The sequence below is a fragment of the Panicum virgatum genome, chromosome 8K (assembly GCF_016808335.1).
Source record: "Panicum virgatum strain AP13 chromosome 8K, P.virgatum_v5, whole genome shotgun sequence".
In the NCBI taxonomy this organism is placed as follows: Eukaryota; Viridiplantae; Streptophyta; class Magnoliopsida; order Poales; family Poaceae; genus Panicum; species Panicum virgatum.
The window spans coordinates 52,183,524-52,255,021 of NC_053143.1; the positions used below are offsets into that span (position 1 = coordinate 52,183,524).

At 49.3% G+C, this 71,498-nt stretch overlaps 3 protein-coding genes and 1 pseudogene across 10 annotated transcripts in view; all 4 read right to left on the minus strand.

Moving 5' to 3' along the window:
* LOC120645948 (CASP-like protein 1U1) overlaps positions 1-3,148 on the minus strand; it is a 4,766-nt gene extending 1,618 nt beyond the window's left edge. Inside the window, exons 1-3 of the mRNA XM_039922648.1 lie at positions 2,976-3,148; positions 2,644-2,780; positions 2,248-2,348 (exon numbers count right to left, since the gene is read on the minus strand). Of these exons, the coding sequence (XP_039778582.1) occupies positions 2,248-2,348; positions 2,644-2,780; positions 2,976-3,148 (411 nt within the window). The remainder of the gene's footprint in view (positions 1-2,247; positions 2,349-2,643; positions 2,781-2,975) is intronic.
* Positions 3,149-6,042: 2,894 nt separating this feature from the next.
* Positions 6,043-6,984, minus strand: LOC120646399 (CASP-like protein 1U3). The gene has a single exon (XM_039922978.1). It carries the CDS (start codon positions 6,804-6,806, stop codon positions 6,207-6,209), a length of 600 nt encoding a protein of 199 aa, XP_039778912.1. The 5' UTR covers positions 6,807-6,984; the 3' UTR covers positions 6,043-6,206.
* A 13,466-nt stretch (positions 6,985-20,450) lies between these two features.
* On the minus strand, positions 20,451-36,337 carry LOC120645165 (noroxomaritidine/norcraugsodine reductase-like). 8 transcript variants are annotated; one of them, XM_039921934.1, is made up of 5 exons: positions 36,041-36,337; positions 35,729-35,954; positions 22,922-23,028; positions 22,676-22,838; positions 20,451-20,752 (listed from the first exon to the last, which is right to left on the minus strand). In XM_039921934.1, the coding sequence occupies exons 1-5, from the start codon at positions 36,335-36,337 to the stop codon at positions 20,745-20,747; spliced, it is 801 nt and encodes a 266-aa protein (XP_039777868.1). In that variant the 3' UTR covers positions 20,451-20,744. The 8 variants fall into 8 exon arrangements, with proteins under 8 accessions (XP_039777868.1, XP_039777867.1, XP_039777875.1 ...); XM_039921933.1 differs by lacking the exon at positions 20,451-20,752 and having other exon boundaries at positions 22,101-22,838; XM_039921941.1 differs by lacking the exon at positions 20,451-20,752 and having other exon boundaries at positions 22,801-22,834.
* A 14,020-nt stretch (positions 36,338-50,357) lies between these two features.
* The window catches only part of LOC120645166, a 24,265-nt pseudogene continuing 3,124 nt past the window's right edge, over positions 50,358-71,498 (minus strand).

The window sequence follows — 71,498 nt, forward strand, 5'->3', positions numbered from 1 at the left end:
TAAGCCACATCCATAGGGAATTCAGAAACAGGTTGTTCAATTCAACTTTTCAAGTTGCTCAAGGTCCGAGGCAAGCAAGACGTTGATCTTTCTATTCAGTAATGGTTTTTTAATGAACAGCAGAGTTTCTGACATTGAATATATAGTTCCAAAGTGAATAGAATTCAGTGGGTTTGAGACAGCATACAGTATTGTAAGGATTTTTGAAAAGGAAGTATTGTAAGGATAATTCAAGGAAAAAAATCATATAATTTCGCATCAGAAATCAGGAAAATTTAAAGATTGTCCTCCTCTTGAAGTTAAAAAAAATAGCCTTGGTCTGTGATGACAGTGTCATTGCTTGAAACCTGCAACTTGTTAAGCCTTTTGAACTGCAGTGGGTTCATGACACCTGAACATGTTCAAGCTCATATGCTTACTGCCGGAATGGTGCCTGAAATGCTTGATGAGGAAAGACACCTAATTCTCTCGACTCAATAATAATCTGATCCGTAGATCTCAGCAAAGTCAAAGTTTACCGCATTTAAATGAACTGAAGAGGAGCCGTGTTTCGGATATGTGTACCTTACAGCCCCTTCCCTTGTATGTTTTTTTTCCAATTATGTCATAATTTACAGGATAAACTTGCACCATTGTCTGAACTTGTCATAATTTGTTCAACTTTTTTTTTGTGGGGCAATGTGAAGGCATGGAAGGGGAAGGCTCCAATCATTTTTGGATGTACTCTTAAAGTGATCGGGTGCTCTAGTCTAAGAGGGGGAGGGGGTGAATTAGGCTCTAATAAAAACTTTGACTTATGGCTCCAACTAGTTTGCACAAAACTTAAATTAAAACATGCTATCTAGATGTGCAACTAGATTGTTCTAGTGTGAAACCCCTGTCCCAAAAGAGTTTAGCAATCTATAGCCTTTTCTATCAAGAAACTATTCTATGAAAGTAAAGGCACACAAATTTCTAGTATGAAATGCGGAAGCTTAATGAGCGGGATAGGAGATAGCAAACTCTTGACGCGGGTGTTTATCCCGTGGTTCGGTTAGCCACAAAGGCACACCTACATCCACATTGTTGTAGCACTCACTAAGAGTATTGCTACTCGGCCACCAAGTCTCTTCCGTGAACACAATCACGGTCACCTTGGCCCCGGGTTCCACTAAGGAGCTTCTCCACAAAGGATGGGGGTCTCCACGTCCCCCGCACAAAGATGTCGTCGTCGCTCCACACCAAGTCGGAGGGTCGATGACGTTGCCGGCGAGCTTCACGCTCCAAGGTGCCGGTGCACCAAACTCTTGTTTTGGTTCGCTAATGAACCACAGCACAAAAGCTCGAAGCCTTGCAATCTCACTCACTAAGAGCTAATCCTTTACACAACACTCTCAAAGTGTGCTAAGGGCTAAGGATATGATCTTGATGCTTTTGTATGGCTTGGAGATGTTCTTGGGTGTGTGTGGGATGTCCAGCAACTCCAGCAAGCTTCAAATGGCCGGGGTGAGGCGTATATATAGGCCACCAAGTCTTGTAGCCGTTGCTCCAATGGTCAGCAGAAAATCTGCGTATCATCGGATGAACCGATGCCTCTGGCTGAGGTAGCGTCGGTTCTTCCGGTCACTCATAACTCGAAGTAGCCGTTGAACTTCTGACAGCTGACGCGGTGATCACCGGTTGAACCGATGCTTTGTACCGATGCATCACCGGTTCATCCGGTGCTTAAGAATCTTCTCCTGGGCGCTGACGTCATTGCACCGACGCAATACTCCGATGCACCGTCGGTTGAACCGGTGCTGAAGAAACTTCTCCTGGGCACTTGACATCGTCTCTGGTACACAGTACGCCCAATGCACCGATGCCCTTTCTTGGACCGTCGGTTCAACCGGTGCCTATAGACTGACTTGGCTTCGATTCCCTTCTGCACCAAATATCATAGCGTCGGTTCTTCCGACAAGCGTCGGATGCACCGATGCTTAGGCATCGGTTCTTCGGGCCTTGCTACGCCTATCTTCTCTTGTCTTTGTCATCACTTGAACCTAAACGCCTGAGAATGGTCATCTTAACAATCATATTAGTCCAAGTGTTGTGTTGTCATTCGATCACTAAAATCACTCGAAATGACATAAATAGTGCCATGTTCGTTTCATACTCACATGGAAGCAGACAGGCTTTGTTTATCTGTTTGATTGTGACCTCTTAAAAATAAAGCAGCACATTTACAGTAAAAAATTGTGCTGGTTGACTTACAAAACTGAAACTCACCAAGAGCACATCGTCCATGTTTTCAACGCAGATCATGATAAATGTTTGTTCTAGGGATGATGTCTCAACAGAAGCTGCAGAAATTGGTGTTGAAGCATTTACTGCATGACCATGAAAACAGTGAACTCAAGATTCAAGACGTACTCTATCTGAGTTTCCTTTTCCAATCAAAATTACTACAAAAATGAAGCGAAAGTAGGGGCAATCAATCTTCTGAACAACTCAACTTGATAGTGCAAGCAGGTTCTTTAACAACAAATAAGGCGATTCAACCATCAAAATAAAAATAAAACTTTCTGCAAATCTCAGTTCCTGACGACGACGGTCGCGGAGATGAGCTCTAGTGGTGGCAATGGCCGCCGCGGCCACAGCCCGACTTGGCCTTGGTTTCATCACCCTTGAACCAAGTCGAGACCGGCACGTCCTTGAGGTACTTGGACGCCGCCAGGGCGACGGCCGCCGCCATCGAGACGGCGCCGGACGCGCGGACCCGCTGGCAGAACTCGCCGGAGCCGATGCAGACGCCGGCGACCCTGTGGCCGCAGGTGCCGAAGTCGTCCACCGAGAACGCCAGCGCCGAGGACGAGTAGAGGAACACCTGCGCGGCCGTGTCGACGAGCTCGGCCAGCGACTTGGCCGCCTTGCTTTCGCCCTCCCGGCCGCGCGCCGCCAGCCACGCCGCCGCCGCCTGCAGCGCCGCCGATATGATGTTGGCGACGAGAGAATACCTGAGGGAGCTGTAGTCTCTGTAGGAGACCTGGCTCGCTGGAGAGCAGCCGGCGCAGGAGCGCTGGGAGGCGGAGGCCATCATGGCCGCCGACGCCACCGACAGCGCCACGGTGGCGATGCGGAGAGCGAGGCTGGCCGCGTCCGACGACCCGTCGGACTTGCCGGCAGCCATGGTTGATGGTTCAGAGCAATCAACGAGCAACTGAGCAAGAGCGCATCAGCTCACACCACAGATTAAGCGCTTGAATGATCAAGACAAGCTAGTAGTTAGGCGGGAAAAAAAATTAAGCAACCTCTAGTCCAATTATCGAGCATTTATTTCCAATTATTTCTTCGCTAATGATTCTGACAGTAGTTTGGAACTATACTATACTACTCATCTAGAATAAAAAAAATCAGTAGATAATTTTTTGCTGCCGAATGGGATGAATGCTACATGGTATGATGGTAATCGAAGATGTGAGAGATCATTGTGATGAAGTGGTTAGCTAATCTCACGAGCAACTTACATTATAAAAAGCGCAATTTGCGCAATGGTTTACAATAAGGGGGAAGTTGGTAATAAGGTAGTCGACCGTTGACTTGGACTCGGTATGTCCGTGCCGAACGTCCGTGCCAGTCAGCAAGGTGGTGCCTTGGCTTTTCAGGCACATCAATCCTTAACCATCTTGTTTACCATTTTCTGTTCAAACTTGCAAAAGATTGCTTACTTTGTATTTTACACTGGATCATATTTTTCTTTTGTGTCATAATCCATTTCTAGGGAATTTTTTTCGCCAAAGAAATTTTGAGTAGAAGCTCGCCTGTATAAGCACAACTACTTAAATCAATTACATTTCTCTGTCAATATATGCTTCTTAAAATTGGCTACTCGCACTGCAAAAATGTTGACATTTTTTTAGAGTTGCTGAAAAAAAGGATCTGCTTTTTTCTAGAAGACACTTCAAGTTATGGTCATTTTTGAGTGGATATGTTATATCTGAGATATGGCATTATAATAACCTGTTTTGAGACCCAGTAATATAAACTTTTTCTTTTCCTTATGCACTTACAAAGTACCATGGATTGGCGTGTGCTTAAGATACCTAAGGATTCTTTTTCCTCTTGCAATTAAAACGTACCACAGACTTGTGTGTATATTGGAGCCAGTGATAATTTTTTCCCTCTTGCACTAAAAACGGATACATTATTGGGCCTAGATTTTCATTTATTTACTGTTCTTCACAACTGTGGTGGTACATAGAATGATTGCACATGTTATGATAGAATGATTGCACATGTTATGATAGAATGATTCTCAGTTTCCATGTTATGATAGAATGATTGCACATGGAGAGTATTCTTAACATTATGTACTTGTGTGCATTATAGGGTTGTGTGTGTGACTTGACCTCGAACAGAAGTTAGTTAGAAGGTCTCCCATCAACACGTTTATATTTATACAACCATGTACTTGTCAAGTAAGTAGGCACGAATGTCCTGCAAAATCAGATTAAAAGAACATATCTACACAATGCAAGTACCATTATTCTAACAATTGAACAATACACACCTGTTATACGACATTTCCTGGCACTCGCCACCAAGAACAACATCAGTCAATGCCCGTCAACAAAGTTTGGAAACATCATGTTTTTATACAGTTAGTGAGGTCCTATTTTTCTTTCCTTTCCTAATTTTGAAGCTTGTTCGGCCAAAGCTATAAGCTAAATCCTTAATATAGAATTGTAATTCAAAGACAAGGAACAACTAGACGTTAGTTAAGTTATACTCCATCTATCCTGTAATATAAAACATTCTAGCAATTTTAAAATAGATTATGGGAGAGAACAAAACATGCATATATTCTTTACGAGCTCTTAGCAGTTTACCAGCTGTGATTAAAGTTGCTCTAAAAATTAAGCAGCGAGAGAAGGAATTAAAAAGGTAAGTATGCAGCTAAGCTAAGGAGAATTAAATGATTTTCTTCGATACTTGTTCTAAACTCCTAGAATGCCTTTATATTCAGGTACAAATTTTGAACCCTTCAATGCCTTACATTCCAAGACGGAGGAAGCAAGTCATAACTCATATAGCTTTTTTTTGTCTATTTTTTCTTTTGCCATAGTTATTTTTCAACCTTATTTGCTTTAGCCATCTTGAGATATTTAGTACAGGTAAAATCACAAAATTTCCCTTTGTGTGTCCATGGAACCTCTTGGGAGAAGTTGAGCCAACCAATGCTATGCAACTCATTTAAGGATGTTTTGGGTCCTCTTTAACTGAAGTTTATATGCATATTTTCTTATTATTACAATGTCACCTAGTCCCACCTAGGACGGCTGAGTATTTGTTCACGCAACTCGTTTCCTACACCTCACTAACAATCATTAAGGGCATTTTTGGTATGTCACAAATCTAACATTTTCAATTTTTGGCCAACTAGGATATACTCCCTCTAGGAACTATGAAAGCCAACATTTCAAAACTTTTTTTTATATACAATGATATTTTATGATTTGAATTTGGATATTTAAAAATGAGTGGATTTTTCTCAAGATGTAGTTTAATAAAAGTACAAATTTTCTGTTTATAAATATACAACCAAAAAAATTATTACTAATTAGTTTGTACTAAACGCCATACGTTTGAAAAAAGATAGGTATTAGTCAAACTTGCGTGAAGCGAGCAACTGAGCATTATATATAGTGGCAAAAACACCAAACACAGTTACAGAATAGTTTTGACAAAAGTTAAACATCGAAATGTTATGTGGGAAAATTAAGAACGTCATTCCACTTAGCAGGAAGAACAGTTTCACGTACAAAATTTGTTAACAAATAAACTTTGTAAAAAGAGGCCAAGATAACGACATGTCAACGACATCACGTACGTTATTCAAACTGAACTTTCATGGAGCGTAGGTACCAAAGTTTTAAATCTCCCGCTATAGCTTCCGCTATAATCCGCTATAGCTATTTAGGCATGGTACCGCTATTTGAACTTATGTGTAATTTAGCCGCTATAGCCCGCTATGGCCTCATTTAGCCCGCTATTAGCTGTTGTCAGAGTCTAGCCGCTAAATTCCTTAGCCCGCTATTTAGAACCTTGGTAGATACATACAAACAGGCCACAAATTAAAGTGGCCGTTAATTCAGAAGACGAATTTAAATCACACCAACTAATTACAGCGGCTAATGATGATCTCTTAAATACACCATGTAAAAAAGAAAATGAAGACGCAAGACCTATTAATGCTTGTGGTGGCAGCCATGGTCGGAGTCGGAGCTGGAGCAGTCCGAGTCCGACCCGCCGAGCGCCGCCGATCCTCCCAATGCCCTCACCACCTCGGCGACGGACACGACGACCGCCGCGGCCAGCGCGAGGTAGACGGCGATGTGCACTTGGCTGCAGAAGTTGCTGCCGCCGCCGCCCGCGGCGCTGCCCGCGCAGACGCTGACGCGCTGGCCGTACGCCGAGCAGTAGGACAGGTCGGCGCTCTTGGCGAAAGCGGCCCCGGTGGCGGAGTAGAGCAGCGCCGGCACGGCGGCGCCCAGCAGCGGCATGAGCGCCGCCGCCTTCTTGCTCTTGCCCTTCTTCCACACCACGAGGAAGATGGCGATGGCCTCCAGGAACGCCGCCATGGCGGTGGCGATCACCAGGTAGACGAAGGGCGGGAAGTCGCCGTAGCTCACGGTGCGCGGGCGCGCGCCGTAGGCCGCGTAGACCGTGCACTGGCTCGCCGCCGCCATGAGCGCCGCCGCTGCCACCGCCAGCCCCATGCCCGCGATGCGGCCGGCGATGCTCACCGCCGTCGCGCACTTGGAGTCCTTCTTCTCCTCGTCGTGCATGGCTGGTGCCAACCGACGAACACGCTACCTAGCTTGCTAGCTAGGGATCGATCAATGATGGTTGCGAGGTTGGTTGTTGACCTGCGAGCTTGAGAAGCTATTGCATTGAGAGATGATGGCGGTAGATGTATATATACAAGTATGCGACTTGGATGACAAAGAACAAGTGGATGAAGAAGATGGGGTCAAATGAGAGTGATTGGGGGAGGCAATGTGTGCATGCTCAACTAACGTTCGCTAGCGCGCATAGCTCGCCTCCGATTTGTTTTTGAATTGGCATCTAATCTCAATTGTTTCTAGTAGTTACGGATAGTATCGACGATTCCAGACTATAAACGAATAACTATAAACGATATTACTAAGCAACGGATCTTTAAGATCCTCCACAGGCAGCTGACTGAAGGAGCACGTACGCCTAGAAGTCTTTAAAATCTCCAATGAATTCTTCTAAGTCTGAGCAGCAATCCGAGTAGCGTAGATGCAAGATTAAATAAATAAGCGTGAGCACATACCGTACTCAGCAAGGGGAAATAAATGACATATAAGGCTTTATAAGTGGAAGGCTGAAGGGTTGAGCGGTAAGTAATTTTAGTTAGTCAAATTTTATTAAGCAGCTAATTACTAACAAGTATAAGTATATACCAACCCAAAATTAATATAAACATGATTCCTATAAGAAAAATATAATTAAACAATTTAATCCATCTTCAAGTTCGATTATCATGTGAGGGTCCAGGCCGCTCTTGACCGTGAGCACGGCTAATCGATTAGTTTTACACTCTGCAGAGGTGGCACATCTTTACCCACGGGTCGTGTCTCCCTTTGTGCCCGGGTTTGCAAAGCTCTTAAACACTTTCTTTGGTAAGTGACCAGGGATCCACTACGAGACCTTTACAAAGATTCTTTAGAGAGTGGTAATCCGCTAAGGTTTCGGTGTCTGGCGCGCATAAACCTCCCTAATGGAAATAGTGTCTTCGCTAAGCCCACTCTCCAAGAAGACCGGGTAATACAACGACTCAGACTCCCCTCTTTCCCTTTCGGTAAGATTACCCCAAACTAAAGTTTCTAATTAATCAGTCAAGCCAGAGCCATAATAGCCTTGTGGTTGCACTGTTGTCCTGGGTGGTCGCTCCATGTTCCAATTAAACAAAAGTATTCTTGTATATAAAACATATCAACGGAACATGAATAAAGTAAATAAAATAATGTTGTTTATTACCACCCAGTTGAGCAAACTAAGCATCATCTACCATCAAATTAATTATGAAACCCGGTATGGATAGAACAAACTAGGCATGGTCCTTAATATTAAACTCATCAAATTAATGCAAAGCAATAAATAAATAAATATGATAATTAAATTGCATGTCATAGGTTTAAACGGGCATGATCAAGGACACTTGCCGTGCTTGGATTCCCACTGCTGCTCAGAGTCTTCGAAGGCTTGATCTTCAACTCCTGCTAACTCCGAACAGTCTACGCGTATCAATCAAGTACATACAAGCAAACAATGGAATAAAATAAGAAAACAGTACACCAACCTTTGTGAACAGTACAAAATAACAATACAAAACAAATCTACACGTTAAGACGATCGTTTAGACATAAAGATCACTTAAGACGTATTTGAAACATAAAAGATATGGTTAAAACAAGTGGCAGGAGCTTTTCTGCGAGAAAACTAACTTCCAGGGACTTAACTGCGTAACAACCGAGGGCATAAACATAATTTCATATAAAAACCGAAGGTTTAAAGTGTAAAAGAATGAAACTGGACTGCGGGCATAAATTTAGAAAAGTTCAGAGGCTAAAATGAAAATAAAAGGTCTGGAAAGTAAATACTTTTGAACTGAGATGGACTGTGGGTTGATTTTGGAAAAACAGAGGGACTCTTTAACAAAAATGCCACGGCTAACCGGTATCGGTGGTTTGACTCGAATCTGGGCCGTTGGATTGAAATCGGACGGCCCTGGGCAAACCGGGATTGGATCTAATCTGATCCATCGAATTTTGATCGGACAGCTGCAAGCGGCTCAGGGGTTTGGGCGATGGTGGCGAGCGGCGGCAACGCGAGCAGGTGGCTGGCGGGCGGTGGCGATTCGCCGGAGTTATGCAATCTCGCCACTCCGGCCACCATTCAACGCGGGAATTGCCCGGGAAGCATCAGCACGCGATGGCGAATGCGTTTTAGGGATCTGTGCGGGCTAGGGCAAGGCAAAATGGGGCGTGCAGCGGTGAGGGGCGGCGCGGCGGAGCAGAGCAGCTACCACCATGTTTAAGCGCACAAGCTCTCAATATATCTTCTAGAATCTGATTAGTTCTCTCCGTCTGACCATCAGTCTGAGGATGGTAAGCTGAGCTGAAATTTAACTTCGTACCCATATAATCATGGATCTTTTTCCAGAATCGAGACGTAAACTGTGTACCTCTATCTGACACTATCTTCTTAGGCACACCATGCAAACACACAATCCGAGATATGTATAACTCTGCCAATCTAGTACCAGAATAAGTAGTCTTCACTGGAATGAAGCGAGCTACCTTAATCAAACGGTCTACGATTACCCAAATAGAATCATAGCCAGCTTGAGTACAGGGCAATCCCACGATAAAATCCATACCAATTTCTCCCCACTTCCATTCTGGCACCTTCAATATTTGAAGTAATCCCGCAGGTCTCTGATGTTCAGCTTTTACTCTCTGACATATATCACACAAAGCCACATGTGCAGCTACATCTCTTTTCATACCATACCACCATTACCTCTCCTTCAGGGTCTTGGTACATCTTGGTGCTTCCGGGGTAGATGGAATAAACTGAATCATGAGCTTCCCTCAAGATAGTGTTCCTGAGATCCTCTATGTCTGACACACAAATTCTCGTTCTGAACTATACAGTTCCCTGATCATCCTCTGTGAAATCTCCTGGTCATCCTCTGTGAAGTCTGGTGCCTTTCCTTCTTTAATTTGCACCTTGATCTCCTTAATCTTTTCATCCTCAAGATGTCCTTTTCCGTATCTCCTGTTCCAAAGTAGGTTCCACTTCCATAACCATTCCTTCAACTTGAGCAACAATTCCCAAATTAAGCCTCTCAAAATCTTTCATCAACTCATCGGACAATTGAAACGCTATAACCAAATTGGCTTGACCTTTCCGGCTCAAGGCATCTGCAACCAGATTAGCTTTATCAGGATGGTAATGAACTTCCAGATCATAATCCTTGATCAATTCTAACCAACGATGCTGTCGCAAATTGAGATTCTTCTGAGTAAAGATGTATTTCAGACTCTTGTGATCTGTATAAATCTGGCATTTGGTTCCCATGATGTAGTGTCTCCAAATCGTCAAAGCATGAACCACTACTGCTAACTCTAGGTCATGGGTAGGATAATTCTGCTCGTGTTTCCTCAATTGCCGAGATGCATAGGCAATAACATGACCTTCTTGCATAAGAACGCAACCTAAACCTTGACGAGATGCATCACAATAGATGTCAAAACTTTTCTGAATATCAGGCATCACTAACACTGGAGCTGTAGTCAACCTCTTCTTCAACTCCTCAAAACTGGCTTGACATGCCGGAGTCCACTTGAATTCTCTGCCCTTCTCCAATAGTGACGTAAGAGGCTTCACTATCCTAGAGAATCCTTCAATGACTCGACGATAATATCCAGCAAGTCCAAAAAAACTCCTGATATCCTTTACTGACTCAGGTTATTCCTAATCTAGAACATCTTTGACCTTGCCTGGATCGACTGCAATTCCTCCATTGGTGATGACATGACCTAGGAAAGAAACCTCATTCAACCAGAATTCACACTTACTCAACTTAGCATACAGCTGATTCTCTCTGAGTTTCTGAAGTGCTACCCTCAGATGTTCCTCATGTTCTTCCTCATTCTTGGAGTATATCAGAATATCATCAATAAACACCACCACAAACTTGTCAAGATACTCTATAAAAACCTTATTCATCAAATACATGAAATAGGCAGGTGCATTAGTCAATCCAAAGGACATGACTGTGTACTCATATAGGCCATAACGGGTTGTAAATGCAGTCTTAGGAATATCAGAAGGACGAATCTTCATTTGATGATAAACCAAATGTAAATCAATCTTGGAGAATACCTTAGCTCCTTTCATCTGATCAAACAAATCTTCAATGCGAGGTAAGGGGTACTTGTTCTTAATGGTCACATCATTAAGCGATCTGTAGTCCACACATCCTCTAAGTACCATCCTTCTTCTTCACAAAGATAACAGGGGCTCCCCATGGTGAAGAAGTAGGACGAATGAATCCCTTATCCAACAACTCCTTGATTTGTGTCTTAAGTTCATGCAACTGTTTACTAGACATTCTATATGGATGTTGAGAAATAGGTGCAGTACCAGGTAAAAGATCAATAACGAACTCAACATCGCGATCAGGTGGCATACCTGGCAACTCATCTGGAAAGACATCTGGAAAGTCACACACCACTTTGATATCTTCCAAAAATGTTTTCTGAGCTTGATTCACTGCACAATTTGCTGTTGATGGAAGAGTAGCCACAAATTCAAGCTGCTCCCCTTCGGTACTTGTAAGAAGAACTGACCTCGTTTTGCACTGAATCTTAGCATCGAATGCAGCTAACCATCTCATTCCAAGGATAACATCAATTATCCCAGATTCCAAGACTATATCAGCTGAAAAATCCACTCCTACTATACTGAGGGTAACTTGTGGGCAGCTGTATCTAACTTTCATTACTCTATAAATATTGAAAAATTCCCAGATTCTTGTGGACCAAATTATGAAGCTAACTAACTGGAATCAACTTAATTGGATGTCTAGAACTCGAGATATAAAATGATCAAGACGACTGTGTCAGGCTGAAATTACAGATCCTGAGTGCTATGTTCTTTCACATGTATCTCTCTTCCTGGTACTCCAATTGCCGCGAATTTTCGACAGAAACTCACCCATGAAGTTAGAAAACTAACCCAACTGAATTTACGTTAATTGGAGGTCTGGAACTCCAGATGTGATCAGAATAGTACCGATGGGTCAGGGGTGACGAGAACAGAATTCAGGATAGCGTCAACTCGCGGGAGATATTAATATAGATAGATAAAGATATTATATTATGAGAGATTAAAGATTGATTTAGATAGATCCCCAACTAAGCAACTTTATTACTAACAAAACCGATGTCGTTGTGGTAACCACAACACACCGCAATCATTATAAAGATCCAAACCAAACATTTATTACAAGCACAAGCATCCAAGCACACTTTAACCTAGCTAAGCACACACCTAAACGACGTTCGCATTTAACGTGAGCATCCGGAGAGTCGTAGCGGGGCCCCTTATGTGACGGGGAGTAGTTGTCTAATTCTGCATCTTCCTCAATGACTGGAATTTCTCGTCCCTGTAGTGTAGCTTCCAATGCACGCTTCTGGGCTTCCAGAATGATCACCTTCTCTTGCGTCTTGGCTAGGGTATTGTTGGTGTCATCCAGAGCGGTATTGGTGGCCGCTAGCAATTCCCTGAGATTATCCAGAGCGGGATCATAGGTAGTAAGCGGAGCAATGTATGTCTTCGCTTCTCTACTGGCTCTGTAGGGGGTGTATCGGCTACCGGTATGCTCCAAACGAGGACGCTCCTTGTGCGAGAGGACATAGAGTGCCCTCCTAGCAGCTTCTGCGATCCCAGCTTCCATGGTATCTCTTCTTGCAATATCACTGTGGCAAGACACTTCCTTGGGCACCCCAAAGCGTGGGTCTATCTTACGGATGATGGCGGTCACCTCCCAGAGCGGTTGAAACCAAGGGTGAGTCCACAGCTCACATCTGTAGAGAGGTTCGATGCCATACTCCAAGCCATACACCAGCCTTCCTAGGTTCACAGCCATAGGAATGCCGTGTCCTTCATGGTAGAACACTTCCGAGGTCCAACGCACAATCTCCACTTCTTGAACGACTGTCGAACTTTCAACGGGATCAGGAACTGGCTCTGGTGAAGGAGTGGGTAATGAAACAGGGTCTTCCACCTCCACTGAAATAGGATCTTCTACCCTTATTGAAGCAGGGTCTTCCACCACTATATGCTCATCCACCTCTTCAGAGTCATCTGTGTCATAAACCTCCACCATCTCGAGTTCCTCTTCATCTTCATAGTGATAGAGGTCATTATCCTCCAGGTATTGCGGAATGGCGCTCTTGCGGGCAGTCTGCTTGTTGCGGACCATCTGACAGAGAGCAAGGAAATAGATCAGGACAATATACCAGCAAGGATAAGAAAAGCATAAATTGACAAGGACATATGACTAAAATATTATCAAGAATGGGATGAAAGCAAGGATAAGTATAATAAAGAAGATATAAAGCATATATAGCAAGAATGGCTTCTAAATTAATATAGTCCTTAAATTCGACTATTTTTCTAACTAGGCTAACGTCCTACAGTCAACATAGCTCTGATGTCACTTTTGTCACACCCGGTTTCAATGGCAAAACCAAGTGAATAATATGTGTCAGGATCAAATTTCACACATGCGACGACTTCAGCAGAATATCATAACAGTGTCATACGTAAATAGAGAGTATTAACCTTTATTACACGACTGAGAGTCTCATAAACAAATAACTATAAACGATATTACTAAGCAGCGGATCTTCAAGATTCTCCACAGGCAGCTGACTGAAGGAGCACGTACGCCTAGAAGTCTTCAAAATCTCCAATGAATTCTTCTTAAGTCTGAGCAACAATCCGAGTAGTGTAGATGCAAGATTAAATAAACAAGCGTGAGTACATACCGTACTCAGCAAGGGGAAATAAATGACATGTAAGGCTTTATAAGTGGAAGGCTGAAGGGTTGAGCGGTAAGCAATTTTAGTTAGTCAAATTTTATTAAGCAGCTAATTACTAGCAAGTATAAGTATATACCAACCCAAAATTAATATAAACGTGATTCCCATAAGAAAAACATAATTAAACGATTTAATCCATCTTCAAGTTCGATTATCATGTGAGGGTCCAGGCCGCTCTTGACCGTGAGCACGACTAATCGATTAGTTTTACACTCTGCAGAGATGGCACATCTTTACCCACAAGTCGTGTCTCCCTTTGTGCCTGGGTTTGCAAAGCCCTTAAACACTTCCTTTAGTGAGTGGCATGGGATCCACTATGAGATCTTTACAAAGATTCTTTAGAGAGTGGTAATCCGCTAAGGTTTCGGTGTCTGGCGCGCATAAACCTCCCTAATGGAAATAGTGTCTCCGCTAAGCCCACTCTCCAAGAGGACTGGGTTATACAACGACTCAGCCCCCCTCTTGCCATTTTGGTAAGATTACCCCAAACTAAAGTTTCTAATTAATCAGTCAAGCCAGAGCCATAATAGCCTTGTGGTTGCACTGTTGTGAAAGAACGAAACTGGACTGCGGGCATAAAGTTAGAAAAGTCCAGGGGCTAAAACGAAAATAAAAGGACTGGAAAGTAAATACTTTTGAACTGAGATGGACTGCGGGTTGATTTTGGAAAAATAGAGGGACTCTTTAACAAAAATGCCACGGCTGACCGGTATTAGGGGTTTGACTCGAATCTGGGCCGTTGGATTGAAATCGGACGGCCCTGGGCAAACCGGGATTCGATCTAATCTGATCCATCGAATTTTGATCGGACGGCTGCAAGCGGCTCAGGGGGTTTGGGCGACGGCGGCGAGCGGCGGCGACGCGAGCAGGCGGCGTTGGGCGGCGGCGACTCGCCGGAGTTATGCAATCTCGCGACTCTGGCCACCGTTCAATGCGGGAATTGGCCGGGAAGCATCAGCACGCGATGGCAAACGCGTTTTAGGGCTCTGTGCGGGCTAGGGCAAGGCGAAAATGGGCGTGCAGCGGTGAGGGGCGACGCGGCGGAGCAGAGCAGCTCTGGTGAGCGATTTCGCTCAGAGCAAAGGGAAAAGAAGGAGGAAACGAGGCCGGTGATGCTCCTTACCACCACGCGAAACTCCGGGGAGGCTTAACTCGACGAGGATGGCGGTGCAGCGGCGAGGACGCGGCGGTGCAGGGAACTAACAACGGCGGAGGCGCCGCTAGGGTTCTGCGCGCGAGGGCAAGGGTTGCGGCTACGGGTTCACGACTTCCAGGGGCGTGGGGCTCCTTATATAGCGGCAGCCGAGGTCGCCTTGGCGTGTGCGCCAAGGGAACGCGCGGAGATTGCGGTGCGGCGCGGCGAGCGGCAGATCTCGGCCAGACTCTACACGAGTCCTAGCGCCGATCGGAGGAGGAAGAAAGGAAACGGGCCGGCGCAGCTTACTGGGCCGACGGAGCATGTGCTGAAGTAAGGGAATCGGGCCGAAAGGAAAGAAAAAATAAAGCAGGCCGGAAAGAGGAAACGGGCCGGAAACTCGAGGAACAGTAACTTTTCTCTTTTCCTTTCTTTTTAAATTTTTGAAAATCAGACTCAAACAAATAAATTTGAATTCAAACATAAATTTGAATTCAACACAACCAAAATAATGCACCAGCATGTAAATGCACAAGTGGTCCTATGCTTGTTTAATTAATCTTGAAAAATGATTTAAATTCGTAAAGGAATTCAAACAATATACGACCTTAAATTCAAATTTAATTTAAATTTCAAAATTCAAAATTTTAGGATGTTACAATTAGATTCCATGGTTTATTCATAGATTTGCTCAGCAGTATATATATAGAGTCATGGGCCCAGGCCCAGCACTTCCCTCCTCAAGTGAGGGGCCAGTCGGCCCAGCCCAGACACAACCCTCATTTGATTAGCTCGCAGGCCTCACATGACTTTAGGTCCAGTCCACTTTAAATTTTTTTTCTTTTTTGAGATTACATAGTACAACTCAGACACTCACAACGTACACACACTCACACTCCCATAACAAACCCTACCGCACACCCCCTCTGATAAACCCTATTGCTGTGACCATCTTTGAAGACTGACCTGACAAATCTTCGAGATTGATGAAGTTACCGCCGGCAAATCCTCGAGATTGACGAAGTCACCACAGACGCCCCTATAAGCATCTTCAAAGACTGAGCCAGCAAATCCTCGAGATTGATGAAGTCACCACATGCGCCTCGCTGTTGGCGGGAACATCGCCTACCACTGAATGCATAACGCCGTTAAATTCTAGAGTATCCGCTCCCATGGGGAGTCGAACCCAGGACCTAAGGTGCTACCGAGGCTGACGGTGGGTGAATACCGTGAGCAAGGATTCGTGGAACTTCCGTTTAGAGATCCGGCTAGGGGTGTAACACGCAGCAGGATTCCGCCTGTGCACATGATTGGACACAGTGGTTTAGACAGGTTCAGACCGCCCGGAGGCGTAATACCCTACGTCCTGTATGGAGGTTGATTGATCGGGGCCTCTGGACTGGTGCCGCTTCCTTTGTCTGCTTGGAGACTAGGATTTTTGGCCAGGCAGGAGAGTCTGTCTTTACAAAGTCGTATTACTGTTCTATTTATAGCACGCTGTTGGCTTCGCAGGTAAACCTCTACGCTTAGTGTGAACGTCCACCGCCGGAGCAGGCGTCATCCTACGAGTGGTGCAAGTTATCCTATCAGGAGAGGCCGCGGTTCGAACCCTTCCTGACACATCCCGAGGTGCGCCCCAAGGCCATTTTAGAAGGAACGTCCACCCTGGGGTTTGTCACGCTCCGGGGTCTGAGCTTTCCTCCACCCCGGACAGCAGCTCGAAGCGCCCCAGGGTGGTCAAGCTATAATGACGGTGGCAAAGGTGGGTCCCGTCCCACCGTCCATCCCCAGACGGACGTGATACGGCTTGAGGGTGCTTCTCCTCGAGTCGGCTTCTGCCTTGCCCATTGACACGGCTACCCTGTAATTTTGATGTTTTTACGGGGAAGCCACGCCACACTCGGGCTCCGCTCTGTGGCTGTGCTGCGGCCGTTTCGCAGCCCGGTAAAAATCTTTTTTACTGGGCGATTCCTTGACTAACCTGGCTTGCTGGTGAGTGGCCCCATCGGTTGTTGGGCTTTTCTGAAGAAACGCTATGCCCGATGGGCTAAGTTCTAGGCCTGCTTGGTCCTTTGTGGTCCGCGCCCGCGAGTTTGTCCGCCGCAAGGAATACCCCCAATCCCGTTACGCTGACAAAGGCTCTTGTAACCACCTTGCCTACAGGCCCTTTCGCTCGAATCCTTTTTCTTATTTGATAATAATATAAGTTTTTTATGCAAAAGAATAAATGATATAAGTTGATTGATAGCGTGGCAATAACACCAGTTTCAGGCAAATGAAATGAAATATAATAAAATTGAGTCAAATATGAAAAGCCGGTGAAGAAATGACTTCCTCCAAAAAAGTTACAAAATTTAGAATCAAGACAACAAGCTGATACACAACACACTGTATATCAATATCCAACATGTTCTCCATGTGTATGCATACAAAATTACAAATAGTCCACCAAGCGGTTGTTGCTAATAACAAAATGGGTAAACAAATCACTCCTCACTCATCACACGAGCAAATATAATTACAGTTCTTGATTCCTCAAAAAGAAAAAGGAACCTGCTTCTAGTGCTTGGAATGGCACCCATGCCCGCAGACGGAGTCATCATCAGAGTCCGAGTCCGAGCCGCCGCCGCCCCCGGACTTCTCGTCGCACATGCTGATGATCTCGATCGAGGCTGTGGCTATGAGATGATTGGCACATACAGGCATTCTTGCGTATACATACACATACATGTATGTGCAAATTGAAGAAAGTGGATGGTAAACAAAGAGTAGTATGACGGTGAGATGAATCTTTGTATATAATTCTTGGTAGACCAATGGAGGAGTGTGCTCCTGGTGAACTAACGTGTTGGCTAGCAAGGTTGTTGATGACCACTTATTCGTATACAAGTTTCTTTTAATTTATTTCTCCCCTATAATGAACTGGCATATATCTAATCTCACTCATTTCAATTTCAAGTAGTTACTAAAGTTGCTCACTGGTGTCTTTGAACGAACAAAATGTGTTCATTTTTTTTTTTGATAAGGGGAAACCGGCCTCGGCTATCACATCGTGATAGCTTGCAGCCATGAGTTTGAAACAAAGAGCAGCACTTAAGCTGCAGCACGTCACACGCGATACAAAAGAGTAGAAAAATAAAACTAGGAACAGGAGCAGTCTATCCCTCAATCCTGTTTCTAAACTTCCACCCATAATTATTGAAAATCTCCATGACAAAATGTGTTCATGATTGGGCACTGGTTGACTCATTCATTTGGTTTGGTGCTAAGCAAGTAGCTCCTCTCGGTCAACAGTACAATGAAATGATTAGTAGGTTCCAAGGTTCGTTGCTAGTTTTGTATTTTGAAAAAAGGACATAGATTCCATGCACTAAGTGCATGGTAAAAAAAACAAGGCGATTACACTGTTTACAAAGCATCACACTTTGAATGGGTCTCTTTATGTTCGTTTTGAACTGATTTGATTTCGTTGAGGGGGTTAAACTACTTGGAACGCCTTTGGTATCATGAGTACTGTGATGGCCAAATCTTAACCTTGAACAAGTTTATATGAAGAAAGAAACTCAAGTTCTAAAGTTATATCCTTGTTCATTTGATAAATTCTGAGTGCTAATGTGCTGAAAACTAGTCATGTTTGAGTGCCTATTAAAATTTATTTTTCCTAAACACTTCACTCTTGGCCAATATAAAGTTTGTATCAGAACATATATACTCTGATCCAGTTCTATTGTGGACGTGTGAGAAGTTAGTTTAGATATTCAAAAACGCAGTCAAAATCTGGTCAAACCCATGTATTCAGCCTTAACCTGAAATTTGTCCAAGTCAGGAGAACAGCCTGAACCCACCCCCGTAGACACTAGTTTTTCTCCAAACTTTGCTCATAAACTCTCCAAAATTTCTTTCTATAACTTATACTCCTATGTTCCAACTTCACATTCACAGCAAGTTTGACCATAATATACAGCATACTGGCCCTCTAAATCCAGCCCAAGTTTGCAAAAAGCCATTCTTCATATCTCTGAATTTTCAGCAAAAGGCATATTTTTGCCAAAATTTGGAGCTACATATCTTTCAAAACGTGCGTCTTCTATCAAAGTATCCTTGCTAAAACATGTAGAGGCTTCTTAGGGCTACAACTTTTGTACAGATCAGTTGGGTAGGCTATACGATTTATGGGAGTTTTGGCTGGCCAAACGCTGTCGTTTTGGAGTCGACGAACGGTGTCTGAATCGACTCGTTGTGGTCGTGCTCGTCGTCAGAGATCGTCTCCCTCGCTCACCTGGCCGGCTCACGTTTCAATCAGCCCGGACGGCCTCCTCCAACTCCCTCGCTCCACCAAAACCAAATCCCTTCCGGCCATGGCTTCTCCACCACCCTAGGCTGCTCCTCAACCTCGCCCCGCCACCACCGTATCCCGCTCCTCGCCGGGGATTTTTCAACTCCGGAGCCACCGACCACCATTACTGCCGCCCTTGGGCCTCAACGCCTCCGGCACACCTCCGGCCTCCTTCCACTCCATACGAACCCGCAAATGGATTGATGGTGAGCTCCTCTTGCTAAGGGGCTCGCTAATGTCGCCCGTTCGTCCTTGGTCGCTCCGGAACGCCGCCTTGCCGTCGCGGCCGGCATGGGCGCCGGAGGAAGACCTGAACGAACTCCTGACCGGAGGAACGAACCTCAGGTGGTGCGCTCTCGACGGCGCCGGTGGTGCATCCAAAGCTTGCCGCAGGCATCCCTCCTCTCGACTGCCTTGCCGGAGCCGGCGGAGCACCGCGCCACGGCCCCCCGGCGCCCAACTCTGAACTCCGACGAGGCAGGGCGCCGCGACCTCGTTCCGCGATTCAGTCGATCTGCATCGCACACGTCGCATCGGACGGCTGGTAGGCGCCCATGGGGGGGACGGTATCGGAGACACCGTCCATCCCCTGAGGCCGGCGAGCAACGCTGCCTCCGCCTCACAGCGAGGCTCGCCGGGGCGCCGCCGAGCTCCGGCCGTCTCCCGCTTCCCTCCCCCTGCTCCCCGCCGCCCAGCTTAGCCAGTAGCTCCGCTGCAATTCTGCTGCGGCTGCGCCTCCTTTCCCAATGCATCTGCAGCAGTGCAGCCGTATGCCGGACGGAGACGAGGCTCTGTCTTGCTCTGCTCGCCTGCTGAAGGAGAACAAAGGGCTAGGAGATGAAGAAGAGCGTCACCCCTTCTTCCTCGCACCTCGCCGTCGCCTGCACGAAGGATTCAAGCACTGTTACTCAGGCCTGAACTCTGAAGTCTGGATCACTGAAGAAGACTGGCACCAGCAGAAAACTTGGTGCGCGGCCCTTATATACAGTCATGCAGATCTTCTGCAGAATTTAAAAGAAAGTTTCAAACATTTAAGCAAGTAATGGATTAAAGAACATGCTGCTTTGTACAGGCTACACAGAGATAGTTCCTGATTAGCACTATCGGACAGAACAGAACTTTCAGGCTTTGGCACGCAGTTCTGCATTTTTTTTATATTAGAACCATCATTCAGTTCTGCCGGTTCCTTTAGTGCGTCCACTGCACAATAATGCGCGACTGAATTTCTCTTATCTTGAGAAAAACAAAATCAACCATGTACAGGCATGGAATTCAGCTCGACAGATTCAGCCAGAGAACTGCAGGAGATCACACATGCGAGCACAGAAAGGGAGGAGGTTTCAGATGTTGAGCCCTTGCATGTGATGTCTAAACAAGATGTGCAGATGCAGCTATGAAATTTCCTGCACGGAAGCGGAGCACCGCCCGGTGGCCGGGCACGGCTAACTTCTGAACCTGACGACGAGGACGAATTCCTGAACCTGAACAAACACCATCCAAATATATACCTTCCATACTGATCGGAGCCCTCGGCATGCAGAGCAGCATGTCTTTTGGCAAAAAAAAAAAAAGCTCATTTAGATACAACATGTCACTCCCATGGAACAGCTCAAGCGCCTATGGTTGTGCCGCTGGTGTCTTTGAACAAACAAAATGTGTTCTTGATTGGCCGCTGGTTGACTCATTCATCTGGTTTTGTGCTAAGCCAGTAGCTCCTCTTGATTAGTAGGTTCCATGGTTCAGTGGTAGTTTTGTATTTCAAAAAGGACATAGAATCCATTAAGTGCAGTATACATGATAAAACACAAGGCAACCACACTGGAGTACAAAGCATCACACTCTTAATGGGTCTCTTTATGTTCGTTTTGAACTGATCAATTTGATTTCGTTGAGGGGGTTAAACTAAATAGAACGCCTTTGGTACCATGAGTACTGTGATGGCCAAATCTTAACCTTGAACAAGTTTATATTTGAAGAAACAAACTCAAGTTCTAAAGTAATATCCTTACTCGTTTGATAAATTCAGTTTAGATTTTCCAACTGCCGAGCCACCGCTCACCATTACAGCCGCCCTTTGGGCCTCAACCTCAACGCCCCCGGCACACCTCCGGCCTCCTTCCACGCCGTCCAACCCCGCAAATGGATTGATGGTGAGCTCCTCTTGCTCAGGGTATCGCTAATGCCTCGTGCTCGTCCCTGCTCGCTCCGGAACGCCGGCTTGCCGTCGCGGCCGGCATGGGCGCCGGACCCTTGACCTCGGCCGAGCCTTGACCGTGTGACTCTGACGAGGCACGGCGCCGCGACCTCCTTCCGCGATCCAGTCCATCTGCACCGCACACGCCGCATCGGACGGCTGGTAGGCGCCCAGGGGTGGACGGTGTTTGAATTACCGTCCACCCGCACGGTATCTGAGACACCGTCCACCCCCTGGGCCGGCGAGGAGCGCTGCCTCCGCCTCACAGAGCGGCTCGCCGGGGCGCCGCCGAGCTCCGGCCGTCTCCCGCTTCCCTCCCCTCCTCCTTGACGCCCAGATTGGCCAGTAGATCCGCTGTAACTCGGCTGCAACTCTGCTGCGGCTGCGCCTTACCTTCCCAGTGCATCTGCAGCCGTAAGCCGGACGGAGATGAGGCTGCTCTGCTCGCCTGCTGAAGAAGAACGAAGCGCTAGGAGGTGGACGCAGACTTCTTCCTCGCCCCTCGCCGTCACCAGCACGAACGATTCAAGCACTGATGACTGTGACAGCGGCCGCAGGCAGCGCAGCGGACGGACTTGGTGCGCGCGCGGCAGCGTGGGGTCGGAGGCGACGCCCTCGAAGAGCGCCTGCGTGGACTCGCCGGCGGCGTGGTCCGCCATGTTTCGGTACGTACAAGCCGTTGCTGTCGGACACCTCCTGCTGAATGCAGGGTGCAGAGAGCAGAGTTTCAGACAAGGTACTTCCAGCCTTGCAGGGTCCTCGCAAGTTCAAAACAAGAAAACTGAGTAGCTGCCCTTATATACAGTCACACAGATCTTCTGCCGAATTTAAATGAAAGTTTCAAATATTTAAGCAAGTAATGGACTAAGAACATAGAACATTACTTGCAGTTCAGAACATGTTGCTTCGTACAGGCTACACAGAGATAGTTCCTGATTAGCACTCTCGGACAGAACAGAACTTTCAGGCTTTGGCACGCAGTTCTGCATTTTTTTTTCATATTGGAAGTTTGGAACCATCATTCAGTTCTGCCGGTTCCTTTAGTGCGTTCACTGCACAATAATGCGCGACTGAATTTCTCTTATCTTGAGAAAAACTAAATCAACCATGTACAGGCATGGAATTCAGCTTGACAGATTCAGCCAGAGAACTGCAGGAGATCACACATGCGAGCAGAGAAAGGGAGGAGGTTTCAGATGGCGAACTTCTGAACCTGACGACGACGACGAACTCCTGAATCTCAACAAACACCATCCAAATATATACCTTGCATACTGATCGGAGCCCTCGGCATGGAGAGCAGACCACATGGAGAGCATACCACTCCCATGGAACAGCTCAAGCGCCTATGGTTGTGCCGCCATCGACGCAGATGACCTGGCCGGTGACGTAGGAGGCCGCCGGCATACAGAAGAGCGCCACCACGGATGCGATCTCCGCCGGCTCCCCCGTCCGGCGCAATGGAATTTTGGGCAAAAATTCTTGCTTCACGACTTCCTCCGGGCCTACCTGTGTTCGCTCAGCAGTCAGCATATATAAATATATTTATTTATAAATAAATATCAACTATTTTACATACTACTAATACCAACCGCTTTCGTCATGTCAGTTATGACCACGCCTGGTGCGACGCAGTTCACACGAATTCTGTCGCGGGCCCACTCGGCAGCCAGGCTTCTTGTTAGCTGGTTCATTCCTCCTGCATGCAGGTCCCAACGATGGGGAAAATATATAAAGACTATGGTGTGAGATTTTTGTTATTACCTAGGAAATTTAAGTAATGTTTCTCAGCCTAGACCAAAAAAAGGAACAAACTCTTTAAAAGTACTCCCTCCATACTCGAAAAGAATGTCGGTTTATACAGCGACATGGTCTCCAAAACTTAATGTTGACTTCTTATTTTTATAAAAATACTTATCCTTATCGTAAAGTTATATATTTTGCACTGCTATGAAAATATTTTTCAAGACAAATCTATTCATATGATTTTTGTATTTTGAAACTCAACAACTTGAAAGTTATTTATGATTTATATTTCCAATGTTTGACCCAAACTTTGTCCAAAATGACATTATTTTCGAGTATGGAGGGAGTAGAGATGAAAATAAGCAAGAAACATTCATTTATAAATAAATACAAGGACAAATAAACTAACCTTTCAAATAATAATTGGATAAAAATAAGAAGCATATATGTAGATTTATCTCGTAATATGTTTTCAAAATATTGCAATTACATAGGATCATAAATTCATAATCATATTACGATTTTTTTGTTAGCTAGATGTGAATCCTTAGTTGATTTAGTTTTGGTATAGAAATTGTCTACCCAGGGTTGAGTCCCCGTTCAACATGAATGCTCTCATTTAAGGCTCATTGTCTTTTTAGCGATAGATGTGGGCTTTGTCGACAGTGGCCCTGTTTGTTTCCGCTTATAAGCGGATTCTGAATGGAAATCTCACCCAAACACTTTGTTTATTTTTTGATTCTCTAGACCGCTGCTTACCAGAAAAGTTTGAAAACAACGTGACCCCCGTACTCCCCACCGGCGCCTAGAACTCTTGTAGCCCATAAGCTAAACATTTTTTTCCTCCTCTGCCCCCTCTCCGAGTGCCCCCTCCCCCCCCCCCCCCCCCCCCCGCATCGCCTCCCATCGCCTCCCTGCACCGGCTCCCCTGCAAACGAGCCACCTCGGCAAGCCACCAGACCGTCCGCTACTCGTCCCACCGAGCTGGAACGCGTGCGCCACTGCTGGTGCCCGCCATGGCCGCCACCCTTCCACGGCGAACCCCCTTCTCCGACCATCCTCCGCCCAAAATGAGTCCCTGAATAGGTAACACTCGACCTGCTTTTTCTCACTGGCCTACCCACTGCCACCCTCCCTCGCTGGAGTAACACCGCCACCGCACAGACCCGCCGCCGCGTATAGCTCACCGCCGGCGACCCCCTTCCCGGCCACCCCAGCCCCAACCGAGGCCATCCCTAAGTATCTCTGGTCTCCTTGGTGCTCCTCCACCACTTCTTTTTCCGTTAGCGGTGAGCCCCGTTGCTGGATTTTGGCCGGCAACAATGGCTGCTGTGCCAGGGACTACATTGCAAGGCGTGAGGTCTTTTAAGGGGTGTTTCCTGCTAAAGTCCTGCAAGAGATAGTGTTAACTTTTGTTTTCAAAAGCTGTCACTTGTAAAATCCACCAAAAATCATAGAAAATCATAAAAATCATAGAAAAATGATTATTGTATCCATCATTTATTGGTATATTTGTGATGTTAATTTATTTGATCTAATAATAATAATAATATAATTATGTAGTCAAGATACTAAAAAAATATAAGAATTATTGAAAAAAATATAAAAAAGAAATATCACCAACCTCAATGGTATTTCAGACATTTTACCACTTCACTTAGAGAATCGACTTAAAATAATCAGGATTGTCAAACAACCAGCTTATTCAGACAGCCGATTCTCCAGACAGCTGGCTATCTCAAAATCTTGATGCTCACATAAGCTAGGTCCAGAATAGCGGAAACAAACAGGGCCAATAAGACGTTTGCGTGATTTCATGGATTCCAAAACTTACCGTATCTCGTTTTTTGTGTTCATTATAGTAGGGCTCAATAATCTGTCAGTGGTAAAGTGTGCCGCCGTGCAAGTTCACATGCATAACTAAAAGAAAGATAAAGTTTATTTTTGGTCATCGAACTATCGACTGCGTTCGGATTTAGTAATGCAACTCTAAAACTATACATCCGCAGCCACCCCAACTCTAAAAAACGTTCACATTTGGCCATCATGTTGTTTTGATGGGTGGTTTCGCTGAGTTCACCGCCATGGGGCGGTGGGTTTGAAAGAATAATGGAATAATCGATAGAGCCAAAGAGGTGTGTTTGAAAGATGGACTCGACTAACTTATGGCCGGCCGTAAATTGGACTGGTGGTACGGTCAACTCGTCAATAGTGTGTGGATGCACGTGCGGGGCAAGAAGAAAATGAAAAGCACATGCATGCACGTAATTTCAAAATAAAAAAGATTATAGTTTCAAAACCGGGCTTCGGAATCAAAATCCGATTGCACAGGTGTGTTTATTTCAATAAAAGCTTCGATAGTACCCGTTTTTGGAACGTCCAGTGCCAAAGTCACTGAATGGGTAAGTCACCAATCCAATCCCTTTGATAAAGATCTCACACCACTATGTTTTAATGATCTAATTTTTTTGAGAGAAAAATACTTTTTCGTGTATTCTAATTTGCTTACGATATTTGCAAAAATTGCTTATGGGTTTACATAATGTTACTTTTGCATGCCTTTGATGTTCATATTATGAAGATAGACTGTTTAGTGTCCATAGTGAATAAGGGTAAATAATTTTGTTAGGTAGGTGAATGTTGATTGCATGATTAATAATGGGTAACTTTAGTAGATTGGTTGAGCATTTTAACTAATTTATTTTGATATTTTTTCATTGTACATCAAGCAATTTATGAGTTTTGAAAAGTATTATCGAAATATATTCAAGTGAGGTCTTATTCTGAAGATCTTCTCAAAAGAGATACAATTGTGCAGTCAGAATTTGAATTTGATGGATTGTTTAAGAACTATATCTTTTTTAGTTTTAAAATTGCTTGCATGGACCACCGTACCGCGGCGGTGGAGGCTGAATTTAGTCTGCCGTACAATAGCGCAAACGTGCGGCCGGCCAAAGATATCATTTTGATTACAGATGCAAATATTGCATATATTTTTCTCAAATTTTTTTTGCATATATTCGTACCTTTGGCCATGCTGTAGATCACGAACCCTGGAAAGCCCAGGTAGCTTTTGCAATGGAGGAGATGTGCACGATGCTTCCCCCGCTGGCGATGGCGGAGTTCCGGAGGAGAGGGTGCGCGAGCTGGCTGAGGTGGAAGCACGACTCCAGGTTGGTCACCATGAGCCCGGAGTAGTCCTCCGCCGTGCACTCCACCGCCGGCTTGACCACCACCTGCGCCGCGTTGTTCACCTGTCATCGTCACCGTTCAAGCACGCCGGTCATTAGTGGTGATCCGTAGTCCGGCGATGTGTCTCCGCTTGCAACTTACGAGGATATCGAGCTTGCCGGCGAAGGTGTCCCTGACCGTGCCCATGAGCTTCTCCCTGTCGGCGCGCACGGCGACGTCGCAGACGGACAGTGGCGGAGCCAGAAATTTGCGGCTGGGTATGCCAAATATATAAAAAAAATTGAAGCTAATACATAATATAGTTGACGATAAGTTGCATAACAAATTCATAATCGCACCGTTCGGCTGCTGTTGCAGCTGCCACCGCCATTTTGCGCTGCCGCAACACGCGGTAGTGCAACAATAGTGCAATTGAACGATGCGAATAACAACCGGTGACGGACTCCTTCGCACTGATGCTGGGGCGCTGGCACTGGTACGGCGAGGGGCTTGCGGCCTACCCCCGCTGGAGTTGCCGGTGCCGAGTTGGGGAGGTCATCAGGATGAGAAAGCCGGACGCCGGTCGCCGGAGTGCCGCCAGACGCCGATCCACGGGACAGGCCAAGGGCCGAGGGCCGAAGGCGGAGGGCTCAGAGCCGAGGGCTGGAGGTGCACTGGGCAAACGCGGAGCCGTGGGACTGGGGCTCGGAACCGCGGGCAGAGACGGAGAGAATGATTCTTTTGCAGTTGGGGCTTCGTTGCTAGGCTTTATTGAATTGGGTCCATAAGTTGTATGTGATACTCCCTCCGTGCCAAAATAAGTATAGTTTTTGCCATTCAAATTTTATCCCACAAAGAATGTAGTTTTAGCTTGCAATGAGATCCATCTAATTAAAGAAATACCAAGTATACCAAGAAAGCATTACATAGAAGAATGTATAGAGCGAATCAAATATTCAGTAGATATTACTTTTTTAGTTTCAATGTGTATGCATTCATTAAGGATCCAGAAAACCAAATAAACTATATAGTTTTTAATCACAATTGGTAGAAGTAATTATGGGTAACAAAATCATTTTTTGAATGAGTAATGTGTTTGAAATTTTCTAAAACTACACTCTTTATGCAATGGAGGGAGTATATACATCTATGAATACATGTTGATATTTTTCTCTAAATCTTGGGTATGCCTAGGCATACAGGGGCATACCCCTGGCGCCGCCACTGCAGTTGGGGCTTCGTTGCTAGGCTTTATTGAATTGGGTCCATAAGTTGTATGTGATACTCCCTCCGTGCCAAAATAAGTATAGTTTTTGCCATTCAAATTTTATCCCACAAAGAATGTAGTTTTAGCTTGCAATGAGATCCATCTAATTAAAGAAATACCAAGTATACCAAGAAAGCATTGCATAGAAGAATGTATAGAGCGAATCAAATATTCAGTAGATATTACTTTTTTAGTTTCAATGTGTATGCATTCATTAAGGATCCAGAAAACCAAATAAACTATATAGTTTTTAATCACAATTGGTAGAAGTAATTATGGGTAACAAAATTATTTTTTGAATGAGTAATGTGTTTGAAATTTTCTAAAACTACACTCTTTATGCAATGGAGGGAGTATATACATCTATGAATACATGTTGATATTTTTCTCTAAATCTTGGGTATGCCTAGGCATACAGGGGCATACCCCTGGCGCCGCCCCTGCAGACGGAGACGGTGACCTGCAGGCCCTTCTCGACCCACCGGCGGCGGCACTCCTCCAGCTCCGCCGCGTTGCGGGAGCACGTGTGCACGCGCGCGCCGAACCACGCCAGCTCCTCCACGATGGCGTGCCCGATCCCCTTGCTCCCGCCGGTGACCAGCGCCGTCGCCCCGGCGAGGCTCCACCTCTCACCGCCGCCGGCTGTCGCCGACATCTCCTCTCTCTCTCTACGCTGATGCTTGGCTATGTGGTCTAGATTGATGCTGCGATGACAAACGTCTGCTTACGCAAGGAAGTGCCAATAGACAAATCTTAGCACTCTACAAAGGATATCATGTGCAGTGGCCTTTTTTTGGTCTGATTTGACATGGGCCACACACACCCAAAGGATCAGACGATATACGGTCTGGATCTTTCGAAAGCTGCGCATCAAACAATCTGTTATGTTACATACAGCGCCGAGACGTGACTGTCTGTTGTAGACTTGTAGTGTTGTGTGGTTCGATTAAAGTCCACACAGACTTTGTCAGAAAAAAAAAGACCACACAGACGTACACGTCGGCAGACGGGCAGAGATGCAGCACCAGGTAGACCACCCTCTCCCCAGCTTCTGCACGCCACGTGTACGCTGCCAGCTCCTCTCTGCTACAAGCCACTCACCGATTGAGTGGTATGGGTTCTACATGCCATACATGCCAATGAAATGCTTTGCCTGCCAAAAGTTTCTGAATACAAGTTCAGAGTCCTCATCAATCAAGAAGCTTCGATCGAGACCACCAGATACAAGGAGATCATACAGTCCATGCATCCAAGTAATTGTTACTTTTACACAGAACTTAACATGAAACATGTAAATTTTCTCTATCATCATTATTTCCCTTTTTTGTTTGCCACTGTTTAGTTCTTCAAGTACTTATGGTTCGACCACCGCTAACACAGATGACTTGGCCGGTGATGTAGGATGCGGCTGGCATGCACAGGAACGACACCACAAAATGTAAGTACAGTCAGGACTATGTATGGACTAGTAGCAAATACCTGCAATAGTTCACATGTTAGCAGATACCTGTATGGAGTATGAACTAGTAGCAGAGACCAAATTAACACCATTGTTCTGTCAGAGAACACTAGGCGCTGCTACTAGTATCAGACCAAACTATGATGCTCTATTTTACTTCTCATTTCACATGTTTGCTATTTTTTTCCATGCTCTACCTAACTGCTAGCTCAATGATTGAATAATTAAAATTCTTTTGCATGTTTGCAGTGAAGATCCGCCCGAATCAAAGCGCACTTGCTCAGTCCGAGCTCACCAAAATCAGAGGCGAGTTGTGCTTCTTCCTAACGAGTGAGGTCATCAAGAAAACCAGTGAGTTTTATGATAGTAGCTGAACATGATTTATTTTGGGTAGAGACTTGCTGTAACTTAAATTAGCAAATAGAAACTCTGGTAACTTTTTGGAATCTATCTGACTGTGCCTTAATATATTCTGCATGTGAACTGTGGTTATGTGTTTGTGTTGTATGCGTGTCAAGCTAACGTATATGTGTGCCAAATTAATCTGTATGTGAGGCAACTTGAAATATGGCCTAGTCTTTGTACTGGCAGTTGTTGACAAGAGTGTTAGCAGGCATAATACTATTTGTAATGGAGGTTCCAATCTGTAACCTAAGGTATAGATACCATTTGTAATGGAGGTTGCTCTTGTAACCTCAGGTATAGATACCATTTGTAATGGAGGTTCTTTACAGTACCCGCCGGTGACAATGAGTTATCTTCGGCAGTTCGAGAAGCGACGGCGCAAATTGCCATTTCTAGAGTCACACGCATAATGACGGTTTCAAAGCCTCTAGAATCGCCAGCAATTATACCTTTTGTACTGGCGTTGAGTAGTTGCATGGTATATTACAAAAGTGAGTGATTAAGCTTTTCAGATGACAATGAGTAGGTTATGACAATTGCCACCGTACCATTATTACCGAGAACTCACGAGATAGCCTATGCCGGCCATGTGGAGTTGTGGACTCAATACAAAATGCCAAAGACAAAGACCATGACATTTTGTAGCTCTACGTAGGAAAATAATGAAACAAAACAATTTTTTTTACAATTTTAATTACTATGATGTGAGAATAGTGCAAAGGTAGGTGCACGCTTCTACGTACAAAACAAGCTGCAGGTAGTGATTGATGGAACTATTCACACTATTAGGGATGCATCTTTGTTGACCGTGGTAGCGGGCAAAGCTCTTAGGAGTAGAAATAGGAGAGAGGTGATGAGCACAAAGTAGAAGACTAGTATATATTACCAGCTTCAACAATAAATTTATTGGTCCCACACATCCTATCAGCAAAAAGGGCACGGCCATGTGAAAGAGATCGGGTGCACTAGCCTAAGAGGGGGAGGGGGTGAATTAGGCACTAATAAAAACTTAGACCTATGGCTCCAACTAGTTTGCACAAAACTTAAACTAAAACATGCTATCTAGATGTGCAACTAGGTAGTTCTAGTGTGAAACCCCTATCCCAAAAGAGTTTAGCAACCTATAGCCTTTCCTATCAAGAAACTATTCTATGAAAGTAAAGGCACACAAATTGCTAGTATGAAATGCGGAAGCTTAATGAGCGGGATAGGAGATAGCAAACTCTTGACGCGGGTGTTTATTTCGTGGTTCGGTTAGCCACAAAGGCACACCTACATCCACGTTGTTGTAGCACTCACTAAGAGTATTGCTACTCGGCCACCAAGTCTCTTCCGTGAACACAATCACGGTCACCTTAGCCCCCGGGTTCCACTAAGGAGCTTCTCCACAAAGGATGGGGGTCTCCACGTCCCCCGCACAAAGATGTCGTCGCCGCTCCACACCAAGTCGGAGGGTCGATGACGTTGCCGGCGAGCTTCACGCTCCAAGGTGCCGGTGCACCAAGCTCTTGTTTTGGTTCAGTAGAGAACCACAGCACAAAGGCTCAAGGCCTTACAATCTCACTCACTAAGAGCTAACCTTTACACAACACTCTCAAAGTGTGCTAAGGGCTAAGAATATGATCTTGATGCTCTTGTATGGTTTGGAGATGTTCTTGGGTGTGTGTGGGATGTTTAGCAACTCCAGCAATCTTCAAATGGCCTGGGTGAGGCGTATATATAGGCCACCAAGTCTTGTAGCCGTTGCTCCAACGGTAACTAGAAAATCTGCGTATCATCGGATGAACCGATGCCTTTGGCTGAGGTAGCATCGGTTCTTCCGGTCACTCATAACCCGAAGTAGCCGTTGAACTTCTGACAGCTGACGCGGTGATCACCGGTTCAACCGATGCTTTGTTCCGATGCATCACCGGTTCATCCGGTGCTTAAGGATCTTCTCCTGGGCGCTGACGTCATTACACCGATGGTATGCACCGTAGGGGCGGCCCTTCGGGCCTTACTACGCCTATCTTTTCTTTCTCTTTGTCATCACTTGAACCTAAAAGACTGAGAATGGTCATCTTAACAATCATATTAGTCCAAGTGTTGTGTTGTCATTCGATCACCAAAATCACTCGAAATGGCATAAATGGTGCCATGTTCGTTTCACCATGCAATGGGGCTATATCAAGCAACCGGAGATTGGAGAACAATGAAAAAAGCGGTATAAACCACTCCCGCACCATAACTATAACTCTCATGTAAAAATGTAGATTGCAAGTCAAAAGTTAAAAAAATATATTTATATTAAAAATGTATAGAACTTTATATTTTTCAATAAATACCAAAAAATATGTTTCTATTACAACTAGTTCCTTTCATTTCAATTCATATTAAAAAAATGCATAACCGAATGTGAGGATAAAAAACATAAGCAATACCTTTGTTCGGGTTATTTGGACAAAATAATTGCTATGGCACAACTAAACTAAAAATTAAATCTATTTTTTGAAGTAAAATAAGATAAAATTTTCAAAAAAAAACTAGTTACCCTGCGTGGGCCACCTTGCTAATTATAGATTATTACACGAGGGCCGACCGGGAAGGATCAGATAGATCATTTTGTTGTTCAAGGATCGGAACTCCATGCAGGTAGGTGCTCATCATCATTGTCTCATGGCCCGATGGGATGAGTACTACCAGCCCCGTGAGCAACAATCTTAGACCTCCTCCAACAATAGAGAAGGTGAAGAGAAAGATCGGGTTTACTCACTACCAGAATATGGAACAACCTTGGCGGCCAAAAACCGTCAAGAAAAGTACTAAAACCGCTATGATAATAGTTTTTGGCAGCCAACCGCCAAGCAAAAACTGCCAAAAATGGAGAGCCAAGAAAATTGAGTTTCGCTGGCTGCTGGCCGCCAAGAATAATTTCCTTGGCGGTGTGGCTGCCAACGAAACTAGGACAAAGACAAAATCTGATGGAAGAAAATAGACCATACGACAAATATCTAGTAAACAACAATTAACATACATATAAACATCACCGAATGAAAGATCATGATCTTATAAGAAAAAAGAACCAAATAATTTGAAGTTCTTACAAGGGAGAAATACCAATTACAAATTTTAATTACAGATTAAAATGAGAAAATGCGACATTTTCTTGGCTGCCAGTTGCTAAGAAATGTGTCATTTCCTTGGGTACCTAATAAAACCGCCAAGAAAATGCTCAATTTACTTGGTGGTTTAGAGAGTCCGCCAAGGAAGTTCTCATTTTTCTTGGCGGACCTTAGTGACAGCTAAGGAATATAGAATCCTTGGCAGTTAAGTAGCACCGCCAAGGAAATTACATTTTCCTTGGCGGTTTAATTTCGATTGCCAAGGAAATTTTTGACCGCCAGGTAAATCCAGTTTGGTGTAGTGACTTTCTCTTGTTCAAGAGCTAGCTCATAGAAAAAAGTGGGCTCCATACTTTATTAATGTGAGAGAGGTTGTGGGACCAAATTAAGATACATTGAGTAATATGCCATGAGATAGACTATTAGAGAGCTGACTCTTTTACTCTCTCTTATTATATGTATGTATGTATGTATGTATGTATGTATGTATGTATGTATGTATGTATGTATGTATGTATGTATGTATGTATGTATGTATGTATGTATGTATGTATGTATGTATGTATGTACATGATGCTTGGTCGAGCTTGTGCACTAGCTCAACTGTTGGAGGAGGCCTAGCATGTGGTATAGCACCAGCATTGAAAGGTATGACAGGTGCCGGAAAGGTTGTCGAAGCTTTCGCGTATGCATGCTGTGCCGCAGTTGGCGTCACTGATAAACGGCCAGCACGCCCCTTTATAACTCCCGCTCAGGTGCTCGTTGCAGCCATCCGAAAAACCCTGCGAGGACTCTGCACGCATGGATCCAGACATGAACATATACGCAAGAGCTTGTGAAAAGATCAATAATAATGGAGCGAAAAAGAATATATACCGGTGGTCAGGATGACGAGTAAGAGGACGACGGCGGCCGCCGCAGAGAGATTCTTCCTTGGTGAAGGCACCATTGGTACGTTAGTTGTAAGAAGGTAAGATCCAGCTGATCGAGTGAGACGATGAGTTACTAGCTAGCGAGGATTAAGTTAATTTCAGCTAGCTGATCGAGTGAGACGATGAGTCACTATATATAGTGAGGAGAAGTTTCAGCTAGCTGAGACGATGAGTTACTAGTGAGGAGAAGTTTGGCAATATATATAGTATAGACAGGGAGAGAGATGACGTACGTGTAGTGTCCAAGTAGAGGAGAAACTCCGTCGAAACACTTAATGATGAAATTAGTAAGTTACACACTACTATGCCAGGCCAGACAAACGGAGGATGTCATCATGTAAGTGCACACAAAAGTATTCGGAGGAAGCAATGGACTGCAACCCCAAAATGTAACTGATTCGATTCCCGGCCCCTACAATCATCCGCCCGGAGAAAACAATGCAATGCAAGCCTAAAACGTACCTGATGATTGGTCGACAAGCACCACCTCTGACTCCGATCAGCAACTAAGTTTCTTCTTCTGCAAAAGCGACGTCGGAAACGAAGTATTCATCTCCTTGGCGTCGAAATATTTTGAGGCGCATGGGCGGTAGCGAAAGAAAAAACAGGTGTGGCTTCTTTTTTTTTTTCTGTTTTACATACAAGCATTTAGAGGCTTCTTTTTTTTTTCTGTTTTACATACAAGCATTTAGAGAAATTAGCGAAACGCAACAACGCTCAATTCTATCATTCACGTGGTTCATTATTACAATAATCATGTTGGAGATTAATGACCAAATCAAACAACATTTAGAATTTAATTTTGAGAAAAGCTTTCCATGCACAGCCAAGAAAGAAAATTCAATTGAATCAAATTGTTGGCAATTTATTTCCTATGAAATCTAATTGCTAGAATATTGATTCTTGGTATGAGCATCAGTTCTAAGGATCCAAACAGGCCCTGAGCTAATTGTGTCTTGGGTCTGCTTTCCGTTCATATTTTAATTTGACTGCATGGCGCATGTATTTGTAGGGAGCGGTTTATAGAGAAGTATTTTTATTTCTGCTACTCTCTTTTAAAAAAGTTATAGTTCTCGAACCGCCCGTCACATTCAAATTATAATTGCACAGATGTATTTTTTTAAAAGACCTTCAAAATAAGATGTCACTTACATATGTTTCAACAATATTTTTTAAATACACATAAATTGCTTACGTAGATTAGAAAAGAGTAAAGTACATGAGCTGTTCTTCCTGAGGTCCGCCCTGAGACAAGATCCATCTCAGAGGGATGGACATCAGAGAACCCTGTCCGAATAAACACCATCCAAATACCTTCCATACCGATCGGAGCCCTCAGCATGGAGAGCAGATCACATGGAGAGCAAAATGTATTTTGGCAAAAAAAAAAAGAGTGCTCATTAGGACACAACTTTTCTTTTGGACAAATCATCATCCAAACCCCATCATCCTGAGTTAGTTAGGCTCAGATGTCACTCATTGAACACCTCAAGCGCCTATGGTTCTGCCGCCGTCCACGCAGATGACCTGGCCGGTGACGTAGGAGGCCACCGGCATACACAAGAACGCCACCACGGATGCTATCTCCGCCGGCTCCCCAGTCTGGCGCAATGGGGTTTTCGGCAAGAAATCTTCCTCCACGAACTTCGGGTCTGCCTGTGTAATCGATGAACTCGCTCGCTAACAGAGAATGGGCCATCTTTATATATTCATATATATAAATTACACACTATACCAACCTCTTTCGTCATGTTAGTCATGACCAGGCCTGGTGCGACGCAGTTCACACGAATCCTGTCGCGGGCCCACTCTGCAGCCAGGCTTCTTGTTAGCTGGTTCATTCCTCCGGCTCATGCAAGAACAAACGATGGGACAAAAAAAAAAGTGGTCTAAGTTGCATTACTGGAAGAAGTATATCCAGACTATACTGTGAGATCTTTGTCACCTAGGAAATTTGAATAATGTTTCTCAGTCTAGATGACGAAAAAAAACTCTCACTACTACGAAAAAGATTTTTAGTGGTGGGCAAAAATGTATTTTCAGGAACGGATGTGATACCCGCTTCTACTCCTCGCAGTTAAAAATCGATTTGTAGATAGGGACAGGCAAGTGTATGCTATTTGCAACTAAAGATGTATTTGTAGGAGCGATTTCCAGAAAATGATAAAATTAGGAAAAAAAACTCAGTACGCATTTATATATATGGTAAAGCGCGCTCGTGCAAGTTCACATGAAAGAATAATAATCAGTAGATGACAAAGGTGTGTTTGAAAGATATCGTTTTGATTACAGATGCAAATATTTGCACATATTCGTACCTTTGGCCATGCTGTAGAGCACGACCCCTGGAAAGCCCAGGTAGCTGGCGATGGAGGAGATGTGCACGATGCTTCCCCCGCCGGCGATGGCGGAGTTCCGGAGGAGAGGGTGCGCGAGCTGGCTGAGGTGGAAGCACGACTCCAGGTTGGTCGCCATGACGCCCGAGTAGTCCTCCGCCGTGCACTCCACCGCCGGCTTGCCCATCGCCAGCGCCGCGTTGTTCACCTATCATCATCATCATCATCCATGCACGCCTGTCATCATTCGCGATCAATGCGAAGTCGAGGATGACTGATTTGTAGGCAACTCACAAGGATATCGAGCTTGCCGGCGAAGGTGCTCCTGAGCGTGTCCATGAGCTTCTCCCGGTCGGCGCGCACGGCGACGTCGCAGACGGAGACGGTGACCGGCAGGCCCTTCTCGGCCCACCGCCGGCGGCAGTCCTCCAGCTCCGCCGCGTTCCGGGCGCACGTGTGCACGCGCGCGCCGAACCCTGCTAGTTCCTCCACGATGGCGTGCCCCATCCCCTTGCAGCCGCCGGTGACCAGCGCCGTCACGCCGGCGAGGCTCCACCTCTTCTCTCGACTCCCGCCGACGGTCGCCATCATTTGCCGCGTGCAACCTACTGTTCTTTTGAGTACTGTCAGGTATGTTTACAACATATATCAGTGACTGATTCTTCTGCTTTGAGTAGACGGATGCTCAGATGCACAGTGATGGCAGTAGCGTTAGGGGCAGCAGGCTGAACGCCAACAACTAGCGACATTATGTGTAAAAACACATTTGGGAGCACACATATAGAAGAAGGATTAACATGTACTTGATCAATCAGATGCCATCTGTTGACACAGAATCGCGCTAACACACTCGAATGCGCTATAACGCGCAGGAGATCGTCAAAACGATCTGAACCAACGATGCCCTGGCGGACCGGTCTGACCGGTTCCGCAGACCGATCTGACCGGTGTGGAGCAGAGAACCGCGAAGACCTAGAAACGCGATCTCGGGAGGGACCCCGTCGGAGCTTGCGCGGCTAGGGTTGCTCTGAGGTCGGCAGGTCACTCAGAACGTCTTCAAACGTCGTCGAGACGAAAGAAGAAAGCAATCTAGGGTTGGAAAAGACTAGGATTTGAGAGATAAAAAGTAATGCGATATTTTGATTGATTCGATTGGGAATACCTCAATCGGCCTTAGCCTTTATATTTATAGGCCGGGGAAGTCGTATCCCTCTCCAAGTCGGTTTATACAAGAATTTCCAAAATAAAATGAAGACTACTTGGATTACAACTGGACTGACCGGTCTGACCGGTCGGCCCGACCGATTAGACCGGTCGGCCTCTAAACTGTCAGAATTGGCTGTCAACATTTGCCCCTCTGCTTTTTGGTGAGTTTCACAAGCCAAAAAGCATAAACTATCCTGATGTACATGTTTTACACAGAGCATACAAGTCTAAAAATAAAACTAAGGGCGATATCCAATACCGGCCATCTTCGTCCTCATGCACTTTGCCATACGCTAGGATAGAACTTCTTCAAGTACCTCCCATTGATAGCCCTTGGTAGACGCTCACCTCGCACCGTCTCCACCATATACGAATTACCGGAGATAACTTTAATAATCTTGTATGGACCCTCCCAACTTGGCGACCATTTGCCAAACTTGTTGCTTTTCATCCCAAGAGGCAAAATTGTCTTCCAAACCAGATCCCCAATCTGAAAAAATTTAAGTTTTACCTTTTTGTTGTAAGCTCTGGCCACCCGAAGCTTTTCTTTCTCAATCTCCTTCAAAGCCTTTAAACGCTTGTCGGTCACCTCATCAATATTATCCATCATCAAATCATGGTAATCAATAGAGGAGAGGTCATTTTGCATTGCCAATCTATATGTATCCAGATTTACCTCAACGGGTAAAACGACCTCTTGACCATACACAAGCTCAAAAAGAGTAACCTTAGTAGCACCATGTCTAGATATACGATGAGCCTACAATCCTTCGGATAACACTTCATGCCACCTCTTAGAATTTTCTTCTATCTTCTTTTTGACAAGTTTGATCAAAATCTTATTACTAGACTCGGCCTGCCCATTGGCCTGAGCATAGTATGGAGATGAATTAAGCAACTTAATCTTGTAAGATTCGGCAAAGGCACGCACCTCTTTTGATATAAATGAAGAACCTTGATCCATTGTCAAAATTTGTGGAATGCCGAATCTATGAATAATATGCTCAGTAATAAACTCAATTACCTCCTTATGTGTCATATTCTTCAAAGGAACCGCTTCGGTCCATTGTCAAATAATTTGCACCTTGATCTCCTTAATCTTTTCATCCTCAAGATGTCCTTTTCCGTATCTCCTGTTCCAAAGTAGGTTCCACTTCCATAACCATTCCTTCAACTTGAGCAACAATTCCCAAATTAAGCCTCTCAAAATCTTTCATCAACTCATCGGACAATTGAAACGCTATAACCAAATTGGCTTGACCTTTCCGGCTCAAGGCATCTGCAACCAGATTAGCTTTATCAGGATGGTAATGAACTTCCAGATCATAATCCTTGATCAATTCTAACCAACGATGCTGTCGCAAATTGAGATTCTTCTGAGTAAAGATGTATTTCAGACTCTTGTGATCTGTATAAATCTGGCATTTGGTTCCCATGATGTAGTGTCTCCAAATCGTCAAAGCATGAACCACTACTGCTAACTCTAGGTCATGGGTAGGATAATTCTGCTCGTGTTTCCTCAATTGCCGAGATGCATAGGCAATAACATGACCTTCTTGCATAAGAACGCAACCTAAACCTTGACGAGATGCATCACAATAGATGTCAAAACTTTTCTGAATATCAGGCATCACTAACACTGGAGCTGTAGTCAACCTCTTCTTCAACTCCTCAAAACTGGCTTGACATGCCGGAGTCCACTTGAATTCTCTGCCCTTCTCCAATAGTGACGTAAGAGGCTTCACTATCCTAGAGAATCCTTCAATGACTCGACGATAATATCCAGCAAGTCCAAAAAAACTCCTGATATCCTTTACTGACTCAGGTTATTCCTAATCTAGAACATCTTTGACCTTGCCTGGATCGACTGCAATTCCTCCATTGGTGATGACATGACCTAGGAAAGAAACCTCATTCAACCAGAATTCACACTTACTCAACTTAGCATACAGCTGATTCTCTCTGAGTTTCTGAAGTGCTACCCTCAGATGTTCCTCATGTTCTTCCTCATTCTTGGAGTATATCAGAATATCATCAATAAACACCACCACAAACTTGTCAAGATACTCTATAAAAACCTTATTCATCAAATACATGAAATAGGCAGGTGCATTAGTCAATCCAAAGGACATGACTGTGTACTCATATAGGCCATAACGGGTTGTAAATGCAGTCTTAGGAATATCAGAAGGACGAATCTTCATTTGATGATAAACCAAATGTAAATCAATCTTGGAGAATACCTTAGCTCCTTTCATCTGATCAAACAAATCTTCAATGCGAGGTAAGGGGTACTTGTTCTTAATGGTCACATCATTAAGCGATCTGTAGTCCACACATCCTCTAAGTACCATCCTTCTTCTTCACAAAGATAACAGGGGCTCCCCATGGTGAAGAAGTAGGACGAATGAATCCCTTATCCAACAACTCCTTGATTTGTGTCTTAAGTTCATGCAACTGTTTACTAGACATTCTATATGGATGTTGAGAAATAGGTGCAGTACCAGGTAAAAGATCAATAACGAACTCAACATCGCGATCAGGTGGCATACCTGGCAACTCATCTGGAAAGACATCTGGAAAGTCACACACCACTTTGATATCTTCCAAAAATGTTTTCTGAGCTTGATTCACTGCACAATTTGCTGTTGATGGAAGAGTAGCCACAAATTCAAGCTGCTCCCCTTCGGTACTTGTAAGAAGAACTGACCTCGTTTTGCACTGAATCTTAGCATCGAATGCAGCTAACCATCTCATTCCAAGGATAACATCAATTATCCCAGATTCCAAGACTATATCAGCTGAAAAATCCACTCCTACTATACTGAGGGTAACTTGTGGGCAGCTGTATCTAACTTTCATTACTCTATAAATATTGAAAAATTCCCAGATTCTTGTGGACCAAATTATGAAGCTAACTAACTGGAATCAACTTAATTGGATGTCTAGAACTCGAGATATAAAATGATCAAGACGACTGTGTCAGGCTGAAATTACAGATCCTGAGTGCTATGTTCTTTCACATGTATCTCTCTTCCTGGTACTCCAATTGCCGCGAATTTTCGACAGAAACTCACCCATGAAGTTAGAAAACTAACCCAACTGAATTTACGTTAATTGGAGGTCTGGAACTCCAGATGTGATCAGAATAGTACCGATGGGTCAGGGGTGACGAGAACAGAATTCAGGATAGCGTCAACTCGCGGGAGATATTAATATAGATAGATAAAGATATTATATTATGAGAGATTAAAGATTGATTTAGATAGATCCCCAACTAAGCAACTTTATTACTAACAAAACCGATGTCGTTGTGGTAACCACAACACACCGCAATCATTATAAAGATCCAAACCAAACATTTATTACAAGCACAAGCATCCAAGCACACTTTAACCTAGCTAAGCACACACCTAAACGACGTTCGCATTTAACGTGAGCATCCGGAGAGTCGTAGCGGGGCCCCTTATGTGACGGGGAGTAGTTGTCTAATTCTGCATCTTCCTCAATGACTGGAATTTCTCGTCCCTGTAGTGTAGCTTCCAATGCACGCTTCTGGGCTTCCAGAATGATCACCTTCTCTTGCGTCTTGGCTAGGGTATTGTTGGTGTCATCCAGAGCGGTATTGGTGGCCGCTAGCAATTCCCTGAGATTATCCAGAGCGGGATCATAGGTAGTAAGCGGAGCAATGTATGTCTTCGCTTCTCTACTGGCTCTGTAGGGGGTGTATCGGCTACCGGTATGCTCCAAACGAGGACGCTCCTTGTGCGAGAGGACATAGAGTGCCCTCCTAGCAGCTTCTGCGATCCCAGCTTCCATGGTATCTCTTCTTGCAATATCACTGTGGCAAGACACTTCCTTGGGCACCCCAAAGCGTGGGTCTATCTTACGGATGATGGCGGTCACCTCCCAGAGCGGTTGAAACCAAGGGTGAGTCCACAGCTCACATCTGTAGAGAGGTTCGATGCCATACTCCAAGCCATACACCAGCCTTCCTAGGTTCACAGCCATAGGAATGCCGTGTCCTTCATGGTAGAACACTTCCGAGGTCCAACGCACAATCTCCACTTCTTGAACGACTGTCGAACTTTCAACGGGATCAGGAACTGGCTCTGGTGAAGGAGTGGGTAATGAAACAGGGTCTTCCACCTCCACTGAAATAGGATCTTCTACCCTTATTGAAGCAGGGTCTTCCACCACTATATGCTCATCCACCTCTTCAGAGTCATCTGTGTCATAAACCTCCACCATCTCGAGTTCCTCTTCATCTTCATAGTGATAGAGGTCATTATCCTCCAGGTATTGCGGAATGGCGCTCTTGCGGGCAGTCTGCTTGTTGCGGACCATCTGACAGAGAGCAAGGAAATAGATCAGGACAATATACCAGCAAGGATAAGAAAAGCATAAATTGACAAGGACATATGACTAAAATATTATCAAGAATGGGATGAAAGCAAGGATAAGTATAATAAAGAAGATATAAAGCATATATAGCAAGAATGGCTTCTAAATTAATATAGTCCTTAAATTCGACTATTTTTCTAACTAGGCTAACGTCCTACAGTCAACATAGCTCTGATGTCACTTTTGTCACACCCGGTTTCAATGGCAAAACCAAGTGAATAATATGTGTCAGGATCAAATTTCACACATGCGACGACTTCAGCAGAATATCATAACAGTGTCATACGTAAATAGAGAGTATTAACCTTTATTACACGACTGAGAGTCTCATAAACAAATAACTATAAACGATATTACTAAGCAGCGGATCTTCAAGATTCTCCACAGGCAGCTGACTGAAGGAGCACGTACGCCTAGAAGTCTTCAAAATCTCCAATGAATTCTTCTTAAGTCTGAGCAACAATCCGAGTAGTGTAGATGCAAGATTAAATAAACAAGCGTGAGTACATACCGTACTCAGCAAGGGGAAATAAATGACATGTAAGGCTTTATAAGTGGAAGGCTGAAGGGTTGAGCGGTAAGCAATTTTAGTTAGTCAAATTTTATTAAGCAGCTAATTACTAGCAAGTATAAGTATATACCAACCCAAAATTAATATAAACGTGATTCCCATAAGAAAAACATAATTAAACGATTTAATCCATCTTCAAGTTCGATTATCATGTGAGGGTCCAGGCCGCTCTTGACCGTGAGCACGACTAATCGATTAGTTTTACACTCTGCAGAGATGGCACATCTTTACCCACAAGTCGTGTCTCCCTTTGTGCCTGGGTTTGCAAAGCCCTTAAACACTTCCTTTAGTGAGTGGCATGGGATCCACTATGAGATCTTTACAAAGATTCTTTAGAGAGTGGTAATCCGCTAAGGTTTCGGTGTCTGGCGCGCATAAACCTCCCTAATGGAAATAGTGTCTCCGCTAAGCCCACTCTCCAAGAGGACTGGGTTATACAACGACTCAGCCCCCCTCTTGCCATTTTGGTAAGATTACCCCAAACTAAAGTTTCTAATTAATCAGTCAAGCCAGAGCCATAATAGCCTTGTGGTTGCACTGTTGTGAAAGAACGAAACTGGACTGCGGGCATAAAGTTAGAAAAGTCCAGGGGCTAAAACGAAAATAAAAGGACTGGAAAGTAAATACTTTTGAACTGAGATGGACTGCGGGTTGATTTTGGAAAAATAGAGGGACTCTTTAACAAAAATGCCACGGCTGACCGGTATTAGGGGTTTGACTCGAATCTGGGCCGTTGGATTGAAATCGGACGGCCCTGGGCAAACCGGGATTCGATCTAATCTGATCCATCGAATTTTGATCGGACGGCTGCAAGCGGCTCAGGGGGTTTGGGCGACGGCGGCGAGCGGCGGCGACGCGAGCAGGCGGCGTTGGGCGGCGGCGACTCGCCGGAGTTATGCAATCTCGCGACTCTGGCCACCGTTCAATGCGGGAATTGGCCGGGAAGCATCAGCACGCGATGGCAAACGCGTTTTAGGGCTCTGTGCGGGCTAGGGCAAGGCGAAAATGGGCGTGCAGCGGTGAGGGGCGACGCGGCGGAGCAGAGCAGCTCTGGTGAGCGATTTCGCTCAGAGCAAAGGGAAAAGAAGGAGGAAACGAGGCCGGTGATGCTCCTTACCACCACGCGAAACTCCGGGGAGGCTTAACTCGACGAGGATGGCGGTGCAGCGGCGAGGACGCGGCGGTGCAGGGAACTAACAACGGCGGAGGCGCCGCTAGGGTTCTGCGCGCGAGGGCAAGGGTTGCGGCTACGGGTTCACGACTTCCAGGGGCGTGGGGCTCCTTATATAGCGGCAGCCGAGGTCGCCTTGGCGTGTGCGCCAAGGGAACGCGCGGAGATTGCGGTGCGGCGCGGCGAGCGGCAGATCTCGGCCAGACTCTACACGAGTCCTAGCGCCGATCGGAGGAGGAAGAAAGGAAACGGGCCGGCGCAGCTTACTGGGCCGACGGAGCATGTGCTGAAGTAAGGGAATCGGGCCGAAAGGAAAGAAAAAATAAAGCAGGCCGGAAAGAGGAAACGGGCCGGAAACTCGAGGAACAGTAACTTTTCTCTTTTCCTTTCTTTTTAAATTTTTGAAAATCAGACTCAAACAAATAAATTTGAATTCAAACATAAATTTGAATTCAACACAACCAAAATAATGCACCAGCATGTAAATGCACAAGTGGTCCTATGCTTGTTTAATTAATCTTGAAAAATGATTTAAATTCGTAAAGGAATTCAAACAATATACGACCTTAAATTCAAATTTAATTTAAATTTCAAAATTCAAAATTTTAGGATGTTACAATTAGATTCCATGGTTTATTCATAGATTTGCTCAGCAGTATATATATAGAGTCATGGGCCCAGGCCCAGCACTTCCCTCCTCAAGTGAGGGGCCAGTCGGCCCAGCCCAGACACAACCCTCATTTGATTAGCTCGCAGGCCTCACATGACTTTAGGTCCAGTCCACTTTAAATTTTTTTTCTTTTTTGAGATTACATAGTACAACTCAGACACTCACAACGTACACACACTCACACTCCCATAACAAACCCTACCGCACACCCCCTCTGATAAACCCTATTGCTGTGACCATCTTTGAAGACTGACCTGACAAATCTTCGAGATTGATGAAGTTACCGCCGGCAAATCCTCGAGATTGACGAAGTCACCACAGACGCCCCTATAAGCATCTTCAAAGACTGAGCCAGCAAATCCTCGAGATTGATGAAGTCACCACATGCGCCTCGCTGTTGGCGGGAACATCGCCTACCACTGAATGCATAACGCCGTTAAATTCTAGAGTATCCGCTCCCATGGGGAGTCGAACCCAGGACCTAAGGTGCTACCGAGGCTGACGGTGGGTGAATACCGTGAGCAAGGATTCGTGGAACTTCCGTTTAGAGATCCGGCTAGGGGTGTAACACGCAGCAGGATTCCGCCTGTGCACATGATTGGACACAGTGGTTTAGACAGGTTCAGACCGCCCGGAGGCGTAATACCCTACGTCCTGTATGGAGGTTGATTGATCGGGGCCTCTGGACTGGTGCCGCTTCCTTTGTCTGCTTGGAGACTAGGATTTTTGGCCAGGCAGGAGAGTCTGTCTTTACAAAGTCGTATTACTGTTCTATTTATAGCACGCTGTTGGCTTCGCAGGTAAACCTCTACGCTTAGTGTGAACGTCCACCGCCGGAGCAGGCGTCATCCTACGAGTGGTGCAAGTTATCCTATCAGGAGAGGCCGCGGTTCGAACCCTTCCTGACACATCCCGAGGTGCGCCCCAAGGCCATTTTAGAAGGAACGTCCACCCTGGGGTTTGTCACGCTCCGGGGTCTGAGCTTTCCTCCACCCCGGACAGCAGCTCGAAGCGCCCCAGGGTGGTCAAGCTATAATGACGGTGGCAAAGGTGGGTCCCGTCCCACCGTCCATCCCCAGACGGACGTGATACGGCTTGAGGGTGCTTCTCCTCGAGTCGGCTTCTGCCTTGCCCATTGACACGGCTACCCTGTAATTTTGATGTTTTTACGGGGAAGCCACGCCACACTCGGGCTCCGCTCTGTGGCTGTGCTGCGGCCGTTTCGCAGCCCGGTAAAAATCTTTTTTACTGGGCGATTCCTTGACTAACCTGGCTTGCTGGTGAGTGGCCCCATCGGTTGTTGGGCTTTTCTGAAGAAACGCTATGCCCGATGGGCTAAGTTCTAGGCCTGCTTGGTCCTTTGTGGTCCGCGCCCGCGAGTTTGTCCGCCGCAAGGAATACCCCCAATCCCGTTACGCTGACAAAGGCTCTTGTAACCACCTTGCCTACAGGCCCTTTCGCTCGAATCCTTTTTCTTATTTGATAATAATATAAGTTTTTTATGCAAAAGAATAAATGATATAAGTTGATTGATAGCGTGGCAATAACACCAGTTTCAGGCAAATGAAATGAAATATAATAAAATTGAGTCAAATATGAAAAGCCGGTGAAGAAATGACTTCCTCCAAAAAAGTTACAAAATTTAGAATCAAGACAACAAGCTGATACACAACACACTGTATATCAATATCCAACATGTTCTCCATGTGTATGCATACAAAATTACAAATAGTCCACCAAGCGGTTGTTGCTAATAACAAAATGGGTAAACAAATCACTCCTCACTCATCACACGAGCAAATATAATTACAGTTCTTGATTCCTCAAAAAGAAAAAGGAACCTGCTTCTAGTGCTTGGAATGGCACCCATGCCCGCAGACGGAGTCATCATCAGAGTCCGAGTCCGAGCCGCCGCCGCCCCCGGACTTCTCGTCGCACATGCTGATGATCTCGATCGAGGCTGTGGCTATGAGATGATTGGCACATACAGGCATTCTTGCGTATACATACACATACATGTATGTGCAAATTGAAGAAAGTGGATGGTAAACAAAGAGTAGTATGACGGTGAGATGAATCTTTGTATATAATTCTTGGTAGACCAATGGAGGAGTGTGCTCCTGGTGAACTAACGTGTTGGCTAGCAAGGTTGTTGATGACCACTTATTCGTATACAAGTTTCTTTTAATTTATTTCTCCCCTATAATGAACTGGCATATATCTAATCTCACTCATTTCAATTTCAAGTAGTTACTAAAGTTGCTCACTGGTGTCTTTGAACGAACAAAATGTGTTCATTTTTTTTTTTGATAAGGGGAAACCGGCCTCGGCTATCACATCGTGATAGCTTGCAGCCATGAGTTTGAAACAAAGAGCAGCACTTAAGCTGCAGCACGTCACACGCGATACAAAAGAGTAGAAAAATAAAACTAGGAACAGGAGCAGTCTATCCCTCAATCCTGTTTCTAAACTTCCACCCATAATTATTGAAAATCTCCATGACAAAATGTGTTCATGATTGGGCACTGGTTGACTCATTCATTTGGTTTGGTGCTAAGCAAGTAGCTCCTCTCGGTCAACAGTACAATGAAATGATTAGTAGGTTCCAAGGTTCGTTGCTAGTTTTGTATTTTGAAAAAAGGACATAGATTCCATGCACTAAGTGCATGGTAAAAAAAACAAGGCGATTACACTGTTTACAAAGCATCACACTTTGAATGGGTCTCTTTATGTTCGTTTTGAACTGATTTGATTTCGTTGAGGGGGTTAAACTACTTGGAACGCCTTTGGTATCATGAGTACTGTGATGGCCAAATCTTAACCTTGAACAAGTTTATATGAAGAAAGAAACTCAAGTTCTAAAGTTATATCCTTGTTCATTTGATAAATTCTGAGTGCTAATGTGCTGAAAACTAGTCATGTTTGAGTGCCTATTAAAATTTATTTTTCCTAAACACTTCACTCTTGGCCAATATAAAGTTTGTATCAGAACATATATACTCTGATCCAGTTCTATTGTGGACGTGTGAGAAGTTAGTTTAGATATTCAAAAACGCAGTCAAAATCTGGTCAAACCCATGTATTCAGCCTTAACCTGAAATTTGTCCAAGTCAGGAGAACAGCCTGAACCCACCCCCGTAGACACTAGTTTTTCTCCAAACTTTGCTCATAAACTCTCCAAAATTTCTTTCTATAACTTATACTCCTATGTTCCAACTTCACATTCACAGCAAGTTTGACCATAATATACAGCATACTGGCCCTCTAAATCCAGCCCAAGTTTGCAAAAAGCCATTCTTCATATCTCTGAATTTTCAGCAAAAGGCATATTTTTGCCAAAATTTGGAGCTACATATCTTTCAAAACGTGCGTCTTCTATCAAAGTATCCTTGCTAAAACATGTAGAGGCTTCTTAGGGCTACAACTTTTGTACAGATCAGTTGGGTAGGCTATACGATTTATGGGAGTTTTGGCTGGCCAAACGCTGTCGTTTTGGAGTCGACGAACGGTGTCTGAATCGACTCGTTGTGGTCGTGCTCGTCGTCAGAGATCGTCTCCCTCGCTCACCTGGCCGGCTCACGTTTCAATCAGCCCGGACGGCCTCCTCCAACTCCCTCGCTCCACCAAAACCAAATCCCTTCCGGCCATGGCTTCTCCACCACCCTAGGCTGCTCCTCAACCTCGCCCCGCCACCACCGTATCCCGCTCCTCGCCGGGGATTTTTCAACTCCGGAGCCACCGACCACCATTACTGCCGCCCTTGGGCCTCAACGCCTCCGGCACACCTCCGGCCTCCTTCCACTCCATACGAACCCGCAAATGGATTGATGGTGAGCTCCTCTTGCTAAGGGGCTCGCTAATGTCGCCCGTTCGTCCTTGGTCGCTCCGGAACGCCGCCTTGCCGTCGCGGCCGGCATGGGCGCCGGAGGAAGACCTGAACGAACTCCTGACCGGAGGAACGAACCTCAGGTGGTGCGCTCTCGACGGCGCCGGTGGTGCATCCAAAGCTTGCCGCAGGCATCCCTCCTCTCGACTGCCTTGCCGGAGCCGGCGGAGCACCGCGCCACGGCCCCCCGGCGCCCAACTCTGAACTCCGACGAGGCAGGGCGCCGCGACCTCGTTCCGCGATTCAGTCGATCTGCATCGCACACGTCGCATCGGACGGCTGGTAGGCGCCCATGGGGGGGGACGGTATCGGAGACACCGTCCATCCCCTGAGGCCGGCGAGCAACGCTGCCTCCGCCTCACAGCGAGGCTCGCCGGGGCGCCGCCGAGCTCCGGCCGTCTCCCGCTTCCCTCCCCCTGCTCCCCGCCGCCCAGCTTAGCCAGTAGCTCCGCTGCAATTCTGCTGCGGCTGCGCCTCCTTTCCCAATGCATCTGCAGCAGTGCAGCCGTATGCCGGACGGAGACGAGGCTCTGTCTTGCTCTGCTCGCCTGCTGAAGGAGAACAAAGGGCTAGGAGATGAAGAAGAGCGTCACCCCTTCTTCCTCGCACCTCGCCGTCGCCTGCACGAAGGATTCAAGCACTGTTACTCAGGCCTGAACTCTGAAGTCTGGATCACTGAAGAAGACTGGCACCAGCAGAAAACTTGGTGCGCGGCCCTTATATACAGTCATGCAGATCTTCTGCAGAATTTAAAAGAAAGTTTCAAACATTTAAGCAAGTAATGGATTAAAGAACATGCTGCTTTGTACAGGCTACACAGAGATAGTTCCTGATTAGCACTATCGGACAGAACAGAACTTTCAGGCTTTGGCACGCAGTTCTGCATTTTTTTTATATTAGAACCATCATTCAGTTCTGCCGGTTCCTTTAGTGCGTCCACTGCACAATAATGCGCGACTGAATTTCTCTTATCTTGAGAAAAACAAAATCAACCATGTACAGGCATGGAATTCAGCTCGACAGATTCAGCCAGAGAACTGCAGGAGATCACACATGCGAGCACAGAAAGGGAGGAGGTTTCAGATGTTGAGCCCTTGCATGTGATGTCTAAACAAGATGTGCAGATGCAGCTATGAAATTTCCTGCACGGAAGCGGAGCACCGCCCGGTGGCCGGGCACGGCTAACTTCTGAACCTGACGACGAGGACGAATTCCTGAACCTGAACAAACACCATCCAAATATATACCTTCCATACTGATCGGAGCCCTCGGCATGCAGAGCAGCATGTCTTTTGGCAAAAAAAAAAAAGCTCATTTAGATACAACATGTCACTCCCATGGAACAGCTCAAGCGCCTATGGTTGTGCCGCTGGTGTCTTTGAACAAACAAAATGTGTTCTTGATTGGCCGCTGGTTGACTCATTCATCTGGTTTTGTGCTAAGCCAGTAGCTCCTCTTGATTAGTAGGTTCCATGGTTCAGTGGTAGTTTTGTATTTCAAAAAGGACATAGAATCCATTAAGTGCAGTATACATGATAAAACACAAGGCAACCACACTGGAGTACAAAGCATCACACTCTTAATGGGTCTCTTTATGTTCGTTTTGAACTGATCAATTTGATTTCGTTGAGGGGGTTAAACTAAATAGAACGCCTTTGGTACCATGAGTACTGTGATGGCCAAATCTTAACCTTGAACAAGTTTATATTTGAAGAAACAAACTCAAGTTCTAAAGTAATATCCTTACTCGTTTGATAAATTCAGTTTAGATTTTCCAACTGCCGAGCCACCGCTCACCATTACAGCCGCCCTTTGGGCCTCAACCTCAACGCCCCCGGCACACCTCCGGCCTCCTTCCACGCCGTCCAACCCCGCAAATGGATTGATGGTGAGCTCCTCTTGCTCAGGGTATCGCTAATGCCTCGTGCTCGTCCCTGCTCGCTCCGGAACGCCGGCTTGCCGTCGCGGCCGGCATGGGCGCCGGACCCTTGACCTCGGCCGAGCCTTGACCGTGTGACTCTGACGAGGCACGGCGCCGCGACCTCCTTCCGCGATCCAGTCCATCTGCACCGCACACGCCGCATCGGACGGCTGGTAGGCGCCCAGGGGTGGACGGTGTTTGAATTACCGTCCACCCGCACGGTATCTGAGACACCGTCCACCCCCTGGGCCGGCGAGGAGCGCTGCCTCCGCCTCACAGAGCGGCTCGCCGGGGCGCCGCCGAGCTCCGGCCGTCTCCCGCTTCCCTCCCCTCCTCCTTGACGCCCAGATTGGCCAGTAGATCCGCTGTAACTCGGCTGCAACTCTGCTGCGGCTGCGCCTTACCTTCCCAGTGCATCTGCAGCCGTAAGCCGGACGGAGATGAGGCTGCTCTGCTCGCCTGCTGAAGAAGAACGAAGCGCTAGGAGGTGGACGCAGACTTCTTCCTCGCCCCTCGCCGTCACCAGCACGAACGATTCAAGCACTGATGACTGTGACAGCGGCCGCAGGCAGCGCAGCGGACGGACTTGGTGCGCGCGCGGCAGCGTGGGGTCGGAGGCGACGCCCTCGAAGAGCGCCTGCGTGGACTCGCCGGCGGCGTGGTCCGCCATGTTTCGGTACGTACAAGCCGTTGCTGTCGGACACCTCCTGCTGAATGCAGGGTGCAGAGAGCAGAGTTTCAGACAAGGTACTTCCAGCCTTGCAGGGTCCTCGCAAGTTCAAAACAAGAAAACTGAGTAGCTGCCCTTATATACAGTCACACAGATCTTCTGCCGAATTTAAATGAAAGTTTCAAATATTTAAGCAAGTAATGGACTAAGAACATAGAACATTACTTGCAGTTCAGAACATGTTGCTTCGTACAGGCTACACAGAGATAGTTCCTGATTAGCACTCTCGGACAGAACAGAACTTTCAGGCTTTGGCACGCAGTTCTGCATTTTTTTTTCATATTGGAAGTTTGGAACCATCATTCAGTTCTGCCGGTTCCTTTAGTGCGTTCACTGCACAATAATGCGCGACTGAATTTCTCTTATCTTGAGAAAAACTAAATCAACCATGTACAGGCATGGAATTCAGCTTGACAGATTCAGCCAGAGAACTGCAGGAGATCACACATGCGAGCAGAGAAAGGGAGGAGGTTTCAGATGGCGAACTTCTGAACCTGACGACGACGACGAACTCCTGAATCTCAACAAACACCATCCAAATATATACCTTGCATACTGATCGGAGCCCTCGGCATGGAGAGCAGACCACATGGAGAGCATACCACTCCCATGGAACAGCTCAAGCGCCTATGGTTGTGCCGCCATCGACGCAGATGACCTGGCCGGTGACGTAGGAGGCCGCCGGCATACAGAAGAGCGCCACCACGGATGCGATCTCCGCCGGCTCCCCCGTCCGGCGCAATGGAATTTTGGGCAAAAATTCTTGCTTCACGACTTCCTCCGGGCCTACCTGTGTTCGCTCAGCAGTCAGCATATATAAATATATTTATTTATAAATAAATATCAACTATTTTACATACTACTAATACCAACCGCTTTCGTCATGTCAGTTATGACCACGCCTGGTGCGACGCAGTTCACACGAATTCTGTCGCGGGCCCACTCGGCAGCCAGGCTTCTTGTTAGCTGGTTCATTCCTCCTGCATGCAGGTCCCAACGATGGGGAAAATATATAAAGACTATGGTGTGAGATTTTTGTTATTACCTAGGAAATTTAAGTAATGTTTCTCAGCCTAGACCAAAAAAAGGAACAAACTCTTTAAAAGTACTCCCTCCATACTCGAAAAGAATGTCGGTTTATACAGCGACATGGTCTCCAAAACTTAATGTTGACTTCTTATTTTTATAAAAATACTTATCCTTATCGTAAAGTTATATATTTTGCACTGCTATGAAAATATTTTTCAAGACAAATCTATTCATATGATTTTTGTATTTTGAAACTCAACAACTTGAAAGTTATTTATGATTTATATTTCCAATGTTTGACCCAAACTTTGTCCAAAATGACATTATTTTCGAGTATGGAGGGAGTAGAGATGAAAATAAGCAAGAAACATTCATTTATAAATAAATACAAGGACAAATAAACTAACCTTTCAAATAATAATTGGATAAAAATAAGAAGCATATATGTAGATTTATCTCGTAATATGTTTTCAAAATATTGCAATTACATAGGATCATAAATTCATAATCATATTACGATTTTTTTGTTAGCTAGATGTGAATCCTTAGTTGATTTAGTTTTGGTATAGAAATTGTCTACCCAGGGTTGAGTCCCCGTTCAACATGAATGCTCTCATTTAAGGCTCATTGTCTTTTTAGCGATAGATGTGGGCTTTGTCGACAGTGGCCCTGTTTGTTTCCGCTTATAAGCGGATTCTGAATGGAAATCTCACCCAAACACTTTGTTTATTTTTTGATTCTCTAGACCGCTGCTTACCAGAAAAGTTTGAAAACAACGTGACCCCCGTACTCCCCACCGGCGCCTAGAACTCTTGTAGCCCATAAGCTAAACATTTTTTTCCTCCTCTGCCCCCTCTCCGAGTGCCCCCTCCCCCCCCCCCCCCCCCGCATCGCCTCCCATCGCCTCCCTGCACCGGCTCCCCTGCAAACGAGCCACCTCGGCAAGCCACCAGACCGTCCGCTACTCGTCCCACCGAGCTGGAACGCGTGCGCCACTGCTGGTGCCCGCCATGGCCGCCACCCTTCCACGGCGAACCCCCTTCTCCGACCATCCTCCGCCCAAAATGAGTCCCTGAATAGGTAACACTCGACCTGCTTTTTCTCACTGGCCTACCCACTGCCACCCTCCCTCGCTGGAGTAACACCGCCACCGCACAGACCCGCCGCCGCGTATAGCTCACCGCCGGCGACCCCCTTCCCGGCCACCCCAGCCCCAACCGAGGCCATCCCTAAGTATCTCTGGTCTCCTTGGTGCTCCTCCACCACTTCTTTTTCCGTTAGCGGTGAGCCCCGTTGCTGGATTTTGGCCGGCAACAATGGCTGCTGTGCCAGGGACTACATTGCAAGGCGTGAGGTCTTTTAAGGGGTGTTTCCTGCTAAAGTCCTGCAAGAGATAGTGTTAACTTTTGTTTTCAAAAGCTGTCACTTGTAAAATCCACCAAAAATCATAGAAAATCATAAAAATCATAGAAAAATGATTATTGTATCCATCATTTATTGGTATATTTGTGATGTTAATTTATTTGATCTAATAATAATAATAATATAATTATGTAGTCAAGATACTAAAAAAATATAAGAATTATTGAAAAAAATATAAAAAAGAAATATCACCAACCTCAATGGTATTTCAGACATTTTACCACTTCACTTAGAGAATCGACTTAAAATAATCAGGATTGTCAAACAACCAGCTTATTCAGACAGCCGATTCTCCAGACAGCTGGCTATCTCAAAATCTTGATGCTCACATAAGCTAGGTCCAGAATAGCGGAAACAAACAGGGCCAATAAGACGTTTGCGTGATTTCATGGATTCCAAAACTTACCGTATCTCGTTTTTTGTGTTCATTATAGTAGGGCTCAATAATCTGTCAGTGGTAAAGTGTGCCGCCGTGCAAGTTCACATGCATAACTAAAAGAAAGATAAAGTTTATTTTTGGTCATCGAACTATCGACTGCGTTCGGATTTAGTAATGCAACTCTAAAACTATACATCCGCAGCCACCCCAACTCTAAAAAACGTTCACATTTGGCCATCATGTTGTTTTGATGGGTGGTTTCGCTGAGTTCACCGCCATGGGGCGGTGGGTTTGAAAGAATAATGGAATAATCGATAGAGCCAAAGAGGTGTGTTTGAAAGATGGACTCGACTAACTTATGGCCGGCCGTAAATTGGACTGGTGGTACGGTCAACTCGTCAATAGTGTGTGGATGCACGTGCGGGGCAAGAAGAAAATGAAAAGCACATGCATGCACGTAATTTCAAAATAAAAAAGATTATAGTTTCAAAACCGGGCTTCGGAATCAAAATCCGATTGCACAGGTGTGTTTATTTCAATAAAAGCTTCGATAGTACCCGTTTTTGGAACGTCCAGTGCCAAAGTCACTGAATGGGTAAGTCACCAATCCAATCCCTTTGATAAAGATCTCACACCACTATGTTTTAATGATCTAATTTTTTTGAGAGAAAAATACTTTTTCGTGTATTCTAATTTGCTTACGATATTTGCAAAAATTGCTTATGGGTTTACATAATGTTACTTTTGCATGCCTTTGATGTTCATATTATGAAGATAGACTGTTTAGTGTCCATAGTGAATAAGGGTAAATAATTTTGTTAGGTAGGTGAATGTTGATTGCATGATTAATAATGGGTAACTTTAGTAGATTGGTTGAGCATTTTAACTAATTTATTTTGATATTTTTTCATTGTACATCAAGCATGTTGTGGGGATTTTTAGGGGTACCCACAGCCGGGTGGCGGAGCGCACCCGCCTATTCCCAGTGAGGGAGAACTCGGGGAAGTACTAGGCGATGGGGCTGGATCTTCGCTGAGACAAGGACTCAAGAACACTCGATTTAGAGTGGTTCGGGCCGCCGGAGCGTAATACCCTACGTCCACTGGGAGATGTATTGTCTTGGTTGTGTGAATGAACCTATCCTCTGCTGGCCTTGGCTCTTGCCCAGCCTGAGGTTTTCTAGCGGCGCCCCCTCCTTTTATAGATCAAGGGGGAGCGGATACATAGGACGTCGATGCCCCGACAGGTGGGCCCAACGTGAATGCGGCTACAGTGGTAGCGAATCTTTCCTTCGATATGCGTACTGCTGCTCTCCTGTCACAGGGGTCTTCTCTTGTTCCGTCAGCTAGGTGCCCGTTGGAGTAGCGTAGCTTGCGGCGTGGCCTGCTGAGGCTATTATGTAGCGTCATAATGGGTGAAGCCGAGCCGTCGTATCCGACTGTTACGGCAGACTGGCAGACGCGGCATGGGCGGCGCCATCGGCTCCACTGCCTTGGTAATACGCGATCAATAGTGCCCCCTGGTCAGTCAAACGCCTCGGCTTCCACTATATCAAAGTGGATGTCCACCTACTGCAATGAATGCGAAGGTAGGTGGACCTCAATATGGAGACCAAGGACTTCATACACGTGTCGGCCCCGGACCGCCCTGAGGCGGGGCGTCCAAACTTTCCCTTCGAGAGGGGTCCGGTTGCTATCCAGGACCCTATGAGGGGTCCGGGACCCCGCGGGGGTCTGGATTCCTTGGGAGGTCCGGAGCCCTGGCTGCTTGCGCTTGAGCGCCTGTTTTTCCTGGGACACGTGGCGTTCCCAGACCTTCCCCGGCCGCGGAACAGGTCCGGACCTTTGTCGGGAGGACAGGACTTCGGACTGCAGGGGTCCGGCTGTTTGGTTGTAGTCAAGGATGACTACTAAGGCTCTTGCCTAGTCACAGCAAGAGGGGGTACCCCAGTCCTGGGGTACCGACAGTGGCCCCCGGGCCCACCTCGGGAGAGGTATGAACCCGCGGGTGGGGCCACCACCGTGATGTGTTCCGACGCAACTTGATTGCGTTGGTGTGCTCTTGGAGAGAGTGGGCATCCCGGACCCCTGAGGCCGGTATGATTGTTGCCTGGTTTAGGTACTAGAGTGCTCTCCACGGGACGACGAAGGTGTAGGCTTAGGGTACAGAACCAAGCTAAGCGGCTACACGGACTTCGGATCGCTCAGGGGGTAGCACTACTTCCCGGACCCGGCTTTTGTCGACCGTCTCCGCCGGAGCGGGCCACCGGAGTGGACTTGGAGCGACCGGGGCGAGCGGTCTCCGCCGGAGCGGGCCACCGGAGTGGACTTGGAACGACCGTGGCGAGCGGTCTCCGCCGGAGCGGGCCACCGGAGTGGACTTGGAGCGACCGTGGCGAGCGGTCTCCGCCGGAGCGGGCCACCGGAGTGGACTTGGAGCGACCGTGGCGAGCGGTCTCCGCCGGAGCGGGCCACCGGAGTGGACTTGGAGCGACCGTGGCGAGCGGTCTCCGCCGGAGCGGGCCACCGGAGTGGACTTGGAGCGACCGTGGCGAGCGGTCTCCGCCGGAGCGGGCCACCGGAGTGGACTTGGAGCGACCGTGGCGAGCGGTCTCCGCCGGAGCGGGCCACCGGAGTGGACTTGGAGCGACCGTGGCGAGCGGTCTCCGCCGGAGCGGGCCACCGGAGTGGACTTGGAGCGACCGTGGCGAGCGGTCTCCGCCGGAGCGGGCCACCGGAGTGGACTTGGAGCGACCGTGGCGAGCGGTCTCCGCCGGAGCGGGCCACCGGAGTGGACTTGGAGCGACCGTGGCGAGCGGTCTCCGCCGGAGCGGGCCACCGGAGTGGACTTGGAGCGACCGTGGCTGACAATCCGATGAAGCATGTTACCGGACCTCATAGTAAGGTGCAAAGAAACCAAGCCTTATACTAGAAGAGAGCCCGGGACCTCTAAAGTCAGCAGTCCTGGATACTAGAGTACTTGTAACAGGGTAGTGAAGTACGTAAACTTAGGGTACATTACCAGGCTAAGCCACGCGGAGCTTCTCTACCCCAGGATACAAATACCACTTCTCCAGAGCAGGTCCTTAGGGGTCCGGACCGCCTTCCAGCTAGAAGGGGTGTCTTTACCTGACCACAAGCCAGCAACTTAACTTGGATTGTTAGCAATAAGGGAAACTCCGGTCAAGAGAAAAGAATAGTTAAACCAAGGCGAATAAATGTAATCAAGGTGGAGCCTAGGCAAAACTGAGGAGGAAAATCTCCTTTATTATTGTGGTTGTCACGGTATACATCGGAGGTCGGGATTACGAGGACGGACCTCCACCGCTCCGGACCGCTTTTGCCTGTTTGTGTGATAGGGCCAGAGGTCGGGTTTACAAGGTCGGACCTTGACCGCTCTGGACACACACGTAGACACCACGCTATTACAAAGGAGAAAATCTCTCATTCCTTTCTTAGGAGTAACCTACGGCTGCATGCTATACAGCGTGTTCTTCTTCGGAGGTGAAGGCGCCCTGAACGTGCCTGAACCGCATCATCCAGCATCACCTCGGGAGCTCGGGGGACCCCTCCTTGCCTAAGAGCTGTCACATGCTTACATGGCATGAGACAAATTCTTTGGCTTTGAATGGAAGAGGCCCCCTCCCCCTGCCGTCGCCGTTGCCGATGGAAACCAGAGCCCTTGCGCAGCAGATGGACCGGTGCGACGCGTGGAGAAGTGCGGTCGTTCGCCGGCTTGTCCTTGGTGCTAGCGCCAGGGGCCCCCGCACGAGGAGGCGGGGTCCTGTCTGCAGCAGCACCGAGCAACGCTGAGGTGGATCTCCGGCGCTGGAGACGGCGGGACGACACGGTCAACTTCCTCCGGGATGGCCGTCGGCTCCAGGCTCCATGTTGAGAGAAAGCCTTGAGCCGACACCATGCCACCGCTGAGGAGGCGTGGCCGTTGCTTGAGAGAAAACCTTGAGTCGACGTAAGAGCAGCGGCGCGCAGCGGCGCCTCCGCTGTGCGTTGCTACGCCGGCTCTGAGGTGTCGCGGTGGCGACACACAGCAGGCGCCGCTGCCGTGCGCCGCCGCACCGAGGGCGTCGGAGTGCCGGTGCCATAGCATGCGGAGTGAGTGTGCCTTCCTTCATCTTCAAGTTCGCCGTTGCAGAGGGAGAACACAGCCTAGAGGCCTGAAGATCCAGCCAACGCCTGTCGTCCCCACGGACCGCGCCAAAATGTTGTGGGGATTTTTAGGGGTACCCACAGCCGGGTGGCGGAGCGCACCCGCCTATTCCCAGTGAGGGAGAACTCGGGGAAGTACTAGGCGATGGGGCTGGATCTTCGCTGAGACAAGGACTCAAGAACACTCGATTTAGAGTGGTTCGGGCCGCCGGAGCGTAATACCCTACGTCCACTGGGAGATGTATTGTCTTGGTTGTGTGAATGAACCTATCCTCTGCTGGCCTTGGCTCTTGCCCAGCCTGAGGTTTTCTAGCGGCGCCCCCTCCTTTTATAGATCAAGGGGGAGCGGATACATAGGACGTCGATGCCCCGACAGGTGGGCCCAACGTGAATGCGGCTACAGTGGTAGCGAATCTTTCCTTCGATATGCGTACTGCTGCTCTCCTGTCACAGGGGTCTTCTCTTGTTCCGTCAGCTAGGTGCCCGTTGGAGTAGCGTAGCTTGCGGCGTGGCCTGCTGAGGCTATTATGTAGCGTCATAATGGGTGAAGCCGAGCCGTCGTATCCGACTGTTACGGCAGACTGGCAGACGCGGCATGGGCGGCGCCATCGGCTCCACTGCCTTGGTAATACGCGATCAATAGTGCCCCCTGGTCAGTCAAACGCCTCGGCTTCCACTATATCAAAGTGGATGTCCACCTACTGCAATGAATGCGAAGGTAGGTGGACCTCAATATGGAGACCAAGGACTTCATACACGTGTCGGCCCCGGACCGCCCTGAGGCGGGGCGTCCAAACTTTCCCTTCGAGAGGGGTCCGGTTGCTATCCAGGACCCTATGAGGGGTCCGGGACCCCGCGGGGGTCTGGATTCCTTGGGAGGTCCGGAGCCCTGGCTGCTTGCGCTTGAGCGCCTGTTTTTCCTGGGACACGTGGCGTTCCCAGACCTTCCCCGGCCGCGGAACAGGTCCGGACCTTTGTCGGGAGGACAGGACTTCGGACTGCAGGGGTCCGGCTGTTTGGTTGTAGTCAAGGATGACTACTAAGGCTCTTGCCTAGTCACAGCAAGAGGGGGTACCCCAGTCCTGGGGTACCGACAGTGGCCCCCGGGCCCACCTCGGGAGAGGTATGAACCCGCGGGTGGGGCCACCACCGTGATGTGTTCCGACGCAACTTGATTGCGTTGGTGTGCTCTTGGAGAGAGTGGGCATCCCGGACCCCTGAGGCCGGTATGATTGTTGCCTGGTTTAGGTACTAGAGTGCTCTCAAATGTCGCGGTGCTGCAAACCACGGCCGGGTGGCGGAAGGCACCCGCCCTAGCCCAGAGGGTGTGTACTCAGGGGGTAGCTCGTCTTAGATCGATCTCCCTTCAGAACACAAGAAACACAGCAGGATTTAGAGTGGTTCGGGCCGCCGGAGCGTAATACCCTACATCCACTGTGTGTTGTATTGCCTTCCCACAAGCGTGAGGAGGTGCGAGAGCTTGAGTCTGTATATCCCTTCCTGTGCACAGCGAGCGCCTCCCTTTTATATCTCAAGGGGGCGCGTACACAGTCGTTGGATCCCCGACAGGTGGGTCCAACGATGTAGCATAACCTAACGCACTGTTCATGCATTATGGCGTCGCAGGCAAAGGAGATCTTTCTCTTGGATTCCCTCGCCTGCTCCCGGAGCCCTTCGTCCATCATGTCCTAGCGTCGTCTTGTCAGGTCAGGCCCGTCGCAGCTAGTGACACCGCCCGTCACATTGCTTAAGCGGGCGGTGTAGCTTGCGGCGTAGGCGGCATGATGGAAAAGTGCCGTGCTGTCGTATCCGTTTAATGCTACAGGCGGGCTCTGCGCGGGCGCGGCTCAGGCGGCTGCACTGTGCTCCTTGGTAATACGCGGCGCGCAGCGGGGCCTGACAAAAGGCTGTCTTGTGTACCACGGCGGCAGAGCACGCCTTGTCTATCGCATTAAATGCGGTAGGTGGGCGAGTCTTCCTCCGGAAGGCTCGCGCACGATCCCACGCCTCCGGGACACGTGGCGGCTTCGGACCCCTACATGGTGAGGGGAGTCCGGACGGGCGTAGGAGGTCCCGGACCCCTCTGGGGGTCCGAGGCTTCGGCGGTCAGCTTGGAGCTTCCCTTTCATGGAGACACGTGGCGCCACCGGACCCATCCTCAGGCGGGGAACGGTCCGGGGCCGTTGGCCTGGTGAGGGAAAAGCCTGGCCTGTGGGGCCTGGCTACTCCGTCTCTCCCGCGCAGCTACGGATAACTACGCGGGTCCTGCTTTGCTGCAGTAAGAGTGGGTATCCCTGTTGCAGGGTACCGACAGTGGCCCCCGGGCCCACCTTGGGGGAGGTACGAGCCCACAGGTGGGGCCACTTCTGCGATTTGGTACTATATAGCTTGAAGCTCCTTTCTGCAGGTCTTGACCGGCTTTGACTACCCATTGGGTTGGTTGCTGCCTCATCACGTCGCAACGGATTACTGACTAAGGGCCCCACGATAAGCGGTTCACTTAGTCACACGCGCGACGTTTGGCATTGTTGCGGCCGGAGTAAACGGATCATTTACCACCGGCGCAGCTCCCGAAAAGCTCGGCCACGCCTATGATTAATGCGCGCACGTCAGCTCGGCTTCCGCCTTGCTTCACGCGCGCGGGCGACGGTTCGGATCCCGCCTTTTCGCACCCCCGTTGATTACCCACCCTCCCTGACAGGTGGGCCTGGGCCCCTCACGTCATGGACTGGGCGGCTAACTCCTGGTGCGAGCGTCGCTTGAGTTCCGGCGACGGTTCCGGGGCGCGCTGGTTGAGACAGGCTTTATAACGGGGCATACCGTATCCTATGGTTGCTTTCCCGCATTCGTCTTCTTCCTTCAGCCTTTGCGCCCCTTTGCCTCCGAGCCTTCCTTGACCTTCTCTCCCCCCTACACAGGCTCCTTCCTCGCCCGTCAGGAGATGGCATCCCTTGTTCATCCCCGTCGCTTCCAGACCGAGGGAGAGCTGAACACAGTGCGCCGCCTGCTCGGGTGGAGCGCTCAGGAGACCGGCTGGGGGGTGCGAGCAGGCTCAGTTCCCCTTGGCAACCTCCGCGCCGGGGAGTTCGTGCTATTTACCTCGCACGTCTCCGCCGGCGTGGGGCTGCCGATTTCTTCATTCTTGCTGCTGCTGCTGGAAGACTTCGGCCTCCAGCTTCAGCATCTGACGCCCCACTCCCTCCTCCTGGCGTCCATCTTTGTGCATTTATGCGAGATGTTCGTAGGAGTGCGTCCCTGCGTCATCCTCTTCCGCTACTTCTTCATCCTGGTGAAGTCCGGAAGGAGCAAGGACGAAGTGGGAGGGTACTACTTCCAGATAAGGAGCGATCTGCCGACTCCTTACATTCCGGGCCTTGCTGGCGGAAGGTGGGAGGAGTGGCGCAGGGATTGGGTGGTTGCCACCACTGAAGCCAACGAGCGCCTTGTCCTGCCGACCGCGGGGCCCGCCTCCGACAAAGCATCCTGGAGGGCCAAGCCATCGCTGCAGCCGGAGTTCGACTCCGTGCTGGATAAGATCAGGTCACTGGCAGGGAGCGGCCTCACCTCGTGGCACGTGCTCGGCGACTTCGTGAAGCGCCGGATCGCCCCCCTGAAGCAGCGGCCGCGACCGGCGTGGAGCTTCACCGGCCTCAACGATTGCAGCAGGACCCACCGCGGGGAGGGAAGCGACCTGACCCAGGAGGCCTTGGAGGTCCTGGTGCGGAACGTGACGGGAGACACCTTCATCGCAGAGAATCTGATCCTCCCGCAGAGCATAGTCCCCCTCTGCGAGGACCCAGCGAGGGTGGCGGTGCTGGCCACCCTGCCAACCCTGGACGACGGGGGACTGGCCCCGCGGCAGACCGGGGGTGACCCGAACCGTGGGCTCCGGATCCCTGGCTCGTCCGGGGATCAGGCTACGCTAAGCGCTGCGGGGTCCGGTGCCACTACGAAGGGGAAACAGGCCGCGGCTGCGGCCGGCTCCAGCCGGGCCCAGAGCAGCTCCGGTGCGTCGTCAGGGGACGTAGGCCGGCGGAGGCTACTCCGGGGCGACGGGACCCTGGTGTCGGAGCCCGCCGCGAAGCGCCAGAGGTCTTCCGAGGGCGCAGGCCAGGGTAGCTCCCGGGCTGCTGGCCCCCACGGGTCCTCTGGCGTAACTGGACCACCACCATCGCCGCCGAAGAATTCATCGTGCCGGCAGCAAGAGCGGCCGCAGCAGGAGCAGCCGCAGGAGCAGCGGCAGCAGGTACGCGGACGGCAGCAGCAGCAACAGGAGCGACCCCGGGTTGCACCCATGCCGCAGCCGCAGGTACAGCAGCAACGGGCGCAGGCCCGGGTTACGCCTGTATCGCAGCTGCAGGGGCAACAACAGCAACAGCAACAGCAGCAGCTGCAAGAGAAGAGGCCCGGGCTCCGGGGACGCTGGGTCCCCGGTTCTGCTGGGTTAGTGTCATCTTGCTCTCCTCCCTTGCGCCGGTGTTCTGTTTTTTTTGTGTTGACGGCTTTTCTGCTTTGCTACCAGGGGTTCCCGCCCCAGCGGTTCTTCTACCACCGTTGGCACATCAGCAGGTGCCCGGGCGGCAGGGGAGGCGCCGGAGCTGGGCCCGACGGCGCCCGACTCGGCGGCAGCGGGGGCGCCGGAGCTGGGCCCGGCCGTGCCCGACTCGGCGGCAGGGGAGGCGCCGGAGCTGGGCCCGACGGCGCCCGACTCGGCGGCAGCGGGGGCGCCGGAGCTGGGCCCGGCCGTGCCCGACTCGGCGGCAGCGGGGGCACCAGAGCTGGGCCCGGCCGCGCCCGACTCGGCGGCAGCGGGGACGCCAGAGCTGGGTCCGGCGGCGCCCGACTCGGCGGCAGCGGGGGCGCCGGAGCTGGGCCCGGCCGCGCCCGACTCGGCGGCAGTGGAGGCGCCGGAGCTGGGCCCGGTCGCGCCCGACTCGGCGGCAGCGGAGGCGCCGGAGCTGGGCCCGGACGCGCCCGACTCGGCGGCAGCGGAGGCGCCGGAGCTGGGCCCGGACGCGCCCGACTCGGCGGCAGCGGAGGCGCCGGAGCTGGGCCCGGACGCGCCCGACTCGGCGGCAGCGGAGGCGCCGGAGCTGGGCCCGGACGCGCCCGACTCGGCGGCAGCGGAGGCGCCGGAGACAAGTGCTGCAGCGGAAGCCCCTACCTCCAGCTCCGGTCCTGCTGCGGAGGAAGAGTTGGAGGTGGTGTTTGGCAGGCGGCTCCTGCAGCTCCAATCCCCGGAGGAGGATGCGACTCCGCTTCCTCAGGTGCTGTTGCGAGTTCGGCGTTCAATTGAAGAGGCAACCTCCTCCGCCGAGGTGGCCTTCCGGCGGGAGTGGTCTGCGCTGGAGAGCGAGCGTCAGCGCCTCTCCGACTGGCACACCCGCCTGGAGGCGCACACGAAGGCGGAAGCCTCCCGCGCTGCGGAAGCTCGGTCGAAGCTCAAGTCGGACCAAGAGGCCTACCGAGCCAGCCTTAAGAAGGTGTTTGACCGAGAGCTCGCAGTGTCGAATCGGGAGAAATCCTTGGCACAGCGGGAGCAGGACTTCACCCTGGAGGTTGTTGGGTTTGCTGCTCAGCGGTCCGGCCTCGAGGCTCACCTCGCAGCCCAGCAGTCAGAACTGGAGACTCGCAGCGAGGACCTCGAGGTCCGGAGGCAGGAGCTCGACGTCTTCTCTGCGACTCTGCAGGGATGGCATGAACAACTGCAGGAGAGGGCCCGCCAGCTGACTGCCGACGAGGCGGACTTGGAAGAGGACCGGAAGTCTCTTGCCAAGCGGGAAACTCACGCCACCGCCATAGAGAAGGAGCTTGGGCGCCAGCGAGAGTCGCTCAAGAAGCGGAAGGTATACGCGGAGCAGAAGGAGACCAAGCTGGAGGAGCGGTCCCGCGAACTCGAGGAGAGATCCCGCGAGCTGGAGGAGAGGTCCCGCGAGGTGGAGGTGGCCAAGGCGGCCTTGGACACCCGGGTGCAGGAGGCTGTCCGGGAGGCGGTCCAGAAGCACCAGGAAGACCAGCGCGCTGGAGCTCAGCGGATCGCTGACTGGGCGGCCGAAGCGAGCCTCGCACTGGTGCCATTTGGAATGAGCCCGATCCAGGTGGCGGAGCCGCCAGCTTCGATAGCTGACGCCCTCCCAGTGTTGAGCTCCGCTTCGGATAGGCTCCAGCGCTTGGGGCCGGTCCTTACTGGACAGCTTGAAACCGAGGGCCGCGAGCTGATCCGGATGGTGGCGGAGCACATCCTGACCTGCCTCCGGAGCCACGACCCGGCCATCTCGCTGGCGCCCGTGGTCGATGGCCCTGTAGCAGAGACGGAGGCCGCCGCTCGGGACAGCGTGCGGGAGGTCGTTGACTTCGTCGCCGCCTACTTCAAGCGAGAGCCTGCGGACCCTTAGGCTGGGGATTGTATCTTTTTCCTTTTGCATTATGTAACAAACATTGTATTAATTGAAAGTTTTTGAAATAGAAGAAACTTCAACTTAGCTGTTTGGCGGTTGTTGATTTGCGGTATGCGGCACCCCGGCGCCCTGGCCCCCTGGCGGATAGGTTCAGTTGTCTAGACCTGTCTGCCACCTTGGGCATAGGTGTCACATAGCCTGCAAGGCGAGCAAGCGCCTTGTTCCCTGCGTGGTATACAGGAGTACAGAGAGAAGAATCAAATTTGCTTATATGGTAGCAATGATACTGCAACTTAGCTATTTGACGCATGCAGAATCCATCCATGATGTGTGGGACAAAGCGGATGCCTGGGCCCCCTGGGAGAGAGACTCAGCTGCTGTGAGTCTGTCTACCACCGAGATTGGCTCTTATCCTGCATGAAAGCTTTGAAGCAGATACTCGGCCCCCCTGGTAGATAGGCTCAATGGTTTGAGACTGTCTACCACTGGCCAGGTTTGAACCTGTGTACCACTTCAAAGTTATAGCTTAGAGCAGACCCGCGGGGCTCATTCCTGACCAATCCCAGGCCTGGTACCAGGTCCAGGACTCTAGATGCGCAGGCCCAGGTAGCTCTGTGCTTGTTACAGAGTGGGGGAGTGCGTAGGCTTAGGGTCGGAACCAGGCTAAGGCGCTATGCAGGGCTCCGGACCACTCCAGGAAACAGCACGATCTTTCCGGACCTGGCTTCATCGTCCTAGACCCTTCGCAGCAGTGGGTGAGGTCACTTTGCTGTGCTCGATCCTTTGAGATATGGTGCTGGACACGCCGCGTTGGACTTAGGAAGCCAGCTCTTGATCTGGGTCGAGGTCCGGGCCCCCAATTACCTGGCTTCAGGTACTAGAGTACTCGTTACAGGGTGGTGGAGAGTGCAGGCTTTTGGGTACGGAACCAGCTAAGCGGCTACACTGTACTCCGAACCACCCCAGGAAACAAGTACCCGCTCCCCAGAGTAGGTCCCTAGGGGTCCGGACCCCTCTCCTGCAGCAAGAGGGTCCGGACCTGTACGGTAGTCCAGCAGCTCAATGCAGATCTTAGTTGCAGCAACAAGAGTAGAGGTCCCGCGGGGGTTAGAAAAAAGCGAAAATTACGAGAATCGAAATGCGTAATTTAACTTTGACACAAAGACAGAATTAGGAAAAAATCTTTCCTTTGCAATCTCGATGTACATGGCTTGCGCGATGGATGTCAGAGGCCGGGTTTATGAGGTCGGACCTCTACCGCTCTGAGCCGCGCGTTAGCCGCTAGTGCGATGGATGCCAGAGGTCGGGTTTACGAGGGTAGCCCTCAACCGCTCCGGGCCGCACGCTAACTCTATCTTATTACAAAGGAAAGGTTATTTCCCTGCTCTGCCTAGGTGTAAAACTTACGCAGATGCTCTATGTTCCACGGGTTGGGCAGCGGTACTCCGTCTTCTGTGGCGAGGCGAACACATCCGGGCCGGCATACCTCTGTAACCTTGAAAGGCCCCTCCCAGCTGGGGGAGAGTTTGTGGAGCCCCGCTCGGTTCAGGATCCGTCTGAGGACGAGGTCGCCAGCCCGGAGCTCCCTACTGTGCACGAACCGTTGACGGTAGCGCCGGAGCGCCTGGTTGTAGCGTGCATTTCGGATCGCTGCTCGCCACCTTCGCTCGTCAACGAAGTCCACGTCGTCGCACCGCAGCTGCTCCTGCATGGATTCGTCAAAGGCCTGGACCCGTGGTGAGCCCAGGAGAATTTCTGGGGGAAGGCATGCTTCAGCCCCGTAGACCAGGAAGAACGGAGTCTCCCCGGTGGCTCGGCTGGGTGTGGTCCGGTTGCCCCATAGTACACATGGAAGCTCGTCAACCCATTTGGCACCATGCTTTTTCAAGCAGTTGTAGGTGCGGGTCTTGAGTCCCCTGAGGATCTCTGCATTCGCTCTCTCAACCTGTCCATTGCTGCGGGGATGTGCCACGGACGCAAAGCATAGCTGGATGCCAATGTCCTCACAGTACTCTTGGAAAAGTCTGCTTTTGAATTGGGTCCCGTTGTCCGCGATGATGCGGTTTGGGACGCCAAATCTGCACACAATGGACCTGAGGAATGCGACTGCTGATTTCTTAGTAATGTTCACCACAGGAGTAACCTCCGGCCACTTAGTGAACTTGTCGATGGCAACATAGAGGAACCGGTACCCGCCGACAGCCCGGGGGAAAGGCCCCAGGATATCCACACCCCACACAGCAAATGGCCATGAGGGCGGGATCATCTGTAGAGCTTGAGCTGGGGTGTGTATTTGTTTTGCATGGAACTGGCATGCTTTGCAGGACCTTACCAGCTCAGCCGCATCCTGGAGTGCTGTTGGCCAGTAGAAGCCGTGCCGAAAGGCCTTGCCAACAAGCGTGCGAGAGGAGGAATGACTTCCGCACTCGCCTCCATGGATCTCCGCAAGCAGTTCGCGGCCCTCTCCCTGGGAAATGCATCGCATGAGGACTCCGTTGGCGCCACGGCGGTAGAGATCCCCTTCTACCACCGCGTAGCGTTTAGCCAATCGGACTATGCGCTCAGCGGACACATCGTCATCAGGGAGGATGTCATCTTTCAGGTAGTCCCGGATCTCGGAGATCCATGCATCGGGAGCTCCCAAAGCAGATAGGGGTGGTTCTGTGAGGTCAACAGGCTCCTCAACAGAACACACAGCCCTAGTTGGGCACCATAGGTGGAATACTGCCGGGACCGCTAGCTTCGAGGTGCCAGCTTGATCCCCGTCACCCGGCTCGGCAGGCTGGGCGGTAGGTTTCAGCAGCCGTCTTTCAAAGACACCCTCAGGCACAGAAGCCCAGGTAGATGCTCTCGCAGAGAGATCATCTGCTGCTGAGTTGTGCTCGCGGGGAACGTGTTGTAGTTCCAAGGCGTCGAAATCCTTCTCGAGCTTCCTCACGTGTATGAGGTATGCCGCGAGCTGGGGATTATTGCAGTTGCAATCCCCTCGGACCTGCTTAATGATTAGCTGGGAGTCCCCCTTCACCAGAAGCTGCCGGACCCCCAATGAGAGGGCTTGGGTCAGGCCGAAGATCAGAGCCTCGTATTCCGCCATGTTGTTGGTGGCCTTGAACTCAAGGTGCACCATGTACTTCAGCTGATCTTCGTTTGGGTCGATGAGGACCACACCAGCTCCGGCCCACTTCTCGCGGGCGGACCCATCAAAGAAGAGTGTCCAGTGAGGCTCGGTGAAGACTGGTGTCCTGATTTCCGGCTCCGGGGGTCCAACATTTATGGCCGGACCTCCAGGGTTGCTTGGGGAAGGAGTCCACTCCGCTATGAAATCAGCCAGGATCTGGCTTTTGACCGCATGGCGTGGCTGGAATTCCAGTTGGAACTCCGCCAGCTCTGCTGCCCACTTGGCGATATTGCCTGTGGCGTTGGAATTGTGTAGAATCGCTCTTAATGGGTAAGAGGTCACTACAACAACTCGGTGTGCTTGAAAGTAGTGGCGCAGTTTCCTGGACGCAATAAGTATTGCATAGATAAGCTTATGCGTCTCAAGATACCTGGCCTTTGCCTCGTGGAGGACTTCACTGACGTAGTAGACTGGCTTTTGGACGGTCCGGACCCTAGTTCCTGGGTCCAGTTCGTCCTTGTCCACCGCATCTGTCCCTTGGGCCCACAGTGGTTCTGGGCTCCCAATGGGATGAGGCTCCTCCGGACCTGCCTGTGCGGGGCCCGGACCTTCAAGCTGGGGTGAGGCTGACGGGCCCCCGTGTCCGGGGTCCGGCTCACCATCCTCGGCCAAGAGGACCTTGGTGCTCCCCTGGCGGGTTTGCTCCATCCTTTCGGCGACCAGCACCATGCTGACCGCCTCCGCAGATGCAGCAAGATACAGAAACAACGGCTCACCGGGTTCTGGTGCCACCAATACTGGCAGCGAGGTGAGGTGCTGCTTCAGCTCCTGGAAGGCCTGTTCAGCCTCTTCGGTCCATGAAAATGGACCGGACCTCCTCAACAGCTTGAAGAAGGGAAGGGCCCTCTCAGCCAGCCTCGATATGAAGCGGCTAAGAGCAGCGAGAGACCCAGTAAGCTTCTGGACGTCCTTGATGCGGCCAGGAGGCCTCATTGCTTCGATCGCCTTGATCTTGGCTGGGTTTGCCTCGATGCCTCGATGCGAGACCAGGAAACCCAGCAGCTTCCCTGCTGAGACGCCGAAGATGCACTTCTCTGGGTTCAGCTTCGTGCGGGTGGCGCGAAGACGGTCGAAGACGAGGGACAGGTCCTCCACTAGTGTTGATCCTACCTTAGTCTTGACCACAACGTCATCGACATAAACCTCAACAATATCTCTAATTAGATTACAGAAGGTTTTGTTCATAGCTCGCACAAACGTGGGTAAGGCATTCCTTAGACCATACGGCATGACAATGTAGCAATAAAGCCCATCTACTGTTACAAAGGCAGTATGCTTCCTATCCTCTCTAGACATCTGAATCTGGTGGAAACCAGAGTATGCATCTAGGAAAGACAAAAGATCACACCCGGAGGTGGAGTCCACGATCTGATCGATACGCGGAAGAGGGTAGGGGTCTCTCGGACATGCCTTGTTGAGGCTGGTGTAGTCGATGCACATCCGGAGCTTCCCGTTGGCTTTTGGGACGACGACCGGATTGGCCAACCACTCGGGATGGTGGACCTCCTCGATGAAGCCAGCGTGTAGGAGCTTGTGGACTTCTTCGCGGATGAAGTTCTGCCGCTCCACAGACTGCTTCCGAGGTTTTTGGCGCACCGGCGTGGCGCCGGGGTAGATCCTCAGATTGTGCTCGATCACTTCCCTGGGGATCCCGGGCATCTGCGACGGTTCCCAGGCGAACACGTCGACATTTGCCCGGAGGAAAGCGATGAGCGCGTCTTCCTATTTCTCCTCCAGGTTCCCCGCGATGCGGGTGGTCCTGGTGGTGTCTGCCCCAATCTGTACCGACTTCACGGGAACTTGGTCCGGATCAGATGGTTGGACCTTGGGAGCCTTTGCAGGCGCCCTGGGTTGCGAGGTGGACGGATCCTCCTCGGGGCGTGCAGCCTCTGCCGCCAGAGTGTGCAGTCTCTCAACTGCAGCAACGGCAGCGGTGCGGTCGCCCTGCACGGTGAGGACTCCGGCAGGGGAAGGCATCTTCAAGACCAAATACCCATAGTGGGCAATGGCCATGAAGCGGTAGAGTGCCGGTCGGCCAATGATAGCGTTGAACGGGAGGTTCACCTCCGCAACATCGAACATGACGCTTTCTGTGCGGAAGTTCTCCTCGGTCCCGAACGTGACCGGCAATGTGATGCTCCCCAGGGGGAACACCGGATGTGGGCCCACCCCGGAGAATGGGCGAGAGGGAGTCAGCTTGGACTCTGGGATCTGCAGCTGCTTAAATGCTGCATAACTGATGACGTTGAGGCCAGCCCCACCGTCAATCAGCACGTGGTAGAGCCTCACGTTGGATATGACAGGAGCCGTGACTAAAGGTAGCACACCAGCTCCAGCCATATTCTCCGGGCAGTCGGATGGCCCGAAAGAGATGGTGGTGTTCATCCACCTCTGGTGCGGCGCCGCCCTCGGGACCCCCGGCTTCGCCGAAAGGACCTCCCGGCGAAGGGTCTTCACGTCCCGCCGGGAGACAAGCTCCCAGCTCCCGCCATACATCACGTACAGCTTCTTGCGGCGGTCGCCGTTGTCGGAATCGGAGTCGTCGTTGTGATAGACGCCCTTCAGCTCTCGAGCGGGGGATTGGTACCCCAGCTCCTTCTCCCCGGCTGCGGCCCTGCTGTCAGAGGCCTTCTCCTTGCCGGCCCGCTGGCGAGGAGGGGGTGAGTCATCCTTAGAGGACTGCTCCCGCCGCCCACTGACCCGTTTCGCGAGCTTTTGGATCTCGCGGCAGTCAGCAGCGCTGTGGCGAGCGGTGGGATGCACTGGGCATGAACCTCCGCTTCCACCTTGCGGGCGAGGGCGTTTGCCGTGTGTATTCTGGCCCCCAGCCGCTGCCGCCGCAGCCGGCGCCGCTGGTGGCGCTGCTGCTGCAACGACTGGTCCGCCAGAATGCGGCTCCCCACGACCCCGGTTCTTCTTCTTCTTCTTGCCACCGCCCTGAGCGGTAGCGCTGGAGCCACCAGCCTTGGTGTCTCCGTCTTGGGGAGCTGAGTGCCATGCACGGCCCTCGGCGGCCCTGGCACACTTGTCTGCCAGGGAGAAAAGCGTAGTGACGCTTTCCACCTCGTGCGTCGCCAGCTTCTCGAGCATCTTCTCATCACGTACCCCCTGACGGAAAGCAGTAATAATAGATGCATCTGAGATACGAGGAATGGTACCCCGTACCTTAGTGAAGCGCGAGATGAAAGCCCGAAGCGTTTCCCCGGGTTTTTGCCTCACGGCGTGAAGGTGTGCCTCCACACCATGCTGCTGGTAGGCGCTGGCGAAGTTCGCTGTGAACCTTGCACAGAGCTCTTCCCAGGACTGGATCGTCCCAGGTGTGAGGTTCATGAGCCAGGTCCGGGCTGGCCCGGACAAGGCTACATGAAAGTAGCTTGCCATGACGGCGCCGTTGCCACCAGCTGCTGTGATGGCAGTAACGTACACCTGCAGGAATTCCGACGGGTTAGTAGTACCGTCGTACTTTTCCGGCAAGTGGGGGCGGAACTTGGGTGGCCACGCCACGGCGCGGAGGTGCTCCGCAAGCGCAGCACAGCCCACCCCGGCCACCGGTGCCCCTGGCTGAATCCGGGCGTTCACCGGAGGCCTGGGTGCCGCCGCGTCCAGATCGACATTGAGGTTGCGTCCCTCAATGTTGAGACGGCGCTCTCGCGCCCTCTCGACAGCGATGCGGGCATCCTCCCCCGCGCGCCGGCGGTTGAGCTCCGCCCGCAAGTCTTCTGTTCGTGCACCCCTCACGGTGGGGGAGCGCACAGATGCCGACGCACCGCCCTGACGCTGGTGGTAAGGTACCACCGCGTTGCCAGGCGGAGGTCGTTGCCCAGTCTTTGCAGAACTGGGGGAGGCCTGAGCCAGGTGGAGGAGACGGTCGACGTCGTCTCGCCACTGCCTCAGGGCGTCTGGCGAGGCTGCCTCAGCCGGAGGGTTGCGAAGCAACTCCCTAGCCGCGGCTAGAGCTCCGCCGCTCGCAGTCTGTGAGGGGGCCCTTGATGGGCGCCCTGACTCTTGCCGGCGGGCGGCTCGCGCCGCCGCCAACGGTGGCTGCTCCACAGGCACGGTTGCCCCTGGAGCAGTAACGCGAGGGGCGTGTGGCGTGGAGGACGCCACCCCCTCCGTCATCTCCACGTCGTCCACACGAACCATGGGGACAAAGCGGATGATGAAAATGCGACGAGCTAGTTCCCCTACCTGGCGCGCCAAATGTCGCGGTGCTGCAAACCACGGCCGGGTGGCGGAAGGCACCCGCCCTAGCCCAGAGGGTGTGTACTCAGGGGGTAGCTCGTCTTAGATCGATCTCCCTTCAGAACACAAGAAACACAGCAGGATTTAGAGTGGTTCGGGCCGCCGGAGCGTAATACCCTACATCCACTGTGTGTTGTATTGCCTTCCCACAAGCGTGAGGAGGTGCGAGAGCTTGAGTCTGTATATCCCTTCCTGTGCACAGCGAGCGCCTCCCTTTTATATCTCAAGGGGGCGCGTACACAGTCGTTGGATCCCCGACAGGTGGGTCCAACGATGTAGCATAACCTAACGCACTGTTCATGCATTATGGCGTCGCAGGCAAAGGAGATCTTTCTCTTGGATTCCCTCGCCTGCTCCCGGAGCCCTTCGTCCATCATGT

Excerpts from the sequence above, each read along its gene's own strand:
- LOC120645165 (XM_039921935.1), bottom strand. The coding sequence starts at position 36,337 with ATGATGGCGACCGTCGGCGGGAGTCGAGAGAAGAGGTGGAGCCTCGCC. Across the intron at positions 35,955-36,040 it reads CCGGCAAGCTCGATATCCTT|GTGAACAACGCGGCGCTGGC; the intron begins GTGAGTTGCCTA and ends TGATGATGATAG. Across the intron at positions 35,260-35,728 it reads GCTCTACAGCATGGCCAAAG|CCGGAGGAATGAACCAGCTA; the intron begins GTACGAATATGT and ends TTCTTGCATGAG.
- LOC120646399 (XM_039922978.1), bottom strand. The coding sequence starts at position 6,806 with ATGCACGACGAGGAGAAGAAGGACTCCAAGTGCGCGACGGCGGTGAGC.